The following is a 65,048-nucleotide window of genomic DNA, read 5'->3' as shown; positions in this document are numbered from 1 at the left end:
GAGGAAGATGAATGCAGCGAGCTGGAGGTCACACTCTTCTTCTTGCAAAACACTTTAAAGCTTTTCACTGGTGCTGTGCTGAGTCTTGAGAGTGACAGTCTCACCTCAGTTGAAGTATATACACTTATGAACGGCCTCCGAACCAAACTCCAGCAGCGCAAAAAAGATGCTTTTTTCGGAGCAAAAGTTGACCGCGTCCTCCTCTCCTCCGTTAATCTTAGGGTTGACAGGCTCAAGAGAGAATTCACAAATTTTTATGATATCGCGGAGCAATACCTTGAGAAATGGTTCAACTTCTCAGAATCTGGGCACCTGTTCAACATCCAGTGTTTCAATCTTAAGGAAAAGCAAGAAATCAGCTACAGGGAATTAACGGCCGCTGTATCGGCCCTTCAGATGGATGATGAACTCGACCTGGATGAGCTCTACAACGAGAGCTGTGTTCTGAAAGAGATATTGCCTCATCTGGAAATACACAGTCACCCTGTAGGTGCGCTTTGGGCCCAAGCACTCAGGAGCACGTCTGCGTTCCCACAGTATGCCAAGCTACTGTCTTTCATTTTGAGCATCCCCGTGAGCAATGCTTACTCGGAACGAGTGTTTTCAATAATGAAAGGTGCCTGGACCGATGTGAGAAACAGGTGCTCATTTAACCTGGTCCGCAGCGAAATCAAAGTAAAAATGAATTTAATGATGACTTGTGCAGAGTTCCATAAATACATCCTGGGAAAGACGGGAGTGCTGGCAGCAGTGAAAAGCTCTGCAAAATATGCTGATGTCGAGCCTCCACAACCTCGGTAGGCTATATAGCTCAAGTGTGAATTAAAGTTATATTGTTTCTATTAATTTATCTAATTCATCTAGGCTATATGCACAAAGACAATACGACCATTTTGTCCCCTTTTTGCTTTATAGAGTAGATGAAGAGAGCGCAAGTTGCAGCAGCCGTTAGGAAAGTGCAGGCAGAAGTCGCGTGAAGAAGTCAGACCGGTCGAGGGCGAGGCACCGTGTTCAAAATAATACTTCTATAGCCTGCTACGTATTAGGCTATCAATTTATATGCATATGTACTTGTTAATAAAAATATGATTGGTTCATTAACTTCAGTTTGAAGTATAAAAATAGCCTAACGTTACTTCTATATTATATCAAATTATATGTATGTACTTATATTAATAAAAACATGATTGGTTCAGTCACTTTCGTTTGAAATTCATTATCTTTATTTAGACACAATATTAACTGTTGTTCTATTTCACCAACAAAGATAGTTCCAAACAACGATCCAATCAAAACTATTTTGCTCATTCTCAAATCAAAACTAAGCGTTGTTTTTGCTGAATGATTCAGCTTTTTGAACGGATCGGTTCAATGAATGACTCAGTTGATTCACTCATTACCCTTACGAAAATTAACCATGGTTTTACTACAAATAAAACCAAAAAACCATGGTTACTATAGTTAAACCATGGTAACCACAAATTAACCATGGTTTTGCTATATTAACCATGGTTTAACCATGGTATTTGTAGTAAATCTGTGGTTATACAAATGGTAGTCAACACGCCAAAAAACCATGGTTTACTACAGTTTTACTATAATAAAACCATGGTTATTTTTCGTAAGGGTAAGTTATTCGCTGCCACCTAATGGCGGTTTAGTTTCACGTTTAAGAAGTATCATTGCATTTTTCCAACATTTATTAATTGTATTTTCAAAAATTAATGTAAAACATTAATTTCATTACACAGTTGTAATTTTGCACTGTAAATTATTTAATATGATTGGTGGTACAGTTCTACAATGTAATATTATAAGGTATAATTGGTTGTTTATTCTAAAATATATTTTTTGTGTGTTAATTTTGGTCTCATTTATGTAAATGCTTTAAAGAAATCACAAGATTGTTTTCTTTATGTCTTGTAGGTGCAAAGATTAGCAGCTGATGTGGAGAAATGTTCGATGCTTCAAGACTCTGAAGCTGATTTTATTAGGTAATGTATTAATTCTTTAAATAATTTGATAAACTTGTAATTTAGATTACATTTTATATTGAAATACTGCATTGTAGGTTACATTATTGCTTATATTTCTTAATTTCAGGTCCACCCAGTGGCTTTTAACTATTTGAGGGTCAGATGGTTGTGAATTCATACCTCAACTTTGTAGCTGGATTTGCAGTCTTATTAACTTCAGTCTGGCGTCCCGGGAGCAGGCATCTTTTGCACACTTGAATTTTTTCAAAGGTAACAAGTTTTACTTAAGTAACCTTTTTCGCAAATGAAATTACTTATTTAGTTTAAAGGGTTACTCCACTCCATAATGACAATTTAGTCATTAATCACTGTTAACGTGATTAACAGTGATTAATGTAATTTCAAACCCGTAAAAGCTTTGTTCGTCTTCAGAACACAATTTAAGATATTTTGAATGAGAACCAGGAGGCTTGCATCTGTCCCACTGACAGCCAAACAATTAACAATGTCTAAACCCAGAAAAGTATGAAAAGCATCGTCAGAATAGTCCATCTGCCATCAGTGGTTCAACTGTAATTTTACGAAGCTACGAGAATACTTTTTGTATGCAAAGAAAACAAAAAGAACAACTTTATTCAACAAAGATGTTATTTTTGTTTTCGTTCAAATCAAAGCGTAAATAAACATAGAAAGTGTGTCCATGTGACCCAGCTGACACAGAACAGCGGCTGCAGTTTAACAGATACTTGCTAAAATGGCGCTACACTGATGCGTAGAGGAGGCAAATTGTTGAATAAATCTTTATTTTTGTTTTCTTTGCATACAAACAGTATTGTCTTTGCTTCATAAAGTTACTGTTGAACCACTGATGGACTATTCTGATGATGTCTTTCATACTTTTCTGGGCCTTGACAGTGGTATTTACTGGAGAGTCTATGGGACGGTCACAATCCTCCCAGTTGAATCCAAAATATCTTAAATTGTGTTCCGAAGACGAATGAAGCTTTTACAGGTTTGGAACGACATGGTGATTAGTGATTTAATGGCAAGATTTTCATTTTGGGGTGGAGTAACCTTTTAAGTACTGGTAAATGCTGATTGTATTGTATAAGTGGCATTTTGACATTTATTTTATTGAGCTAGTTTCATTTGATACTTAACTTTATCCTGATGCTTTTGCTTGTTTTTATGTGCAGATGTTTTCTTGGAATCACAACACTCACTGGATACAAGACGGACACATAGAGGCAAAACAAGTGGAAAAGTCTCAGAGAAGAGGGACAATCCTCATTGTGTGCTCATCTCAGAAAGTTGATGGACTTTCAGTATTCATTTATTAAATTGTCTTTTGCAGGAATATTCTTAATTTAATAGAACATAAGCTCAAACAACAGAATTTGTGATTTAATGTTGATTCCAGCATTTTCTACTCTAAACATGGCTTATTTTTTTAACATGTATTTGTAGTTATTTGTGATGCTATGTTATTTTTATGATAAGATTTTAACTGTTGAAAGACTGCCAGTTTTAATAAATACTTATTTGCAACATCATTGACTTTATTCATTTTTATTCATTTGTAAATGTATTAAGATAGAGCTCATGATAATGCATTTATATACGTATTTTATAATTTACTGTTAAAATTATTCTTTAAAGCAGTTTCATTGTTAAATTATTACAACATATTGTTTTTAGGGGTATTTACAGGATTTTATTGGCAACTTTTGTTGCCAGTTAAATACTGTAATATAATGAAATTACAAATAAATGCTGTAAAATATATTTACAGGACTTTATTGGCAACTTTTTTGCCAGGTAAATAATGTACTTTAGTGAAATTACAAAATATTGCTGTAAAATAAACTACAAGTTAAATTCAATGTTACTGTAAAAAAATACTACAAACTACTGTATTTCACATACAGCAATTAACTGTAATTTGCTTTGCAGTAATTTCCTGTAATCCATTTTACAGCAATTAACATCATTTTTACAGGATTTTACTGGCAACTTTTTTGCCAGTAAAATCCTGTAAATTCTACAGTACATTTTTTACAGTGTATTAAAGAGGATTGTCTGAACAAGTAATATTGAAACTAGAAATGCATTTTGTTTTATTCTATTAATCCAAATTAACAATATAGGACTTTAAAAATGAAGACACCAAAATAAAAAGTTATGAATCAGTCTCTACACAGAGATAGCTTTAGTACGTCTTGAGTTACAGGCATGCATGTGTTTTTTCCTCTCATATTTGAAGTGTCAGAGTGTGAACACACCTTTAATTATTTTTCACATCCCCAGAAAAAGAGCTGTACCTTTTTTATGAGATGGTCATACAAATAAGAGAGCTGTCTGGATTCAATAATTCTTGTGGATGTATAGGCTATATTCAGGAAATAAGGGGCCAAATTTGCAGCTTTTGGGGTACAACAGCTTGTTACTGGAACAGGCCCCCTAAAAATTTATTTCTGAACACATGAAAGCACATGAGCGAGTTCATACTGGAGAGAAACCATGCCACTGCATTAAAAGCATAATGTTTTCTAATGTTTCTAATATTTGTACATTTTTATTGTCAAAGTAATTGCAGAAGTTTTGAATGCATTTTAATTTTGCAAACAGCTCAGTGTAACTGACAATTAGTGAAACAATAGTCTGACAGAAACACAGTCGTCATGTTTAACTGAGCTGCTGAAAAGCCAATAGTTCCCTGTTTTCTCCTCATTCATTATGATGATGTCTGAGATCTTCTGTAAATTGGCACATTAAGATCATTTCATTGTGTGTCAACAGACTCAGACAAACTACAGGATCGACACTTTATGTGATAATCACCTACTGATGTGTGTTTTTAATCTTTTTCCCCTGAGATTAAGGTTCACTATTAAAACTACAATGAGAGACCATTCCTATATTGACATTTCTTTCAATATAGAATATTGAAAGAAATGTTTTTAAGAACCATTAGTCACATAATAGACTATTGAGATATCTTAAAAAATTGAGATACAGGAGTGCAAACTTTGTGGGAAAATAGAAAACATAAAAAGTGATTTTCCCATTCTTGAACTGTCACAATGGAACAAGTATTGCTGAAGTCAATAGATTTTACTAACAGAAGGAAAAATCTTTGTGCCAAAATAAAACAATGATGCTGCCATCTTTCTGAAGTCATTTTTTTACCCTGTAATTTGGCTCCAAATCTCACATGAAAATTATAATTTTGACTCTGCTCTACAAAATAATGGATAACTCAGTAAATATCCATGACATTAAAAATTGTGTCTTTCATATTTATGTTTTGGCATGCAACTAACCCAAAAATTTGAGTTGGGGATGTTTCTGAAATTTGTTTGATCTGACACAAAAAAATGAAACTATAATAAGGTCACAGGTTTGTACTGGATTGGTTTCAGTGTTGTGTAGATGATGACTGTGAATGTCACGACCAATGAAATCTTCAGAATCTGTGGTGGGCGGAGTTTGTGCTTGTGTTAAAAAGGTGAGGAATATTCACATGATCCTACAGGACTGGAGCAGAAGTCGAAGAGGAGGTTGACGACATGAGTGTTTCAGAACCATCCAGAATAAAACATGAAGATACTGAGGAACAAACAGGTTTGTGTCCATTCTTGATTCCTCATTGTTAACTGCTGAGAAACATTAAAGCTTTTGTTACAAAGATTAAGTGGCTATGAAATAATGACCAATAGGAATAATAAATTATCATCTAAATGATCATATGCACATTTTAATTTTATTAACAAGGAATGACAGAATTAACCTTTGACACATTAAAGATCTCATACTTGATACCCACAGATAAATATGTGACCTCTTTTGGTTTCTGCTATTAAATTGTGTTCACTTTAACTGATTTTAACCACATCTTTTGTTTATTTTAGTCTGGATGGAAGTAAAACAGCAAAGACATGAGGTGAATGAAGTGGAGGAGGAACATTGTAAAGTCAAAACTTCAAGACAAAAAGACAAACAGCTTCACACCTGCTCACAGTGTGGAAAGAGTTTCAGACACAAAGGAAGCCTTAAGACGCACATGAGGATCCACACTGGAGAGAAACCACACACTTGTCCTCAGTGTGGGAAGAGTTTTACTGATTCATCAGGTCTCCGTTATCATCTTCACATTCACTCTGGAGAAAAGCCTTTTAACTGTGATCATTGTTGTAAAAAGTTCATTTCTTTATCACATCTAAAAGCACACCAGAAAGTTCATTCAGATGGGAAGCCTTATGTGTGTTCTTACTGTGGAAAGTGTTTTTCACTGCGGAACAACTGTAAACGGCACCAGAAAATACACACCGGTGAGAGAGATCATGTGTGTTGTGAGTGTGGGATGAGCTTTACTACAGCTGCTGATTTAAAAATGCATTTAAGAGTTCATACTGGAGAGAAACCGTACAAGTGCTCCTACTGTGACAAGAGTTTTAGTCGGTCCACACACTTAAAAAAAACATGAGCGAGTTCATACTGGAGAGAAACCATACCACTGTACTCAGTGTGGAAAGAGTTTCGCACGTACCGACGGTCTCAAAAATCATATGCTCTGTCACGCTGGAGAAAAGCCATTTAACTGTGATCAGTGCGGTAACAAGTTTATTTCTTCATTACTTTTAAAAAAACACCTGAAAATTCATTCAGAGGAGAAGCCTTATGTGTGTTCTTACTGTGGAAAGTGTTTTTCACTGCCGAACTACTGTAAACGGCACCAGAAAATACACACCGGTGAGAGAGGTCATGTGTGTTGTGAGTGTGGAAAGAGCTTTTTTACAGCTGCTAAATTAAAAATGCACTTAAAAGTTCATACTAGAGAGAAACCTTAAAAGCGCTTATGTGACAAATGTTTCACTCAGTCTGGACACCTGAAAGTACATGAGCAGGTTCAAACTGGAGAGAAACCATACCACTGTACTCAGGGTGGAAAGAGTTACAAACATTTATGTAGTCTGGTAACCAATATGGAAAATAGTTGTTCTGTGTCACAGTGAGAAAAAAATAAATAACAATAATCATAATAATAGTGAGATTCAGATAAAGCAAACCTGAAGTTAAAATGACCTTGTGTTCTCTGACAGTTTTGTTGTTTTATTTTGAATTTACATTATATTTTATTTGTAACAGATGGATATTTATTTATAAATACACACATTTCTAACGTCCACTTTAAGTATGATTAAGAATGTTTGTTTTTTTTACTTGATGTTGAGAAATTGCTTGTTCCTCATGTAAGGGTTTCTTTATAACAAAATAATAAAACTACAATTTCATTGAGAACTACTTTGTTTTTGTGTGATTTTAAGCAATGTGCTAGTCCCTTACAGTATTTTAGTCTAGTGTTTAACCTGTTCTTCTAATTCAGAGACAGGAACAGATTTAAATTTAAAATAAATTTATGATCTTACAGTTCATCTCAGCCTGTTGGCGCCAATAAAATGTGATTAACTTGTTAACAGAAGATCTCAGACATCATAAAAGGGATCTATTGGATTGGTTAGAAAGCTGCTTTAATATGAAAATATTATTTTAATATATATTTATATTGTTATTCATAGAAACAGACATTGATACAGTGCCATAGGCATATAGAGGTGAACTAGGCGGTCTTTACACAAGCAGGGGCGGGGCCTATGAGTGCCACGCCCCTCTGTACCTCTCTCACTGTTCTGAAATGATAAACATCATTAACAAAGAGAAGCCAGGATATGCCAGCATAAACAATATAAAAGACAGTTCACTGGACTGTAAAATGTCTCCAGAAAGATTCCCATACAAGAGTGATGCTTAAAGCTTCATCAGAAAATAATTCTTACAATGTAAATTATAATTTGTATCTTTCCTTCTGGGTAATTAGTATGTTAAATGTGTCAGGTTGCACTGTGTTAAGCAGGTCTTGCTATAATAAGACATTTAATTTACTTGTTTTCTATATTGTGCTCTGAGTTTAACATTTGAAAAAATTAAGTCAATTGTTTTCTTTATTTACAGATGGTTTTTAAAAGACAATATGGTGTATAATTTGTTATGGATAATGCAAGTTCAATGATTATTAGCTATCTGAGTCTCTTGTTTAATTAAATAATTAAATTTTTTATTTAATTTCAGTGTGGAAAGAGTTTCAGTCAATCAAAGACTGATTCATGTTGAAAAGCTATGTTCTGTGTCACAGTGAGCAAATGTTTCTTCATATACAATATTTCAAGCAAATAATGTGAGATTTAGATGAGTTAGTTAATTAAAATAAAATAGTTTGCTTTCAAATGGCACACGTACAGTTTGTGGAGTTGTTTATCATTAACTAAAAACTAAACAGGAAACTTTCAAAATTTACTTTTTGAGTTTGATCCAAGTTAAACTGAATTTTTCTTGATCCCAATGAAAGTCAATAGTTACTAAATAATAATAATAATAATAATAATAATAGTAATAATAAAAAGTAGAAGCTCATCTCACATATATGTCAGCTTTATTTTTAGGTATGTCATCAATAAACGTCAATTATGATCATGGTAGCTCCGATGACATCATTGTGCCAGCTTTCTCCTGCTGCGCATGCGCTGAAATTGCACATGTATATGCAAATCGTATTGTAAAGTTTAGGGTTGAAATAAATTAATTGAATATATGCTTGTGATGCTATTTTAAATTGCAAAATGTTTAGATTTTTTTAGTTACTGCTTCTTGTTTGTATGAAAAAAACTATATATAAATTATAAAAATGAAATGTGAAATGTCTCAACAACTTGCTATTTTTGTCATTTTGAAAGGTCCAAAAAAAAAAAAAAATTAGAACGTTCAGAATCTGATTGAGTCTTTGGAACATTAGTGCATGTAAGTATCCAGTAGGTGGCAGAATACACTAAAATGTTATAGTTTGCCACAAAAATCCAAAAGATTGCAATTCTGGGTTACATCACAATGATATTTCTTCTTATAAAGCTGTTTATATGCTAATAATATACAGCTTTACTTAAATATGTCACCTTTTCTCCATTTTTTTTGTGGGTCTCAGTATCAGGCCATTATCAGTGAAGCCCCTCCCACAACAATTCACATGTAAACACTGGTGAATATTCACAACATCCTACAACAGCAGGACAAACTCCAGGAGCAGCAGCTGAAATCTGTTAAAGATGGAGTTTGTTAAAGAGGAGACTGAAGATGTGAGTGATCCAGAATGAATCATGAAGATACTGAGGAACAAACAGGTTGGTGTCCATTCTTGATTCTTCATTCTTGACTGTTTTGATAGCTGTGAAGTAATAAGTAGTAGGCCTAAACTGGATGATAAATGCAGTTTTCACTTGAACTGATTCTAGCTTGTTTATTAGACCGTGGACAGAGTTACTCACCACTAAAAGGCATCAGAAAAAAACACAATGGAGAGAAACCGTATCAGTGTGAAAAGACTTTCACAAATACAGATAGTCTCAAAAATCTTCTGCACATTCCCAGAGGAAAGTCATTTAACTGTGATCAGTTTGGTAAAGATTTTAATTCTGTATCACAGTGAGCAAATATGGTCTACAAAGTATGCTTTAAAAAAAACTATTATTCAATTAAAACTGCTGCTGTAATTTTGGTGTGTACAAATATAAAGGACAAATAAAACCGTTTTGACAGGAATTGTTCAGTGGAATCATTTCCCGAAAAGCTCATCAGACAAATATGTCAGCTTTCTTTTATTGCTACAAGTTTGATTGAATGATATAATAATTTCTGTTAAAGTTCACTACGTCTTGTAATAATTTCTTCTGAAACATTTCTGTCATATGCACATAAACTGACAGTCACCACTGATAAGCTACTACTAAATATTGTAGAAACTTAATTTTCTGTAAACTTTCTTTGCAATGATTTGTATCATAAAAAGCGCTATATAAATAAACTTGAATAGATTTTCTTTTGTAGGTCCAAAAAATGGCTAATGCTCCATGATGGCCTGCGCATGTGCCTACATTTTGTTCGCATGTAAACCACATGTAAACCAATATCTTTTTAAAATATATGCCTGTGTAGTGTCATATTTTCTCCTACCACATGGTTCATATTACTTTAGTGTACATATTAGTGCCTAAATGGTACATTTGAGTGTTTATTCATTTATTTATTTTTTTGTAAAGGTACTGCCCCAGTTCAGTTCAGTAAAAGTAATGTTTGAGATTTGAATCCAGATCAAAGGAGTTTTATCTTTCCGCGCCCCCTGGAGGAAGACGAGCCAATAACAGCTGCTGCTCAGTGAGTCACGCGCATGCGCGCTACGACAGATGTTCACGACAGTGGAGGACGCGTTCACAGCAGCAAGCATGAAAACTGCAGTTCTGACAGATGTCTGATATATTATTATAAATATGGAGATGTTTAAAGAGGAGATTGATATGTGTGATCCAGAACCATCCAGAATGAATCATGGAGATACTGAGGAACAAACAGGTTGGTGTTCATTGTTCATTCATCATTGTTGACGTCCACTGAAAAGCATCAAGGTAAACAAATCATAAGGTGGCTGTAGTTATAAAATAATAGCAACTGTCAAATAATAATATAAAGGTAGGTAAATGAAATGCATTTCAATAAACATAATCTTTTATAGCAATTACCTTCCTCCACATAAATGCCTGACAAAGGAATAAAAAATAAATGGTTATTGTGACTTTTCATCTCACAAATATGACCTTTTTCACAAATTCTGAGTCTATATCTTACGATTCTGACTTTTTACAATAATTATATTTTATAATTATAATTCTATTTGTTTTATACAAAATTTTGAGGTATAAACTTGTTAAAAAAGTTTAAATTGTTTGATTAAAAAATACAGTTACCCTTTTAAAACCCAATGCAAATGCACAGTTCTCAGATATAAACTCAATTCAGAGAAGAAATTTTTATTTTCATAAATTGCGAGAAAAAAGTCAGAATTGTCAGGTATAAACTCGTAACAAAAAAATAAAAACATCGAGATATAAAAAAAAAAAGTCTATAATTTTTTTTAATCCATTGACAGAAACAAGCTTCCACACTTGACCTCTTCCTCACATTTTCATTTGTAAAGATGATTTATTTCATATGTTCATCCTTAGACCTGACGGAAGCGAAGGAGGAACATTTAGAACTGAACGAAGAGGAAAATAATTTCTCCCAAAGACCGGAAGCCAAAACCCCCTTCGCCTGCCCTCAATGTGAAAAGAGGTTCACACAGAAAGGAAGTCTCATTAGTCACCTCAGAATTCACACCGGAGAGCGTCCCTACACGTGTTCGCACTGCGGCAGGAGCTTCACCCGTAAATACAGCCTGAATGTGCACTTGAGAGTCCATACTGGAGAGAGACCATACGCTTGCACTCAATGTGCAAAGACTTTCACGCAAAAGGAACACCTGAATAATCACATAAGAATTCACGCTCGAGAGAAACCCTTCGTGTGTCAGCAATGTGGAAGTGGTTTCACACGTAACGACAGCTTGAAGAACCACTCCAGGATCCACACTGGCATAAAGCCCTTTATTTGCCCTCAGTGTGGAAGGAGTTTTAACTGGGCTCACAATTTCAGCAGCCACCTGCGCTCTCATGCTGAAGTGAAGACTTGTGATCGGTGTGGCGAGAAATGTCCATCTGCGTCCGCTTTAAGATATCACCTCCAAACTCATGCAAACGAAGGGCCTCACTTGTGTTCTTCATGCGGAAAGAGTTTTGGACGGCTGGACTCTTTTAAAGTGCACCAGAAGTTGCATAGCGGCGTGAGACCTCACGTGTGCTCAGACTGCGGAAGGACGTTTAATAAAGCCACCAACTTGAAAGAGCACCAGAAGATTCATTCTGGAGAAAGACCGTACATGTGTTTGCTCTGTGATAAGAGTTACAGCCAGTCAGGATCCCTGAAGGCACACGAGCGGGTTCATACTGGAGAACGACCGCATCGCTGCGCTCAGTGTGGGAAGAGTTTCTTCAAATCAAGTCATCTGTTGGCACATACAGAAATACACCGTCCAAAGGCTTCACAGTGATAAACCACAAACAGACTTGGAACTTTCTAAGAAGATATTGTCTGGTGTAAGTGCAGTGTTTTGTATGGACAATGTAAAGAATTTAAATATATATATATATATATATGCATGATAGCTGAAATAACATAAAGAGATGTAAAAAACAAGACGTTTTTTCATGCACTGGTCAATTTTGAGATTAGATTTTTTTTTTGACTTGTGGACAGTAAATATTCAAAATACACCTTTAACAATTTATTTTATTGCACTTTATGTATCTGCATCTGATTACATACAGAGGGCTTTGTTCATATACCATTCTCCTGATATATATTTAACATTTTATTCCTGAAAACATGTTGAAAATTCATTATTTTCTGGCATTTGGACAGTGTTTTTGGATTTATAGAGTGATATAAAGAGTGATAAAAACCTCTACTGTGTGAACAGAATAAAATGAATTTTTAACCTGACTTTATCCAGTGTTCAGATTGGTATGAAAATAAGTGCAAATTTAATCAGATAAAGCATCATAAGATTTTTAGGTATGCTGATATATATTAGTTTAATATTACCATTTTCACCTGCAGTGTTTTACAAAATACATAATTTTCATAAGAATATCCCTGGATTACTTCTGAAGCTGAACTGACATTGACCTACCTCCAGGGGGCGCTAACAGTCCACAATGCATTTATTGTTTATCCTTCAACAAAACTTTAGCTGATGTACATGGCCATGTGCAAATTTGGATGATAATGGTTGTGATTAATTAATGATTGGCATTTTGCAATCTGTGTTTAAAGAAGATGAGCTATTATGTAAAAACTGCAAATTAGAGGAAATGCTTAGAGGAATAGGAAGTGTTTCCTACTTTTACTCCTTTTTACAGTAAGTTCTCATGCTTTCTGAGTGCCCTGACCTTCACAAAAGCAAATAAGTTTTACATTTTGTCCGATAATCTGGTGTTGAAGTATTGCAAATGATGATATGCATCACTTATAAATTAGTTTGGCAGTCAAAAAAAGTTCCTGTCCAGAAAAGGAAGCTCTCTCTCTGAATAATGTCAGGGTTGATGTTTTTCCTCCTTTTGATGATAAGCAGGTGAATATAAACATCACTGATCATCACTCTGTTTAACAGGATGGTCAACTCTGTCCTCAGCTGATAACAAATGCAATATTTGGTTGCATTTAATTTATTTTCTGTTCTTTAAAAATGTGTTTGTAAAATTCAACATTATTTCCTTATTTTATAATTTTCTCTCTTCCTATTTGGTGTTTTGATTGCTTTCTTGTTTGTGAGAGGAGACCAATGGTTATAGTTAACTAAAATTAAAAAATATATATATTTGGGTAAAATTTTGGTAATTTAAGGAAAGCTGAAGTAAAATCAAATAAAAAATATTAGATTATAAATGTAAACTTGAAAATGTTCAACTTGAAAATTGGACGTGTTGACTTGGCAACTATATGAAAATTGAAGTACTAAAATGACTGAAACTTAAATAAATTAAAGTTAAATAGATATATGCAAAAAAAGATTAATAATAATTACAAAAGAGCATGACAGAATGAAAACTGAAAATATAATACTAATAATAATAAAATAAAGTTAATTAAAAAAATTTATAAAATAAAAATAAATTAAAGCTAATTATAAATATGAAAACCTATTAATAAAATGAACAAGTACTTAAATAAGTAAAAAATAAAATAAAATTTCAAATATAAAAATTAAAAAGTTCATTTAAATATTGCATAAATTAAAGCTAAATAGAAACATTTAAAAACAAGTAATAAAAATGGCAAAAGTGCAAAACAAAACTTAACATATAAAAATAAGTTAATTTTAATAATTGTATAAAATTAAAGCTAAATAGAAACATAAAAAAATAATAAAAATGACAAAAGTGCATTAACACAATTGCAAAAAATAAAATAAAAAAATAATCGAAATGTATAATATAAAAATAAAAGTTAATTTTAACAATTGTGTAAAATTTAAGTTGAATAGAAACTTTGTAAAAAACTATTAAGGAAAAATGCCAAAAGCACATAAACTAAAGATAAATAAATAAATAATGTAAATTAAAACTGAAAATATAAAAATAAATCAATTAAAATATTTTATAAACATTATAATAGAATGTAAATAATACAAAATTATTACTGGGGGAGAATTTGACAGTTTGGACTGAAATGGAAGTATCTGGCACTGTAATTTATAATAAAAGAGAGTGAAACAGTATGCAGTGTACAATGCTAGACGTTTCAGACAGTATTATGCTGTTTCACAATGTATCCCTGTGTTGTGTGTTCAATCCTTTGAGGTCATCTCATAAATAAATATGCTGCTTATGCTGCACTTTTTGATGTACTGCACATTTGTTTAAATATAGGAGGTCGTTCAGTTTGTTTGTGAAAATAGAAAATCCTCAAACTGCAGAAATAGCATGAGAGTAGTTTGCTATTGCAAGCGTAGTCTCTGATGTGTCCAGATCTCAGCACACACACTGTGTCTGGTATCTCTCTGTCACCTGTGTTGGGTTTCTCTGTGCACACATTTGCCTTAGTCTGCCTTAACCCTGACAAACCGTTATCACCTCAGCACACACACACAACCCTGTCTAGCAGACGGATGCAGCGGACAAATATGTCATTAGAATTTAAACAGGCCATAATGCTTATCAGCTTACAGAAATCACCACTTCTGCTGTTTCTGTATCTCTCTCTAGACTAAAGAGACGTTTGGGAAAGAGGATTTTTATTTTCTCCAGGTATTTCAGGTTGCATGATTATATTTCTTGTGATTGTTTTAGTACAAAATTATATTTTTTCTGTGTCAATACATATTTGTTTGTAGGACTCTGTAGTGAGTGGAGGCCCAGCGTCTGTTAGGGGGCGGAGACAAGGCCTGGAAGGCGGAGCCTGAAACCACGCCCACTGCTAGCTCAGCTAGTACTAACCAAGTAAGATCCTACTCTGTTACTAATTATTAGATCACTAATGTCTCCCCAAATATTATTTTGCTTTTAGTGAGAACAGATTTATGGTTTCTCTCTTGTGTTCTCCAGAATTAATGGAGGCGGTTTATCACACAACAGGTCAATGTTTTCCGATTACTATCATTGCTGTGCTCTGTAATCACAGTCTTCAGGAAGACATGGAGATTAGGAGAGAGCGAGAGAGAGAGAGAGAGAGTGTGTGATTGTTGTTCTACACAGTAAAGCCACTTGTGGAAACTTCAATACTGTTATTATTTGAATTGAAGAGCTCTCTCTGAGCGACCAGAAGTCAGTGGTGTTCGGTGAGGGCTGATGCCTCGCACTTGTGCCCAGATTTTCCGAAACGCCGACTACGATCAAGAATAGTCTCATTTTTATAGCCTCTGTCTGTTTGACCTTTCCTAGAGAGACGAATGGATGATCTTTGAAGACGGCCTCCCAGACGGAGAGACGAGCACAGAAAGAAGCAGAGAAAGAGGCGGAGAGGCAGAAAGCGCAGTCTATCGAAGAGATGAGAGACGTTTGTGTCTCCAAACATCATGAAGGTTCATGCAGATGTCAGTCTAATAATCTATGAAATTAAAATATGTTCTTTCCAGTTTAACAACACAGCCCTGCATTTAAAAATATATTTCCTAATGAGCATGCTGGTTTTAAAAATATCTATTAAAAATGCATCATGTGAAGATTTTTCATATTTTATCCTGACTAGATATTAAACATCTTTCTTTTTTTTCAGTTTTTTTTTGTATTTTTACTTGTTTTTCATCTCGGAAACAGCCTTGAATGCTGGTTTAGCGTTAAAATAAACAAGCAAACAGTTTGTGAAACTGGGCTGCTAGTATTCATACAATTGACCTATTTAAGCAAAACGCATTCCTCATTGCTGTGCATCTCTGCAGAAATTGCATTTGAAAGGTTTTGCATTGCTTGCATCTTTTGCACAACAATTTGTATTGCAAATGCTTGCAGTTAACAATAATTCATCGTCCATTGGTTTATATTTCAAGCGAAGAAAGCTGAGAAAGTATCTCGAAATCTTCTGTCGTGATTTAAAATAAAACCGTAATCTTTTATTATCTTTACCTTGATGCAAACAGCTATTAAACTGGGTTCAGACCAAGCAAACAAAGTGTTAAAATAAGCACTTTTGTTGCATGAGTGTGTTTGTGTTTATCACAAGAAAATACTCTTTCAGATGTTCTACTTCATAATTTCATGTTTAATTTTTACTCACTATTTCTGTGTAAGTATTTGTGAAATTTACGAGCAACTTCTGAGTGAAAATTGTTTCAAAGTTAATCCTACATTAGTTTTTCTTATTTTCTCAACAGTCCAGCAATGTCCTTTTTGGTGACAGTTTTTTGGTATTATTATTATTATTAGACACTTTTAAATTCAGTTGATTAGACATCCTTTTTGAATATTAAATTGTAATTAAACCATCAAGAATGGAATAGAGCTTCATATCTGGACTATATGGAATCTGATCTTCGCCCTAATATACTACAAGGAATATTGTAATTGTTTAACCGTCTAGACATTTAACTTTTCTGCAGAGTGTCCATTCAATGTGTGTTGTGAATGCTTGCAGCAAACAACAATTCATCTTCCACTGGTTTATATTTCACGTGCAGAATGCAGAAAGTATTTAGGTTTCTGTAATGTCAGATCAGATTAACGTAGGCCATAAAAACTCATTTTCTCAGTCTCTTTTCTCTCAGAGTTGTGTCCAGTTTCATGTAATTCACCCCAAAATGTCACAAAGACAAATTGGCGTTTACATGTCAGTTAAATAACCTCTTCATCTTTAAATGGGCTGTTTGTGACAGAAATAAGGGTGCGATATAAAGTAACCCATGCTCATAAATCTTTGTTGGCCTTTTTAATTTGTCTTGATTCTTTGCATGCATTTTCTTTTTGTCATTTAAATATCTCTTTACTTCAACACCGAGATGTTGTTTCTCTTCGGTGATAGATGCAGAGCAGTGTTTCCTAATTTGACTCAGATGAAAAGAACTATCTTATAATAGTTATTTGTTTATGAAACTGAGCAAATCATTGCTGTGTGCAACCAATAAGGACATTAGAAGCAATATTGTCATATTAGCTCTAGATTATGTAGCAGTTTTTTGCCATTTAGTTTTTTTCTTTATACATATATGCTCTGAAATTAATCAGACTTTTGAATCAAGCATTACAGATTTTGATAAAAAAAAAAGGTATGTGAAAATCAGAAAACTCCAATGAATGACAATCAATAAAAAATACAGAAAAATATAAAATAAAGATTTATATTGATTAATTATACGTTTAAAATACAATACATTTTACTTTTATTACAAAATAATATATTAAAATGTTATTTTAATATATTGTAATATGCTGTATTGTATATTAATATATAAAATACTAATATATTGATATATTTTATATTCATTGCTAAGTAATTGCACATCTATTTAAAAATATTACAAAATAATATATTTGAATAATATTTTATTAAATATATTTAAATATAATTTTATATTTTAAAATGTAAATATAAACTTATAATAATGTATAAAAATGTATATTTAATGTAAATAACTATAAATAACTTTAAATAGTCTGTGAATTTCTATTGAGATTTGTATTTAAAAAGCAACTGGATTCAGAGTTGTTATGGTTTACTAAAACTAAAACCATAAAACAACATTGCGTTAATTGTTATTATAGGTAACTAAAACTAACATTTTTGTTACTTGACATAAAGTAAAAAATAACAGAAATAAAGTATGAAGATGTTTAGTAGTGTAAGTAACATTATTTATTTAAAGTTAGTTTAACTTGATGTATTAAAATAACTAAAACCAAAATATTAATAAATTAAATTTAAATGAATGAAGACTATATAGACTTATTTAAAACAAACACAGACTTATTTTATTTAGTTCAACTTCATGTATTAAAATAAATAAAACTGCAGCTGAAACAAAATTTAAACAATATAGAGATATTAAAAAAAGTTAAAACAAAATTACTAAAATTTTAATTGTATCTTAATGTTACTAAAATAACATTGGCTGGATATCATTTATTTTTAATGCTGATGCATTGCAATAAACTTGACCTTTTTTAGCTTCATGCAAACAAGCAGCAATGGAATTACTATTATTAGCCTGTATAGATTAGAGCACATTTAATCTTAAAGTCCAGTGTTAAAAAATACAATAAAATGCATGATGTCTAGAAATATGCGGCTGCTTTAATACATCAGGAATGAGTTTCTGAACCTGCGGTTGTATATTCGTCTGAGCTCGTAAGACAGACTGCATCAGCAGATGGTGAGGATCAATCTCTCAGTCTGGCTCTGATGTGATTTGGTGTTTCTCTGATTTTCTACTAAAATCCATTCTAAGAAACTGAGACGTCACAGTCGCCTTGGACACGAGAAATATAAAAGTGACAAACATTTGCACATTTTAGCGGCACATCTCTCCGTCTCTCTCTCTTTCTCTGCCAAGTTACCATGGCATAGCAGCTAAAAGTGTTATTAATATATTCATTTCCTCAATTTCACCAGTAGCAGCAGCCAAATTGTGTGTGTGTTTGTGTGATAATGTGTATGTGTTTGTGTAATTGCATGTAGGGCTGCGTCACATTGCATTCGTTTCAGCTGGACTCCATTCAAACTTTTGTAGAGAATTTTTGGAACACTGACCTCACATTTATAGAATGTTCTCTATTCAAAATCTGACTGACAGAGATGATGTCATTGAAACATTTGCATACAGAATTAACAACTGGATTTAACGATTTCCATAAAATCTTTGCTTGCTTGGTATCTTTTATGTTTTGCATCCATGTCTTCATCGTCATCTTTGTTTTATTACATTTTATGTTTTAAAAAAATGTAGTTTGTACATTTCTGATTGACTCACATTAATAGAATGTACACAATCTGAAATATAACAAACAGCAATCATTTAATTGTAATATTTACATGGTTAATTGGTTTTCTCACTTTTATCTCTAGCATTTATTTGCAAAATGATGTGCAAGAATTATTATTATTTTTTACAACTTTGTTGTTGTCTTTTCGGTTTTATGTAATTTGACTTTATTTATAGTAATGCATTACAAAAAAGTTCAGTTAGTTACTGTTTTTGTAATGTATTAACTAACATTTACTAATGAACAATACATTTGTTACAGTATTCATCTTTTATAATGTGTTAATAAAAATACAAATGCGTAATGTTAGTTCAGCTCCATTAATTAATATTAATAGTTACAACTTTTAATTTTAATAATGTACTAATAAGTTAAAAGTAACACTAACTAAATGTAATAAATGCTTTACAAATATTTTAATTGTTAGTTCATATTTACTAATGTAGTTAACTAATGTTAACAAATGAGACAATAATTGTAATGTTACCTTATTTAATAATAATTATTAATAATAAAGATGTTATTTATTTGATTAAATTATTCATTCATTCATTAGTTTGAATATTGTATTATTTATTTAATTGTATATATAATAAATATATATATATATATATATATATGTATGTATGTATGTATAGTTAACTATATATTATATATAATTATATTATGCGTAATAATTTAACTGTTTTAATATGATTACAATTTGAAAGTCTCCATTTGATTTTTCAATTGTTTAATTTATTTATTTAATTAATTTAAGTTAAATTAAAATGTGAAATTGTTTTTTTATCACTTGCATTTATTTACATAATGAAATGCAACTTGCAACTTTGTTGTTTTTTGCTTTTTATTTATTTAGCTAATTTATTTATTTGATTCATTTAAATTAAAAATGTGGTTATTAAAAAGTGGAATTAATTCAAAAATATGATTATCTCGACTCTGTCTAGAATTTTTAATTTGCATTCCAGCTGGAGTCAGAAAGCATCAAAGCAGAGAATGAATGTAGAATTGAAAGCACAGTCTGAATTCAGCCAGACTCTCTAACACTCTGGCCCCGGCTGCTCTCCATCTGTCAATCAAACATGCCAGTGTGAACAGACACGCCTCCCACACAGATCAGCCCTTGCTACGGATACATTGCCTCTTTGTCTGCCTCTCTCACTCTCTCGTGTGTTAGAGAGACATAGACAAGCTCTGTTAGTGCATCTGCTGCTGTTTTGTGGATTCTGCTTTGCCAGCAATTAGCAGTGAACCCGCACCTGTCCCACATTCAGATTACATGATCACCTGCCGCCCAATCAGATCATCTGACTTCTGTTCCACTCGCAAAAGTGCATGGCTCCTTCCCAATCCCTGTGTTATCACTCCAGTGTATTATACAACATAATAATTAGGGTATCCTCAAAACATAGTGTGTAAAGCTTCTATAATAGTGTACTATTTCCAAAATATGTCTGACTTTCACCAGTCCTTGGACTTTTATACACATTTACTAGTACATACTTTTAAGTATAAGAGCCATAGGGAATTGTAAGCCGGGACCCTTAATCCTAAAATGTTTACTTCCTAATGAGATTTAATATTAATATAATAGTTATTTAATGACATAGTTGCATGTTCCCAGTTCTTTCGTGATAATTACTGGTCACATGGTATGTAGGTAAATACATTGAATATTTAATAATTTATTAGAACGTGTTTTATTTTTATATTTTTTATATTTTTGTGGTTTGACTTTGTAGCTTGGACTTAGTTGTGATAGTGTCTCAGTCCACATTGACACAAGTGTTAAATCATAGGAATATTAATCATATTTATTTATTTACTTACTTTATTATTATTTATAATAAATAAATAAATATAAATACATTTTATTATTATTGTTGTTATTACTATTGTCTTCTATAATTATATTATTATGTTGTATTATTATTTATATTATTATATTGTATTATTTATTATTATTATTTTCCATTTATTATTGTAGTGTATGTCTATTGTATTATTATTATTATTATATAAGCCACATGCGCTAATTATAAAAATGAAGAAAATATTTCACTGCTGTAAATTTCAAAATTCAATATAAAAATGAGTATTTGATAACAACTATAATAGCAATTTCATTTAACTACACATTATAAAAATAACATTTGTTTTACTTTTTTTTTGTAAAAAAAAAAAATTCAAGCCATTGAGCTTTAAACATTATAGATCCTTTAGGTTTTTTGTGAAATGCTATTAACTTCTGTCCACAAAAATGTTGTAAATTATGCGAATATGTAAATAAAGTAAACCTACCAGTTGTTGCATCCCAGTGCTCTTTAAACTCACATGCAGAAGCAGAGATGGAGTTTACTGCATTTACAATGAGCTGATACGCTTAATAAAATGACTATCATGCAGCCTCATTTATTTATTTTAGTTTTACACTCAGTATAACTAATCATTAGCTTTTTTTTATTAGCATCAACCTACGAACCCCTGATTTGGCCCTTGGGCTGTAAGGCTCATAAGCTCTTAAACCAAGATAAAACTCACATAAATGTAGGATAAAGTAACCGATAAAAGTCTGCATGCAAACAAAACTGTGGTATTAAAGGATTTGTGTGTTTTGCAGATGATGGGGAGGACGGATGGTGATAAAGAATTTGACTTTGAAATGCATATGAGTTATTGTGAGAAAAGCATTGTAAAATACATATGTCCATGTGCAGCTGGGACAACAGGAGATGTTCTGCGGGACAGGCTGGAGGTTTTAGCGTGCTGTCCTCTTCTTTAATCACATGACGTGTTTGTTTTCTCTCATGCAGGTGTACTTGTGTCCGCCGAACAGCATGTCTCTGACCAAAGGTCACTGTTTGATCGTCCCCGTCCAGCATCACACAGCGGCCACGGGTCTGGACGAGGACATCTGGAGCGAAATACAGGTACAAACATTACAAACACATGCGCTCATGTATATACAGTATACTCATCTATTTGTGCTACTGACATGAATAATCAGTAATTAAATGAATATAAGCATTTGATAAGTCGACTCTCTTTCTCTCTACCTCTCTCCTTCACTCTCGCTCACAGATGTTCAGAAGCGCTTTGGTGCGCATGTTTGCATCTCAGGAGTTGGACTGTGTGTTTTTGGAGACTTGTATATGAATCCAAAGAGACAATTGCACATGGCGTATGAGTGTGTGCCGCTGTCCAGAGAGCTTGGAGACATTCACCCATTAACTTGGACCAAACAACCTCAAACTTGAATCACAACAGAGCACAAAAGTCACTGTACAATTTTTATTTAATTTTTTGCAGCCTTGATTCTGAAAGTGTTTTTCCTGTTCATTTTTCCCATAGGGGTTTTTGAAAAGTCTAAACAAATGCACTATATTACATATTCATTATATTTTCCTAAACATGTTGTCTTCGATTTTTAATGTAAGTTTGAATGAATCTGTTATGTTTACAAGTTTTTATGACAGCCACCATTTTACTCTTTATATGATAAATTGGTATAGTCCAATTTAGATGTTTGTACAACTCAGTTCGTGTTGATTATTAAATACATATTAAATACATTAAATAAACACATTCATTAAACTTCTGTGTGTCTGTGTGTGTGTGTGTGTGTGTGTGTGTGTGTGTGTGTGTGAGAGTGTGTGTGTGTGTGTGTGTGTGTGTGTGTGTGTGTGTGTGTGTGTGAGAGAGAGTGTGTGTGTGTCTGTGTGTGTGTGTGTGTGTGTGTGTGTGTGTGTTGTGCGTGTGTGTGTGTGTGTGTGTTGTGCGTGTGTGTGTTGTGCGTGTGTGTGTGTGTGTTGTGTGTGTGTGTGTGTGTGTATGTGAGTGTGTGTGTGTTGCGTGTGTTGTGCGTGTGTGTTATGCGTGTGTGTGTGTGTGAGTGTGTGTGTGTGTGTGTGTGTGTGTGTGTGTGTGTGAGAGAGAGTGTGTGTGTGTGTGAGAGTGTGTGTGTGTGTGTGTGTGTGTGTTTGTCTTGTTTGTTTGTGTGTTTTTCTTCCTGTTTTCTCCTGAGGTCTTTTATTCTTCTGCCTCTCTCTCAGTGTTTGACGTCGCTCGTGTTTCCGCATTTTTTTTAATGTGAATAATTGCAGTTAGATCTTCTTTCCCAATTAATGCAGCCCTAATGTCAACATAGTGACTGAGATTTGTTCTGTCTCATTCAGGAAGTCCTGGGCGGGATGCAGGACCTGGAACCGGGACGATGGTGTAAGAACTTCTGAAGTTCGCTCAGTGGTGGAAAGCATTAGACTGCACAAAGACCGACAGCTAGACACTCTGAGACAGTGTGCTTTCTGAACTCTATAAAATTGTTTTATTTTAGAGCGCTTGTCATGTGTAGTAAAATGTCTAGAACATTGTCAAATCTAAACCAAAAAAAACTTTATTTTTTATTTTTTATTAAATATAAACCCAGGAAATGTTTGGTTTCCTCCTCAATCTAATTTTGAATTATTCGTGTGTGTGTCTACTGCTGTCACGTGTGATACTTAGTCCAGTTTTACCTGCTCTTATCCAGTGTTGTAAATCATGAGCAATTAAACTCATAATAAAATATTACAAGACCTCCAGCTGCTCAGATGATTATGTGCTCTGGCTTTATAATCTGATGTTATAAAATGTTTGGATCAATTTTGCCCAGCTGCAAGACTTTTTCCCTTGCAATTCAGAGTTTATATCTCACAATTTTTACTTTTTCCTTTGAACTTGAACCTACTTGAACTTACTTTCGTTCCCATCATGGAAAAAAAAAATGTAATTGTGACTGTAATTAGCTCACAAGTCAGACTTTTTTCCTTGCAAATCTTTTTTTTTTTTTTTTTCAGTTCTGGCTTTTTTTTCTCCTAATAATTATTTGCTTAAATATCGCATTAATTTAAGTAATTGTGAAGTAAAAATTCTGGCACTTTTTCTTTTGGACAATTTGGACTTTTCTTCTCAGGATTAAGGTAACATCTCACAAGTCATTGTGAGACAGAAACAGAATTGTGAGAGAAAAAAGTCATTATTTAAACATGTATTTTTTTACAGTGGGAGGAAAGAAGCTTCCATTAGTTTTTAGCTTTAAAAAAAGATGGCTATATAAAGGTCATTCTGCTTGAACATTAATAGGCATGTTTTGTATTTGATGTAGTGTCATCAGGAGAGCAGCTGTTGTGTTGAGGTCAGATGGACAGCGGTGCTTGGTCTGTAACAGCAGACGAGCTGATGTTTTATGAGGGTGTTTAACAGCTCTATCACAGATCGCTCAGGGGTCACAGGTGAGCGTGGAGGTCCCTGTAATGTGGGTGTTTGATTGTTCAGTCATGTGGCATTTCAGACATTAACACACAGACGCACAGAAATAATTAAAATGCTGAATTGCACAATTTGTCATACAGTGCTGCACAGACACAGACTGCCAGAGATCTCCATTGGATTTACACTGAAGGCGTTCTTCAGTCCATGCCACACACAGGTAACACAACTAATAAACAGCAGTGTAGCATTGTGAATATTGCTAAATACTGAAAATGTGAGCAATATTTTGCTATATAATTAATGAGCTGTAAGTTTAGAGCTCCAGGTACTGAGTAGTAAATTTAGTCTTAGTCTTCAGTTTGATTCATTAATATATACATACTGTATATATGTGTGTGTATAGATAGATATATACAATCAGATTATAATTATATAATCAGATTCACATTCTTTCTTATTTTTACAGTTGGCATTAAATTTAAGTTCAACATATTTTCTAAATGCATGTTATAGGATCTTTTTTTATTTTTTTGGACAATTCACACGTTTCTTTTTTTTCTTTTCTTTTTTGAAGATAATTTTGAATGAAAATGTCAAAAATGTCAACTTTAAACCCTCAGGATGACATAAAATCTTGTGCTACATTTTTGTCCTTGCTCAAATTTCACATTGCAATTTATAAATGGCGAAGTTTGTGATTTTTGTGCCTCTGTTACAAAGCTCAGTTACTAAAATAAAGATTGTTTCCAGAGAGGTTTCCGAACAGGTCCTGCAAATACACAGCCCAAAAAAAGCACAAATAGCATGAATTGGGTAGCAGGACTATCTGTTCTTGAACAATTGCACATGGAAACCAGTTTGAAGTTAATTTTTGCAATTCTGATTGCTGATACTAGTGGCATACAGCACGCTTTATCTCTAATGTTTAATTTGAACCCAGTTGCTTAGATTGTCATTGCATCCATGCACAATAAATGGTAAATAATGTTTTTTCAGTTTGTAAGAAAAAACGCACGCAGACAGACACAAGGCTGTTCCTGTGTTAATATGTGAATAGAAACAGACAGAAGAGGGAAAGTGGGTCAGACTCAGGAGCGGAAAGAGGAATGCTGGGAGAAGAGTGAAGGACAAAAAGAGAGAAGAGAAATATCCCGAAGGCATCGGGGGGAGAGAGAGAGGCACACAGCCTTCAACCTTCACCCCTGCTAACATGACCTGACTCTCTCTCTCTCTCTCTCTCTCTCTCTCTCTCTCTCTCTCGCTATCTGGGTGAACAGAACACTCCTTGTGAAGGGTTGTAATCATCCAGGTCAATGTAGCATTCAAACACAAATGGTTTTAAATGATTATTTAAAATGTTAAACCTCATATTATTATAATTTGATAAAGAAATGTGGAGAAATGTAGCATTGCATCAGTGTCTCATCAGTGGATGCTCTGCAGTGAATGGGTGCCGTCAGAATGAGAGTCCAAACAGCTGATAAAAAACATCACATTAATCCACAAGTACTTGCTTCCAGCTAAAGTGTTTTCCGAGTCCAAAATCCATGATAACTCTTCCTCCAGTGAAAAGTCCATCTCCTGTTGTTTCTCACATCAAAATTCACCACACATTTGTCCGGAGCTGTTTTGGACTGTTTTCACATGTAGGCTAAACATTGGTCTGTGCAGATTTCTCTCCTGATTCACAACTTTTTCAATGGTGGAATCATTATTATGGATAGCGGTCTTGTATTTTAGCAACAGTTTGAAGTTCAAATGTTGCAATGATGGATTTTTCTCCCCATACAAACACACAGCTTTTGTCTTCTCCTGATGTGAATTGATGGACTGGAGTGCTGTGGATTATTTGAATGTTTTTATCAGCTGTTTGGACTCTCTCTGTTTCAAAATGTCATGTTTAATTGTGTGTTACTAATTATTCTGCAAAATAATTGAATCAATTATTTATTTATCATTCTTGCTCTTGACAACAGGACGTGTGAGTTCAAAAATATAGGTCACGAGATTCCTAAGGTGCTTTTGTCTATCTATGTATTGTGTGTTTTTTTTTAATGATTTTAAACAAAATGTCTCTGCATTACTCCAAAACATGCTGCTGTGATCAAGCGTTTCAGAAAAACCTGTATCACGAAGGACCCAGAGCTGTTTATAAATGTATCCAAATTCTGATTAATGTAGACCTGTTTTGACTTTTAGAATAGAATAATTGTTAGTGCATGTCATTACAGCATGCTCAGTTGAACCTAAAATCTCCTAAAAAGTACGTACAGTGCCTATACTTGCACGTTTAACATGACCACTGTAATATTAAGTGTGAACAGCATCCCTTTCGCGCGCGCTCTCTCTCTCTCTCTCTCTCTCTCTCTCTCTCTCTCTCTCTCTCTCTCTCTCTCGATGCTTTTTGCTGTATGTTAACCGATTGGCTGTTTATTAGTTCTGTGCGGCGGATTATTTCTCGCATTTAAGCGCATCTGGAGTGACTCTCTCCGCGTCAAACCCGCACGGACGGACAGGTCATGAGGTCTCCGGGAGTCTGCGTCGGTCTACGGAGCTGCTGGGTCACCGGCGGGATTCGGTAATACGAACACCCCGCTTCTCACCCCACACCCACGCGGACAGAATCTGGGTTTTGCGCACTTGGTGATCCGGTGCTCCCCCCGATCGCTGCTGCTGCTGCTGCGTTTATTCGGGATTCCTTCGCGGCTGCCGCGCGCGTCCCGGTTCCGCGATGGTTCTGTGTCGCCTGCGCGTCTGATGAGTCCGCCGCATCGGCAGCAGCATGTCCTCGCGGAAGATCTCCTCCGAATCCTTCAGCTCCATGGGCTCGGACTACCTGGAGAGCCCCGGGGAGGACGGAGAGTGCCCGTTCTCGCGCGTCTTCTGGAACGGCAGGAGCCCCGTGGAGACGCTCTCGTGTCCGTTCGAGGACGCGGCCGTCAGCAGGAGGCTCGCCCGGCGTAAACGCGTCAATCTGGACTCGCTCGGAGAGAGTTTGAGACGCCTCACTTCACCGACGGTACCGTGTCTTATACTCAACCATCCACAACACACAAGAGAGTAATGCACAAGGCTGTGTGTGTATATATATATACATATATATGCATGTTTCTTAAGAGAAAATACTGTGGGTGTTTATACACAATAAAATCACAGATGATTTATAGTGTATGTTTGTGTACAGATGATGGACAGATGCATACACATAGTATGTACAGTATATATAAGATATTTTAGGCATAAAGCACATGTTTTCCTGTTAAATATAGAATAGACTGCATATATTATAGATAAATAGATGGAATGGTGGTGTCTATCTATCTATCTATGGTTCTATAGAGAATATTCATGATTACTGTAAGGGTTGACATAATCTGTCACCAGCAAATACATCTGCTCTCTTTTTAACCATGTGCACCAGTATTACTAGTGTAGATGCTGTTAGAGAACTGATGATGATGATGGATTTGACTCGGTGCGTGAGAGCGGATTACACGGCTCGTAAATCTCCGAACAGCAGAAACTGGTGACAGTGCAGATGTCTGAGAGTCCATCCCTCACACCGTCTTACATTTATAGTGTGTGTGTGTGAATGGGGAATCAATGTAGAGCGTGCTGTGGTTGTTCAGGCCCTGCTGTGTGTGTGTGTGTGTGTGTGTGTGTGTTTCAGCATGTATGCTTACATATTCATCCTGTCTCGTGTGGAGCAGAACAGCGCTTAGCACGTTCAGATGGGTGTGTGTGTGTGTGTGTGTGTGTGTGTGTGTGTGTGTGTGTGTGTGTGTGTGTGCGTGAAAGGGCAGGAGAACCTCTCGGTACAGTGGTCCCTGGTGAGTTTGGGTCTTAAAGAAACACACTGTACCGCAGAGCATGTATCTCTGCATCAGAATGTTCTTGTCCTGGCATTCAGTAGATATACTGAGTGTGTTTGTGTGTGTGTGTTGTACTAGATTTAAAAATGTGGTTCATAGCAAACCAACTGCTCCAATGGCCTAAATCCAAAATGTGTGTATGTGTTTTAGCTGGATTATATAAAACATGTTGATTTCCTTTTTTTAATTTTACAATAATCCTCCGTTTGTGCACATTAGTTAATTACATTGGTTAACATGAATTAACAATGCAAGTACTTCTAAAGCATGCATTTCAACATTTACAAATATATTATTAAAACGTGTCAGTTGAAATCATGTCTGTACTGTTTGGGCATCAGACAAAACCAATGTTCACTGAACACACACTAACATGTTCTTTAGAAGATAACATTGATCCTTTGTTTGTGTGTTAGAGAGATCTGCATTGAGAATTACAATTTCTGTAATAATATTCAGTTTTCTGTATTCAGTTTTAATGTATAATGTATTCCTTTGATCAAAGCTGTATTTTCAGCATCATTCCTCCAGTCTTCAGTGTCACATGATCTTCAGAAATCTTTCTAATATGCTGATTTGCTGCTTTGAGAAACATTTCTGATTATTATCAATGCTGAAAACAGTTGTGCTGCACAATATTTTTGTGGAAACTGATACATTTTATCTTTTAGGATTCACAGATGAAATTCACATAATTTGAAATAGAAATCTTCTGAAACAACATAAATGTCTTTATTGCTAATTTAATGCATCATTGCTGAATGAAATTAAATAATTTCAGATGACTAAATGAAGCCACTTTAAAGACCAGAAAGATTTTTTCAGTTGAACTGTGACATTAATATTTTCAGAACAATAAAGGTAACCCCCCCCCCCACCTTCTCATTACCATAATACGTTTTATTTCAATTCTTATGATTCTCTGCTGTGTTACGTTAGTATAAATCAGGTTTAATTTCTCCAGAGAGAGAGAGACAGCTGTGAGATTACTAAAACAGATTTGGCCAGATAAAGGTGGATTTGAGCTATTATGAGCTTTCCTGAAATTAAAAGGATTGTGATTGGAATATTGTTGCTGTGGAAGCGTGATAAAGGCAGTTGACTGGATGAGGCTTAAGGGTGTATTCTATTACAGGTAGATCAGCTCTGTAAATCCCTTTAAAAAGGGCCAAATCACACAAACATGGCCCAAACAGACAAATCCAATAGAGTTTACCATCACTGTTTACTCCATTCAAGATATTTAGAACTTAAACTGCAGCTTTGTGGGACTTATTACTAATAAAAAAAGTGGCGTAGAAACTAGAAATTGCTGGTAAATTTCACAAGTACAAAGAAATGGCAAGTAACACACTAAAGTAATATGTACATGCAAATGTTAATTTTATTTACAACTTTGAATTTATTTATTTATTTTTTTACAGTCTACATTTTTAATATGTGTGATCGAATGAATCTGGCATCAATGAATTTCCATTGATAATTTTTTTTTTTTTTTAACCAACTGCATGTAGTTTTATGTATTTTTTGTGACTTTGGAGCCCCCATACAATTATGCGATTCGAATTCACTGTCGTAAAACACATTCATAATTAAACATGCATTTTTTGTTGCCATAAAGCAATCCACACTTTTCGTGGAATTTCGTACCCTCTTACTAAACTTACTCACAGAACAGACGTTTGACGGAGAGTGGGAGCGATTTTGAAACACATACAGTTGCTTTAGTCGCTTTTGATTCAGTTGTGGCTGATGTTTTCTTTTTATCCGTTTTAATTAGATCCTGTGAATGGAGCTCTAGAAGCAGAGCAGTGTTTGGACAAGTGCGATGAGAGTGCTGTTGTCTACCAGCTATATCGTGTCTTTGTATAATGTCACTCGTGAATCTGGGGAAACAACTTCTGACTGCATTGTTTTTCTTCTTTTTAGACCCAGACAATTCAGCTGGCCCTGCAGAGAACGGTGGAGATTTACAGACAGAGGGAAATCAGGTACATCACTCCTAACTGAGAGAAATGACATCTCAGTTGTTTCTCTTAGAGAGTAATGAGAAAATAGAGTTTCAGAAGAATTGTCTCCAAAATATACTAACATACCAAAGTCTCCAAAAAAAAAAAAGGCAGAAGTCTTCATATGAACTCACTCGCATAATTTTATAGCTCCACCTTAAATCCACCTTAATTTTAACGTAAGTATTGGCACGGCTTTTTATAATTGAATGTGCAAGACTTCCGGTGACATATTTACTTGTCCTTTATGCTGCTTAATTTTGCAAATTGGTATTTGTTATTATATAATTTTACTGTATTATCATAATCATAAACACGCTGGTTTGTGGAGCAATTATTCTTTACTCTTTATTGCGCTTTTAAATTATTCACCTGTAGCAGGTAAATAATTCGTAATCTCGCACATTCACAGAAAGTAGTTTACTTCTTTGCAAAATAAGGTGGATGCTCTTACAGTACAGTGAATTTTCATGTGATGCAAAATAACAAAACAAAGTAATCCAATTTGAACGCTAGATCTAATGGTTAACTGTTTCAAATTAATGTTTTTGTCAAAAGTTGTTGCTTGTAAAATATGGGCTGTTTTCATTACAATAAATTATACTTGGTTTGAAATTTTATACAAATGCAATGACACCCATTATATACTATAAAGCACATTTCAACTGCACATAAGGTGATATAAACTATGTAGCAAATATCATCTGCTAGATTGTTTATATTGTCATAAAGTGTAATTATATTATCTCCCAGCTTTTATTTTAAATATGAGCATTATGATTTTCTGTAAAGCTGTTTTGAAACAGTGTGTATTATGAAAAGTGCTATAAAAATACACTTATCATGACTTGACATGCAAACAATTATAAGTGTGACTTAAACATCCAAATACTTTTTGAGGGCCTCATTTATTTCTGTTTATATTCATCCATAGGAATATCTTAGACAGAGTTGAAATGCAAATGTAAACGTATGAAATTAAGATCTTCAGTTCTCCTGAGATATGAAAGAGAAACCTCTTTGAGCTATAATGTTTTCTTTTGATATTGTGGTTACCCTTTTTTTTCTAACTCTTATGTTAAGTGTTAATCGAAGATGTCTCTTCCTCTTGCAGTGGACAGGAGTTTGTACGAAGCTTGTCAGAAGAGCAGAAGTGTTTATTTGAGAACTCCTGCTGTGACAGCCAGACTGACATCTCAGGAATACTGAAATACACAGCAACTGTTTTAGGTAATTATACACTTAGGGCTGTGCAATTAATCAATATGACATTGTGCAATTATTAATCCTTAAAAGGCTGCAGTTTAATTTAATAAATACAGTATATATCATGCATACTTCAGAGTATACTATGCATACTCAAGCATGCATGTGACTTTTTTTATGTTGGCTCAATATTTTGTTTTTGGGTTTTTTTGTCTGTAGAGTGGTGACTTTTAGCATGCATTGACAACACAAGTGCTCTAGCTTTATTTTGCATCATAAATGCAATATTTCTCATGATTTTTTGACCAAATTGTGCAGCTTTAGGGCACACACACAAAACAGCAAAACTTTGACCTCAAAACACACTCACATACACTTTCCTAAAAACTCCCTCCATTGCTGCAGTCTCCATTCCCGAGCTGTTGCTAAGATACTAACTCTGCCATCCCTAACGAGAACAAGTTTATAAATAAACCGCAATGAGCCATTTGAACTGAGCCCTGCCCAGCTAAAACTACAGCGCATCTCGCTTTTATGCAGCAGAGACGCAGTGTTTCACGATGCGCTTATACTGCAGCGATTGATTATATTGGTAATCCAGTGGTTTCGCTGGGGGCAGACCTTTAAACTTTCCATCGTTATGTGAATGCATGTTTATAAAACAGATAGTTCTGCTAAATACAGATTGCATGAGCCATGTTCATTCTGATGTAAATGTACATGACTGTACATTCTATATTATAACGCAATGCTGCTACGTTTATAAAAGCAATAAGCCACTCAACAGCATACTGTATTACCTCTCAAGTGCTGCATTGCTTTTACTCAAAGGTTACTCTATAACACAAACATGAATTCATTTATATACACCACTGTTCAAATGTTTGGGGTTGATAAGATTTTTTAATGTTTTTTTTTTTTTTTTTGGAATTCTGAGTTTATATCTCAAAACTCTCTCTTTTTTTTAGAATCCACATTTGGAATTTTACCAATTTTGGCGTTTTTCCTTCTGAATTCTAATTTTACATCTTGCAATTCTTAGTTCTCATAATTCTGTTTTCTTTTTTCTTTTTCTTTCTTTGCCACGGAATTTATAAAAAAGGTAATTCTGAAATTTTAGTTCACAATTCTGACTTTTTTCTAGCAATTTATATCTCACAGTTGAATAATTATTTCACAATACTAAGAGGAAAGTCAGAATGTGAGATACAAAGTTGCATTTACCCTTTTTATTTTTTATCCTATGGTGGAAACAAGCTTACAGACTGTTTGGATTTATTTTATTAAACACACAGTAAATAAAATTAATAATATTGTGAAATATAGTTACAATTTAAAATAACTGTTTTTCTATGTGAATATCTGTTAAAATGTAATATATTTCTGTGATGCTCCGCTGTATTTTCAGCATCATTCCTCCAGTCTTCAGTGTCACATGATCTTCAGAAATCATTCTGATATACTGATTTACTGCTCAAGAAACATTTCTGATTATTATCAATGTTGAAAACAGTTGTGCTGCTCAATATATATATATTTTATTTTTGGAAACTGATACATTTTATTTTTCAAGGACCGCAGAAGTTCAAAAGAACAGCATTTATGTGAAATGGAAATATATATTTTAAGAAATGAACACTTATAAAACATTTTATGCATTTTAATTAAATTTATAATTCAATATATATCAACATATACATATATTTATATAAACTAGTATTTTTTTTTTATTAAATCATTATTAAGCAAAGTGAAAAAAGATTTTGCATAATTTATTTTTACAGGCGTGGACTTTGCCGACATTCGTGGCCGATTTGGGGAGGAGTTCTTTGGTTTGTGTCTGGAGGAGAACGAGAGGGTTCTGCGAGCTCTCGGAGGAAACCTGCAGGACTTCTTCAACGGTTTCGATGCACTTCTAGAACACATCAGAACGTCCTGCGGCCGCCGAGCGTCTTCCGAGGCTCCATCTTTCCTATGCAAAGACGCTCCTCAGGAGAGCGAAGAGACGAATGCGGAGAGCGACGTGGGACGGAGTCTCCTCCTCCACTGCTTCAACCCTGACCCTACTGTGGGCGTGGCCATGCCGGGTTTGATCCGAGCCGCCGCCCGGCGCATCTACCAATCAGAAGTTTCTGTGGAGGAGGCTCCTCCCACGTGGCTGCATACGTCCAATGAGGACAGTGAGCTCTCTGCTGACTCCTCCCCCTCTTCATCTCCATCCGCGCCATCATCTTCATCCCCCACCTGTTTGTCCTTCCTCATTCGAGAGGTTCGGACTCAACCTGCATCCACCGCCACCGGATCTCGCCAGCTATCGCGCTCGCCGCTGGATTTGCGCATCAGTCTGAGCACGTTTTGCCGGGCCTTTCCCTTTCACCTGGTTCTGGGACCCAACATGGAGGTCCTGCAGGTCGGGGAGGGGCTTCGGAAACAGGCCAAGAGCGACCCGCACCGGACGCTCACCTTCAGCACCAGCTTTGAGCTGGTTTCTCCCAGAATCCCCTGCTCCTTCCAGAACATTCTGCTCCGGCTGTCCACGCCGTTCACCATTCGTACACGACCTGACGGATCGGCACTCGACAGCAGAGAGAAGGTAAGAGAATCTTTTTGGTAAAAATGTGAATTTGTGTTTGTTTAGGTGCAAAACATGCTCTTATTAACTCAACAGCATGTTCTGCCCAATGCTTTCAGTTCAACAACTGTCCAAATATAATGATTTAAGCAACGTCATATTTTAGTCAGCAATAATTTGGCTGATTACGTTTAATTTTTTACACAGATTCAGACTATTTTGCAATCCGTTTGAGCGATTCATTGAAAGGAACCAACTCAAAAATGATTCATTCAGGATTTGTGAAAAAAATAAAATAAAAAAACATTAAAAAAATATTTATTAAAATAAAATAGAAGTTGAAAAAAAAAATATTTTAAAATGTTGTATTGGCAGCTAACTTAAATAAGTTTAATTACTAAAATTACAATCTTGAAACTAAAAAATGTAACATTTAAATGCATTTTTAAAACTGAAATAAATCTGAAAAATAAATTTTTTTTAAAACGTAGCCATGGCAATTGACTGTAATAAATATAAACTGAACTGATGTTTTTACACTGATTCAGACTCTTTTGTAATCTGTTTAAATGATTCATTAAAATGAATCGACTCAAAAATGATTCATTCACAAACAGTACATTGCTTGTTCTGATTGTAGCCAACAGAAAATACCAGACAAAATTAACTGATTGCCTAATTGGTTGGAAAAGGTAATATTGTGAGTTTGTCAATACTATCTTAAAATAAAAATAGTTTTATGTAATAGAAAAAATTTACAATAGCAAAAAACAACAACAACAACAACAACAAAAAAAGCAAATTTCAGAAGTTCAGAAGTCAGAATTTTGAGTTCATTGTTGTAATCAGTAACTAAAACTACTAAAAATGTGTTGAAATAATAAATAAACACATACAAATTTTACTTAAAAATTTTTGAGTTATAACTGAAACAGGTTTAGGTTGAATTACAAAACTTATTAACAGAAATAAAACTATTTAGAAATATTAAATATACAAAACTGACAAAAGTTAATATAATTACAAAAAAAAAAAACTTTCGTATTTCTTCTCATTTTCACATCTCAAGAAAGATTTCAGCGCTGGTTCAACAAAATAAAGAGCAAAGTCAACTCTCAACTTGAGTCCAGATGTGTTAAAGCTAATTTACATTTACAATGATCCGTATGTAAATCAGTTATTAATGATTGTGAAATGATTGAACAGAGCTGCAGTTTATGATCTGATGTCGCTCAACTTGGAGAGGTTATCTATTCACTAAAGAGATTTTATCTGTAGTTTGTAAAGCTTTATAGATAGCTTTAGAGAAATAAAGACGCACGTAATACATTTGCACAGCAAATGTAAATCTAAGAAAATAAAAATAATATATTTTTTTGATTTGTCAACTGTGAATCTTATTGAAGAATTTCAAAAAGAAAGAGATACAAGACCGTTTTGCTTCAGAAATCAGATTTAAGTGTTATTTAATTAAAACATTCAAATGTAATAAAAAAGAATTCGACAAAGTTGACACAGTTTTATTTTAGTTCCACCAGATACTATTATAGTTTTTATTAATATTTTAACTTGGTTTTTATTTTTTATTTTATTTTTTCATTTCAATTTTATTTTTGTTTAATTTAATTTTTTATATTATTATATTTTTAACATTTTAATTTAAAAATAAATATTGTTGTATTAATATTTGTGATTATTTTATCTGTTTTCTTTTTATTTTTAGTTATATCTTTATTATGCTATATATTTTTATAAAGTTTTATTTCAGGTTCAGCTTTAGTTATTTTAGTACTTAAACTAAAAGAAAATAAGAAACAATGCCGTGGCGTCTAGCTGAAATAAAATAAGTAAAAATAGATAATTCAGCTTCATAAAAAAAAAACACAGAACCCAGATTTAAGTGTTATTGAAATCTTTAAAAACATTAAATGTACTAATATTTCCAAGAGCGTAATAGAATATAAAATATTTAAAAAAATATAATATGAATTTCTGAATAGGGAAATTGACCATATTCATTTTGTTTTATTTTATTTCAGCTTTATATCAATTAACATTAACATTTTTCTAAACAGTTTTACTCTATTACTATGCATTTTTTCCACCTTTTTTAATTTTTAGATTATAGATACAAAATCATATCAATTACTGGATACATCAAGTCTAACTGACTTCCTGTTATTGGATTGTGTACTTTTTCATAAAATCCTGCCTTTTTATTGTGTAATCCTAGCTATGCATGATTATATGACATTGATTGTATTATTCGCATTTTGCATTATTTTTCCTGCTGTCACATCAGAACTGAAACTCACTTTGTGCTCACCAACACTGAAATAAATGCCAGAGTTTCATCTCGTTCCGTGTCATTTAGCAGGAGCTTTTATTTTTACCCAGAGTAAGTTGCAGGGTGCTGATCGCAGGAACAGGCCGTCCCGCTGGAGACATCAGTGCCTCGCTCCGGGGTACAGTGGTGATTGTGTTAGGAGAAACAAAGCACTTTTCTTCAAGATGTGTGTGTGTGTGTGTGTGTGTGTGCGCGCTGAAGCTGGTTACTGGACTGAGGATGATAAATGTGAACAGATATGAATAAACACTATGTCAGCACTAAGAAATCGTGATGCATTGCAACAAAAATAGATTATAATCAACAGTGTGGACAGCTGCATTCATTGTCATGAGAAGGTTACAATTTTGTTTTATCACATTACATTTCACAGTGGTATTATTATAGTAGTATTAATTATTTTACTATTAGTATTATTATTATTATAAGAATAAATATTATTAATGTCTTTAGTTACTTTTTATTGCGTTTGAGTTATTTTGTTGTTACTTTTTATTTCTATATATAGTTTATATTATTATTATTTTTTTTCATTTTTAGTTATTTTATCAAACTAAACAAAATGAAAATGAGAAACGTTTCCCTGGCAGTTACATGAAATATAACAAGTTAAAGTGTTTTAAATTCACATATTTATTGCAGTTAACATTTACTTGGTTTAAAATAACAGCTATTTTTTATGTTTTTGGATTTTGCCAACTATAATTATAATACCCTGGTATGATGCAACAAAAATTGGAAACCAATTAGCATCAATTAATTAATTAGTGTACGAGATGCATCTAAATTCATATTGTGTTAAAAATACTTTGTAAAATCTGCCAGTTTTATTTCTGAATTGTTTAACGGTTTACACTTTCAATAAATATTGACCAACGTTCATGCAGAACTTTTTTTTTTTTTGTATTTTTTTATATACCGTATAATATTTAGAATTTTAATATTCTCATTTTGCATTTCATTTTAGTTTAGTTTACATACTTAAACTTATTTCAGTTAGTCATTTCAAAGTTTAGTTTTTCTTCTAATATCTATGTATTCTTCTGAGTTTACAAAAATATCTAAGATATTAATTAATATATATATATATATATATTTTAAGATTTATATATTTATTTATTTCAAATATTAACTATTTAGTTTAAGTTAATGGTAATAACCGTGATGCAGATGCAAACTGAATGTGACAAAGAGCTTAATGCTATCTAGAAGCTATTGAATGATTTGGTAGAAGGTCCCAAATCTAGTATTCAGTGCATACTCAGAAATATGAATTGTAACACTCTATCTCTGATTAGCACCTCGTCGCGCTCTGGAGTGCAATTGTCTTTTTAAAGCTCCCCTCTTCAGCCCTCGTTCTCTTTAATCTGTTGTTCTTTGAAGAATTGTGTCGTCAAATCTGATTGGTGTAGATGTGTTTTAGTATGTCACAGAAAGCCGTTTGTTGTCTTGTCATGTAAAACACTGCTACATTTGCAAGGTCTGAATCAAGAGAAGATAAATAATTAAACAGAGGAACGGATGATGCAATGAAAGTCAGGTGTGAGTTGCATCAGCGTGTCTGATCTCTGCACCTGTAGCGTCTGCAGAGACAAACTGATTATGAACTGTAATCAAATTGTTAGATTCAGCGGTAAATCTGTGCGCTGATTCTGTCACTAGACTAGCAGTGTCTGTTGTCTCACAGCCATGTTCATCCTGAATATTATTTTATTCATCAAAGTAATGAAATGTGCTTCCATTAATCTATTCTTCCATCCACCCATCCTTCTATCTATCCATCTGTCCGTCTATCATACATTCCCTTTCCATCCATCCATCTCTCCATCCTTCAATAGTTTGTTCTGTTTTTCTATCATTCCATTCATCCAACCATCTATCCATCATTCTGTCTATAATTCTATATATCCATAGATCCAACCATGCGTCTATCCATCATTCATTGGAACTCATTCTGTCATTCTACCATTCCAAACATCCATCCATCCATCATTGGTTCTATTTGTTCTATTGATCATCCATTCATTGGCCAACCATCCATCCATCATGTTTTGACATTCCATCCATCATCCATCCATCATTCATTGTATCCATCCATCTCTCCATCATTTGGTCAATTGATCCATCATCCATCCAGTGTTCATTCTTTCATTCTATCGTCATTCCAACCATCCATCCATCCACCACTTGTTCTATTGATCCATCCATCCATCGCTCATTCTTTCATTCTATTGTTCCAATCAACCATTGTCCATCCACGCATTATCCATCATTTATTCTATCATTCCATCCTTCCATCCATCTATTCATTGTCCAACCATCAATCCATCATTATTCTCTCATTCCATCCATCCATTCATACATCGTCCAACCATCCATCCATCATTCATTCTCTCATTCCATCCATCCATTCATCCATCGTCCAACCATCCATCCATCCATCATTCATTCTCTCATTCATCGAACCATTCATCCATTATCCAACCATCCATCCATCATTCATTCTCTCATTCCGTCAATCCATCCCTCTATCATCCATCCATAATTTGTTCTATTGTCTCATCCATCCATCTATCCATCTTTCATTCTGTCAATCTATCGTTCCATCCATTCAACCATCCATCCATCTTTCCATCATTTGTTGTATTCATCCATCATCCATCCAGTGTTCATTCTGTCACTCTGTCATTCTTACCAACCATCCATCCATCATTCATTCATTCTGTCACTCAATCGTTCCAACCATCTATCCATCAATTCATCATTTTTTTTGTTGATCCATCCATCATTCATTCTGTCATTCCAACGTACCATTATTTGTCCATCCGTCCATCTGTCCATCCATCCATCCATCCATCCATCCATCCATCCCTCCATCATTTGTTCTGTTGATCCATCCATCCATCCATCATTCACTCTGTCATTCCATCATACTATTATCCGTCCATTTGTCCATCCATCCACCCATCCATCATTCATTCTATCATTCCATCGTACCATTATCCGTCCGTCCATCCATCATTTGTTCTGTCATTCTATTGTTCCATCCATCAATCAATTTTTCCCCCTTTTTGTTCTCAAAGCAATCCTTTTATAAGCCAACATTCTGTGATTAATCCGCGTAAAATCAAACTCAAGCTTCAGTTCTGCATCTTCTTTTCTACCTCGGTACAAATTCAGTTCAATTCAATCTCAGGAAATGAACTTGAGTTTGAAAGCCATTCTCAATTCAGTTTTAAATGCTGCACCCTCGTGCTCTTGTATGAGAAACTTTAGTGAGTTTTTACAAATTAGTGCTCAGGTATTAACTCCCGCAGAGAAATATACGGAGAGATTTTTAGCTTTATTCTGCTAGTGTTCACGTCTTGAGATTTAGCTGGTGATGAGATGCAGAGTGATTGATCCTGAACTGTTTGTTATGGAAATCTGTTGAAGCCAGAGGAAGCATATGTCTGTATCTCGGAGGTGATTATATATTTATTGTATCGTTCTATAAACGGTTCCACTGCAGTGAAGCTTGAACTCTAGCCAGGACGGTTCCTGCAGGTTTGTGCTGTGTTGAAACTCTCTCGTCGCAGGAGGGAGAGATCAGCAGCTGCATCACTCTGACCTTCAGTGTTAGTGCTGTAATGGGTTTGTTACTCTCCAGGGCAAAATCATTAAACAATCATGCTACTTTTGCATGTTATTTCAGTGTAAAAATCTACACGTTATTCTCAAACCCGCCTTTCCGTTTAATCTGTGTCATGCATATTTAAATCCCTAATTTCTATGTAAATCAGAATTACAAAGATTGTGCAAAAAAAGTATCTGTGCATCTGCTGGATGATTGTGCAAAGGGTTTACAGTCCTGTGATCGACATAGACAGGGAAGAATCAGAGTGATGAGACGGAGAACAGAAGTGTAAACACACAAACACACACTCATGGACCAATCTTGCAGCACACTGCATTATTTAAGCGGAACTCTCCATCTCTGCATAATACATCTATACAGCTGGGACTTAGGCGAGGAAACACACACACACACACACACATACAGACAGACACTTTTGTGTAAACATACACACACAAATTTTTTTATAATGAACTTTCCGTTCACACCAAAAATTCTCTATTGGCTTCATCAGAGCATGTGAACAAGCAGACATTGTGTGCATTCGATATCTCTGTCCTGTTGCGTAATTGCCCACAGGCTCTGATGAGCGTAAGCTTTGAAGCATCCTGTGAAATAAGTTGAAGTAAAATGTTTAAGTTTAGGCACTAAAATGACTTAAAAAAGAAAAAGAAAAAGTCGGAAATATATTTTATGTAAAAAATAAAAGGTACAACAAAGGTTTTGTAATTTTTACATTTTACACATATATATATATATATATATATATATATATATTACTGTATTTTATTTACATAACAAAATTGCTAAAACTTAATATAATATAGAATGACAAAAGCGCATAACATTAAAATGATTTTTTACATTTTTATTTCTTTTTTTTATTTTATTGTTATTTTAGTTAACCCTTTAAAAATCCTGCAAAATTTGACTAAAACGCCTAAATAAGATATACCCAAAGTAAATTGAGTGGTATTCTTAAACCATTTGGAGTATATACTGAATGAAAATTAGAAATGTTGCAATGTTGCAAACAAGTTTTATTTGATTTTGTTTCAGTTCATGTTTATTTTCTAATAACTTTTTTTTTACTTTCAGTTAACTGTAAAAACCCTGCTTTTATTTAGCTTTCATTTATTTCAGCTTTTGTAATTTTAGAACTTCAAACTTTTTTCCGTTAGTTGTCAAGGCAACATTTCTAATTTTCATTTAGTTTAATTTGATTTGAAACAAAAGCAGAAATAAAAATTAATAAAGAATACGCAGACAACAAAAATGGCCTGATAAATATGACAAAAACACACAACAAAACTTTTTATGTTTCTTTACATGCCAAAATTGCTCAAACTTAAATAAAAATGCATTTAAAGCTAAATGGGAAACTGTATAAAAGTTTTATTTATTTTATTTATTTCTTTATTTTCAAGGATAACCCCTTGAGATGCATCATCTCATTTTCGAGGGGGTCCTTAACATTACCATGAAACCAGCATCAAAAATGGAAAATCATAATTAAAGTAAATACAACACAAGACTATAACAAACATTTAAATACAGTAACATTCACATTCATATACATGCACACACTAACAATGCTCCCAATCACCTAATCCCTTCACTTTAGCCCATAGCATAATCAAAGAAAATCAGTGAGCCAACTGCGATCATGCAAATACAAGAGAAAAAAGAAAAAAAAGAAAACAAGCAGTAAATATGCTTACATACTTCACTATACGCATACAGGTACATAAAAGCAAACATATACAATATAAACAAAAATAATAAATAAAATTAAAATTAAAAGAAAGAGAGATCAGAAACAGGAACACGGTGTTTGAAAATAAGTAAGAAGAGATGATTTGAAAACATAAAAGGTAGTTATAGATCTGAGCGAGCAAGGAAGATTGTTCCAGTCTGCTGGAGCTTTAAATTTGAATGCACGACGACCTACTTCTTTGCAAATTCTGGGTACATAAAAGAAGAGCTGATCCGTATGCCTTAAATTGTACTGTGTATTAAAAGAAATTAGGTAACATTTCAAATATGGAGAGAAATGCAAATGAATACACTTAAAAATAAGTAGTAACCAGTGAAATTGCCTTCTTGACTTGGGAGCCAGCCAGCACAAAGACTCATACATTTGGCAATGATGGGTTCTATAAGGACATCTGAGCACAAATCTACAAAGACTATTATAAAGTACAGAGATAGGACGAAGATTTGAATCAGTAGTATTCCCGTATATAGTATCAGCATAATCAATTATTGGAAGTATCAAGCGCGTAATAATTCTTTTTCAAACTTGTTGTGAAAAGCAATCAACAGAGCGATAAAGTGACTTCAATTGACCATATATTTTCTTGCAGATTGAATTAATATGAGCTTTGAAGGAAAGCTGAGTATCAAGCCAGAGACAAAGATATTTAAACTCTTCAACTTTTGTTAAAGCTGTTCCATCGAGAAAACTAATAGACCAGCTTTTAGATATAGGCAAAGAATTAGGTCGAGTGCAAAACAACATAATGTAAGATTTGTTTTTGTTCAAGAGGAGTTTATTAGAAGAAAACCATTTTTGAACTAAGTTAAAGTCCGATTGAAGAGAGTATTGAATTTGTGCGTTGTCAGAACTGGATTAATATATTACGGTGTCATCTGCATATAAGTGAATTAAACTATCAGGACAGATTTGCGGTAGATCATTAATAAAAATGGAAAATAAGAGAGGACCTAAGGATGAACCTTGTGGAACTCCTTTATCAATAATTTTGAAGCCTGACTGGCTGCCTTGAAAAGTAACGCGTTGACTTCTGTGATGAAGAAAAGAATTAAAAAATAATAAAGAGTCAGAAGAAAGACCAATAGCATATAATTTGTCTAAGAGAAGATAATGATCAACCATATCAAATGCTTTGGTAAGATCAATAAATATAGCACCTGTCAGCATATTACTGTCTGATGCTGACAGTATGTCGTTTGTGAATTTTAAAAGAGCAGTGGTGGTTGAAAAATTTGATCGAAAACCAGATTGATGTGGAGATAATACATTTTGGTCATTAAGATATTTAGAAAGATTAGTTTTTCAAATATTTTTGTTACACTATTGATAATTGAAATAGGTCTGTAATTATTAATATCTGTGATATCACCTCCTTTATGAAGAGGAATTACTCTGGCACAATTCCATGATCGGGGTGTTTCGCAAGTTGCCAATGATAAATTAAATATATCAGCCAATGGAAATGATATAACATGAGAGGCAAGTTTAAAGAACTTGATCTCCAAGCCATCTGGACCAGCACTGCATCCGGGGTTTATACCATCAATAACCTGCTGAACATCATCTGGAGTAATAAAATTAAAGCAAAATGATCTATTGAACCTATTTTGAGTCAGAGAAACATCAGAGTGAGAAGGAAATGAAAAAGAACTGCCAACTGTAGAGAAGTGCTGGCTGAAGGCCTCTGCAATTAATAAAGGTTCACTAATAGTTTCATTATTTACTCTAATATGGGAAATAAGGCTTTTTATGGGTTTGTTGGTTATAGAATTAATTCTCTTCCAGAATTGCTTTGGGTTCTTAAAGTCAGTTGATAAACAATCCTTATAGTAATTTGCTTTAGCATTTCTAGTAATAGTTTTACAGTTATTCCTTAGTTCTTTATAAGCATCCCAGTCAGCAGAATCATTTGATATACGATATTTTTTCCATGCCTTGTCTCTTTGTTTAAATAAGTGTATGAGATCTCCTTTGATCCAAGGTAAGTGTCTACCCTTAACCTTGATTGATCTCCAAGGAGCATGTTTATCTATTATCTCAACAAATTCAGTATAAAAGTAATTCCATGCATCCTCAACAGATGGAATTAGCTGAAATCTCTCCCAATTTATATCTAGTATATCTTGAATAAAGTGTTCAGGATTAACGTTATTCCATTTCCTTACTCTAATTAATTTTGAAGGAAGATGAGGCAATTTAATTTTCCAAATACAATAAACAATAGAGTGGTCACTAAGAGAATCCGGTAATACCCCAGATTTTAAGATTCTACCAGGATGAGAAACCAAGATCCAGTCAAGCAAAGAAGAGGAGCTAGGACCAACTCTAGTGGGTTCAGTTATGAGTTGAGTTAAATTTATGCTGTTAAAAAAAATTGCGATCTTTATGAGAGGAATTAGCTAGCCAATTCGAATTAAAATCACCTAATATGATTTTTTCACTAGCACAATCTAAAGAATTAATAGTAGACAAGATACATTCAGTGGTTTCAGCAGGAGCATTAGGAGGTTTATATATATTTCCTATTATAAGTCGTTTGTTTTCATGGAAAATAATTTTAACAAAGAGGCCTTCAAAATGCAGGGGATTCTCACTTGGCATTACAAGTTCTGCAGTTAATTTTGAAGATACATATATTAAGAGGCCCCCACCTCTTGAGCCCCTATCTTTCCTGAATAAAGCATAATTGTCAAGTATGACTTCATCATCAGAGATCTCACTGTTCAACCAGGTTTCGGAAAGAGTAATGATATGTGGATTATTATAAGCGAGCCAAGCTCTCAATAAATCAATTTTAGGAGGCAAACTCCTAATATTCAAGTGAATAACAAATAAACCTTTAGTGAAGTTCATTACTCATAAATATTAAAATTAATTTACACATGATACGAAAGCAAAAAATTATCATAAAGCATCATTGCAGGATATTGTATAGAGCAGTAGGGGACATGTGAAGAGAACGGCAGTAGGTGAGCAAACACACACACACACACACACACACACACACACACACACACACACACACCCACACCCCCCCCCCCCCCCACACACACACACAGAGTATGCACATAAAAGTAATAATAAACACTAATAAAAAATGGCAAAAGAGCATAGCAGAATTACAAAACATACTGAAGCTATACTAGTATATAAATACTACTAAAACAACAGGGATACATTTGCTGTTGTTGGATTTTTCAGCTGTTTTCTGGTTCCAATTCAATTCAATTCAATTCAATTCAAGTTTATTTGTATAGCGCTTTTTACAATACAAATCATTACAAAGCAACTTTACAGAAAATTATGTTTCTACAATATTTAGTAGTAGGTAGTAGTTTGTGCACGTTTGACAGGATTTTAGAAAAATAAAAATAATAATAATAATACAAGACGTAGTCAGCTAGATGATGAACTATCAATATTATTAATTAATAGTAATTATAGGATGCAGTCACACATGTAGCAATAATTGTTAGTTCTGTTTGTTGATTCAAGGTTAGGATCATCTGGGGTCCTCTGAGGGTCAGCATCATCTCTTCTCAGGTGTTCTGGATCCAGACTGGAGCTTGTGTAAATCCTAGTTACCACGGGATGAAGATCCCAGCAGAAACAGAGACACAAATAGAGACATCATTAGCATAGCAGCTGATCCAACAAAGTAAAATTAGTTTAACCCAAGCTAAAGAATAAAAATGCAGATGCAACTACACTCACAATTTAAGAGATACATTATTCGAATGCTTGGCGAAAGAGATGCGTTTTTAATCTAGATTTAAACAGAGAGAGTGTGTCTGAACCCCGAACATTATCAGGAAGGCTATTCCAGAGTTTGGGAGCCAAATGTGAAAAAGCTCTACCTCCTTTAGTGGACTTTGCTATCCTAGGAACTACCAAAAGTCCAGCGTTTTGTGACCTTAGGGTGCGTGATGGGTTGTAGCGTGGTAGAAGGCTAGTTAGGTACGCAGGAGCTAAACCATTTAGGGCCTTATAGGTAAGTAATGATAATTTGTAACTGATACGGAACTTAATAGGTAGCCAGTGCAGAGACTGTAACATTGGGGTAATATGATCATATTTTCTTGACCTGGTAAGGACTCTAGCTGCTGCATTTTGGACTACCTGTAGCTTGTTTATTGACGAAGCAGGACAACCACCTAGAAGTGCATTACAATAGTCCAGTCTAGAGGTCATGAAAGCATTAACTAGCTTTTCTGCATCAGAAACAGATAACATGTTTCGTAGCTTGGCAATGTTTCTAAGATGGAAGAACGCGGTTTTTGTAACATTGGAAATATGATTTTCAAAAGACAAATTGCTGTCTAATATAACACCCAGATTTCTGACTGTAGAGGAAGTAACAGTACATCCGTCTAGTTGCAGATTGTAATCTACAAGATTCTGTGTGGTGTTTTTTGGTCCAATAATTAATATCTCTGTCTTATCCGAATTTAATTGGAGAAAATTATTTGTCATCCAATCTTTTACATTTTTAACACACTCTGTTAGCTTAGATAATTGGGAAGTTTCATCTGGTCTCGTTGAAATATATAGCTGAGTATCATCAGCATAACAGTGGAAGCTAATTCCGTATTTTCTAATAATATTACCAAGGGGCAACATGTATATTGAAAATAGAAGGGGACCTAGGACGGATCCTTGTGGCACTCCATATTTTACTGATGATAAATGAGATGACACCCCATTTAAGTAAACAAAATGGTAGCGATCGGACAGGTAGGATCTAAACCATCTTAGAGCCTGCCCTTGAATACCTGTATAGTTTTGTAATCGATCTAGGAGTATGTTCCAGTTCCAGTTCCAGTAGGTGAAAAGGGTGCATCTGATCACATAAATAACATGATTTGAGGAATCCTTTATGTCTGGAGGTCAAATGCTGCCAGAGTAACACACTGAAATCTAATGCTTTTCTCTAACAAATGCAGATTCAATGGATATTCTAGAATACTTGTTCAAGAATTCCTCCATAGCAACCAAATCCTAATAAAAGAACAACCTCTCTCTCCATCTCTTCGAGCGATGTGATGAGATCTAGTGTGTGTTTGAAACATACAACATTAAAATCCGATATGCTTCCTTGTTGTTTTTGACAACCATGTAAACATAATTATGAGAGTGTGTCTTCGTGGCAGCACAAACACGTCAGGCTTATTGCATTGATATTAATTCCCTACCAATAAATTGAATTTGTAATATGATATGCATGTTTGCTTTTACATTTCAGTGCTTTACTTTAGTCTCTCTCTCTCTCTCTCTCTGTGTGTGTGTGTGTTGCAGGTGATGGAGCTCAAAGGTCAAATGCTTCACCTCCCAGAATCCAATTCCATCATGTTTCTAGGCTCGCCGCGTGTTGATAGGCTGGAGGAGCTCATGGGGCGGGGCTTACATCTGTCTGACATCCCTATTCATGACGCCACACGTGATGTCATTCTGGTGGGTGTGTCAATGAAACCTCATTAGGCTTTCAGTGAGTTTACCGTAAACAGTATAGAGTTTGGCAAATGAACTGTTACTTGTTTATTTACCACTTTGAAAAATAATTATTTAAAGTGTAAAACTACAATTATTAAAATTGTTTTTGATAATTGTAAAAAAGTTTAAATAAAATTAGAAATAAATGTTAGATTAAAAACTTTAACTTAAAAAATTGCTTTTTCAAAGAACTAAAGTAAAATAAGTTGAAGTACTAAAATGACTAAAAAGACAACTAAATAAAAAGAAATTAAAGCTTTGTATAAATGCTTTGTTTAGATTGTGTTTTTATATTTGTTTTTTGTAATATATTTTTATTTGCATAACAAAATTACTCAAATTAAAACATATAAATATAAAATTATATATAATAATATGTAATATAAATAATAAAAAAACATATGAAATATAAAATAAATTAAACCTGTATTTCTATTTAGCTTTAATGTATTTTATATTTCATATTTCATTTTCGTAATGTACTTGTTTTTTCATATTATACATTTTTTTATATAACAAAATTTTTAGAATTTAAATTAAGCTAAACAAAAATATAAAAAATTATTCTTACTTTAATTTGTCCTTTTTAAAATACTTATTGTATATCTAGCTTTAATATAGTTTTATTTTCTCAACATAATTACTAAAACTAAAAGTGAAATTAAAATGAATAAAAAATAAATAGAAATATTAAAAACAAATCATAAAAATGACAAAAGAGCGTAATTTAAATGCAAATTGAAAATATGAAGATAATAATTCTAATTAAAATATTAATATGTACACTAACAGTGTGTAAATGATACTAAATTAGCACGACTGGATGTTACCTGCCATAACTCTTATCCAATCTTCTCTTGAGGTTGGAGAACAGGCCAAAGCTCAGGACGGACTGAAGAAGCGCATGGATAAAATCAAAGCCACCCTGGAGAAAACCCATCAGGCTTTAGAGGAGGAGAAGCACAGAACCGTCGACCTGCTCTACTCCATCTTTCCCGGCGATGTGGCTCAGAGACTCTGGCAGGGCCTTCCCGTTCAAGCCAAGAAGTTTGATGACGTCACCATGCTGTTCTCTGACATCGTGGGCTTCACGGCCGTGTGCGCGCAGTGCACACCAATGCAGGTCATCAGCATGCTGAACGAACTCTACACGCGCTTCGACTACCAGTGCGGGATACTGGACGTCTATAAGGTACGTCTGTCTATCTTTTATCACACTCCATCCATCGCTTTAATCAAGACAACATCAGCAACCACACTGAAGCACTAGTTACCTCCTAGACGCTCTAGGTTAATAACGATAAGAATAACAAGTAATGCAGTAAACCGTAAAACTGTTTGCACTACAAAACAGTGTGGTCATAATTAACATATTACATTAAAATAATATGGTAAGACACACAACTTTTCAATATCAAGCAGCAAAACGTTTGTACAGCCAAAAATAGCTGGATGCTGATGAGACCGTAGAATTTACAAATAGCCATTTTTACAGCAATTAAATGTCTAGATTTGTGAGGCCATCAGCATTTAAAAAAAAAGCTTTTAACTTTACAAGCTGATCTTTAAACACACACACACACACACACACACACATTGTAGGCGGATATGTGTTCAATGAAAAGGCACTTAGTGAGTGTATGTCAATAAATTGTCATTATAAATGGTAGCCCTCCGTAACTAATAATAATAAATAAAAGTGTGTGTGTGTGTGCTCTTGTTTTCGTGTCATATCAGGACACAACTCTGTATAATGACATGGGTATGACACAGGTATTACAAGGAGAAGGTGACTTATGAGGACATAACCCATGTCCCCATTTTTCAAAACGCTTATAAATCATACAGAATCAGTTTTTTTGAGAAAGTAAAAATGCACAAAGTTTCCTGTGAGGGTTAGGGTTAGGTGTAGGGTTGGTGTAGGGCCAGAGAATATACAGTTTGTACAGTATAAAAACCATTACACCTATGGGATGAACACACTTTACACAAAAACAAACGTGTGTGTGTGTGTGTGTGTGTGTGGAACTGCTGATGCCAGCTCTGATACACACATACACATACACACTCTCAAGATTGTTTTTTTCTGTAGCCTGTATGTAAATGCGGTCTGCTGTTGTTGTGATTCCTGTGCTGCCATTAATGTGTCTCCAGAGATAGACAGATTCATATTCATGAATGTGTCCCTCACCTGCTTTGTGTTAAGTGTTATTCATCAGAGAGAGTTTATTTTCTGACGTGTGTGTTATAACAGGGTGTGTGGGAGCGCGACAGGGTGAATCTCACAAAGAAACATCTGTGTTGTATTTCACCCCAAAATCAAAAGAAAGAAATACAGGTGCATCTCAGTAAATTAGAAGGTCGTGGAACAGTTTATTTATTTCAGTAATTCAACTCAAATTGTGAAACTTGTGTATTAAATAAATTCAATGCACACAGACTGAAGTAGTTTAAGTCTTTGGTTCTTTTAATTGTGATGATTTTGACCCACCAATACACTATATCAACAAATTACAATACATTTAAGACCAATAAAAAAAAAAAACATTTAGTGAATTGTTGGCCTTCTGGAAAGTTTGTTTATTTACTGTACATGTGCTCAACACTTGGTTGGGGCTTCTTTTGCTTTAATTACTGCCTCAGTTCGGTGTGGCATGGAGGTGATCAGTTTGTGGCACTGCTGAGGTGAAACAGAAGCCCAGGTTTCTTTGACAGTGGCCTTCAGCTCATCTGCATTGTTTGGTCTCTTGTTTCTCATCTTCCTCTTGACAATAGCCCATAGATTCTCTCTGGGGTTCAGGTCTGGTGAGTTTGCTGGCCAGTCAAGCACACCAACACCATGGTCATTTAAACAACATTTGGTGCTTTTGGCAGTGTGTGCCGGTGCCAAATCCTGCTGGAAAATGAAATCAGCATCTTCAAAAAGCTGGTCAGCAGAAGGAAGCATGAAGTGCTCCAAGATTTCTTGGTAAACGTGTGCAGTGACTTTGGTTTCCAAAAAACACAATAGACCAACACTCGCAGATGACATTGCACCCCAAATCATCACAGACTGTGGAAACTTAACACTGGACTTCAAGCAACATGGACTATGAGCTTCTCCACCCTTCCTCCAGACTCTAGGACCTTGGTTTCCAAATGAAATACAAAATTTGCTCTTATCTGAAAAGAGGACTTTGGACCAATGGCAACAGTCCAGTTCTTCTTCTCCTTAGCCCAGGTAAGACGCCTCTGATGTTGTCTGTGGTTCAGTAAATCTCTTGACACGTCTGTGTGTGGTGGCTCTTGATGCCTTGACCCCAGTCTCAGTCCATTCCTTGTGAAGTTCACTCAAATTCTTGAATCCAGTTTGCTTGACAATCCTCACAAGGCTGCGGTTCTCTCGGTTGGTTGTGCATCTTTTTGCTTCCACTCAACTTTCTGTTAACATGCTTGGATACAGCACTCTGTGAACAGCCAGCTTCTTTGGCAATGAATATTTGTGGCTTACCCTCCTTGTGAAGGGTGTCAATGATTGTCAACTGTCAGATCAGCAGTCTTCCCCATGATTGTGTTTCCTAGTGAACCAAACTGAGAGAGCATTTTGAAGGCTCAGGAAACCTTTGCAGGTGTTTTGAATTGATTAGCTGATTGCCATGTCACCATAATCTGATTTTGTTGAGAGTGAATTGGTGGGGTTTTGTTAAATGTGAGCCATTCATCAATCGTCACAATTAAAAAAACCAAAGACTTAAACTACTTCAATCTTGAATTTATTTAATACATTAGTTTCACAATTTGAGTTGAATTACTGAAATAAATGAACTTTTCCACAACATTCTAATTTATTGAGATGCACCTTTATATATTTTGCATAAAACAAGATTGATATAATGATATCATCAGATATTTGAAACAATAATGTGTTAATATGGCATTCTGGATGGTTGCTTATAGCAGAAGAGCCCTAAAAGACAGTAAACCTTCTCTTCTCCCCAGATAGAGACTATCGGTGATGCGTACTGCGTGGCAGGCGGGCTTCACAGGAAGATTGACAGCCACGCTAAGCCAATCGCCCTCATGGCTCTGAAGATGATGGAGCTGTCAGAAGAAGTGCTGACGCCCGATGGGAAGCCGATCAATGTGAGTTAGAGGTTATGTTTGAAACCACTGTACAATTTTTTGCAGTATAGCATACAATTCAGTTTCCATTAAAATTATATTATTATATTGTGTTAAAATAGTATTAAAATTTAGAAGAAAAAAAATACATTTACATTGACAACATAAGTTGGAATATATATAAAAAATATAAATGGGATATATTAATACATTTTTAATAGTTATTTTTAAAATATACATAATATATATATATATATATATATATATATATATATATATATATATATATATATATATATATATATATATATTTTTTTTTTTTTTTTTATTTTTTTTTTTTTAATGATAATATTTAGTAAAATTATATATATATACACATACCTGAAAAGAATATAATAAAAATTATAATTAAATAAATGGATGTATATAATTCTAAAGACATAAAATAGATTTATATTAATGAAATTATTTAAAAACTATAAAATATACATATATTAAAAAATGTAATTAAAACTATATATATATATATATATATTATGTGTATGTATACAGTATGTAACCTACAAGTGATTCCTTGTGGTTTTGTCAGATGGATTTAAACCGCGTTGTCTGTAAATTTTGTTCGTGGTATGGTTGTGTTAAGGATCTTGTGTTTAACAGCTCCATCGGCAGAACTGGACTCACTGTAGGATGAAGTGAGAGTGTGGAATCTGGTCACCATGGAGACGGCGGAACACTCCAAGCGATTGCCACTAATTGATTGTTAGATTGTTGCTGTTTTCTCCCATTTAGAGAGAGTCAATGAGCGAATGGCTGCGTCTGAGAGGCTCGTGTGTGTGTGTGTGTTTAGAAGCATCTCTAAGCATGTTGTGTCACATCTGTATTGTAAAAATGCAGCAATGATTGTGCTTGTTTATTTAAAGTGAAAGATTTTGAAATCTGAATCTGCAAATGATCTGTAAATTAAAAAATAGTGTCTGTGTGTATAAACTAAAACCACAAAAAATGTTAACTGAAACAAAATAAACATTTAATTTAAGCTACACTGAAAAAAAATGGTGTAGGGTTTACTTTGAAAGAATTTTCACTCAGACATTGCTGAAACTTCACAAATAATTACAAATACAACAAAGTTTTACATTGACTTTGTAACAAATTACAAACTTTATATTCACGGGAAGGAGGCGGGAACCGGCGGACAATCAAACAGAAACTTTAATTACAAAATAAAGACAAAACAGCGCGTCAGCCCCTCAACGGATGACTGACGTGCATAAATAAAAAGCAAACACAACTAAAACCCAGGCCTGGTCCTCTCTCGTCCGTCACTGTCGTCGCTCCGGTTTTATATCCCTCCATCTCCTCCATGGGACTCGAGACCGGTGGGTTCCCACGCTCCTCTCTTGGCCCCGCCCCAGTCGTCACAAACTTGAAATACTAACATAATTAAAACTGATAAATAAATTTAATAAAAACTATACTAAATGAAAACTAAGAAAATATTAAAATATAATCTAATTCATAATAAAAATAACTTTAAATAAATTAAAATGAATTAATAATTTTTTTCTAAAAGGATATAGAATTTTAAAAAAAGAAAAAAGTAAAATGACAGAAACAATAAAAAATAAAATTAAAATATGGAAATAAAATCTAGTTGAAAATAACTACAACTAAATAAATTAAAATTAAATAATAAAAATGATTACAAATTGCATAGAAATAAAAATGAAAGCAAATAAAATTATAGAAACAAAAAACAAAAACATTCAAATTAAAGTGAAAACCGTTCATAAAAAAACTAAATTTGATTAAAAATAAAATACCTAAACGAAATAATTTAAAAAAATAAAACTATATAGACAAATTTAAAAATGAAATGAACAAATGATGAACAAAATTACTAAACCTTGAAAATTACAGTAAAAATACAGAAAATATAAAAACTCAAAATGTTACAAAACTAGTAGATCAGTGACACTAAAACAACACAGGCGCACACATTAGTATTTCTAAGAGACGCTGTTGTAGTGTAGTCTGTTGTGTGATTGACAGCACTGTCAGCTTGACAACAAGGCCATGAATAATATCAGGGTCATCGCCGTGGGTGACCATGCATCATCATTAAATGTGAGTGTGTGACTCTCTGTGACATGAAAGCGGCAATAATAAAATACCCTTTCAATAACCTGTGGTTCGGTTCAGAACACGTAATAGGCCTCTGTGTTTGTGACAATCTCATGTCTAAAGCCACAATTGAGTCACTAAAGTCATATTTCACCCAAAAAATGATAAATTGCTGTATTTTGCTTATCCGCAAGCTAACAAAAATATATAGATGAGTTTGTTTTTTCATCACATTTGGAGAAATGTAGCATTGCATCACTGTCTCAGCAGTGGATCCTCTGCAGTGAATGGGTGCCGTCACTTCAAGTGAAAATAAATCCATAATCCATAATCTACTTCTTGGATGGCCTGATGGCGAGTCAATCTTCATCATATTTCCCTTTTTAAGTGAACTATTCTGACATTTTCATTGACATTATATTTGTTAGTTCCTAGTGATTAAGCAGGTAAGAAGTGTGATCTGTTCTGCTCTGCCTTGAGTTTGATTGACAGCTGTCAGTCACACATGCTGCTGGCCTCCTGGATTATTTTTTAGCACTTGTCTTGTTGAGTGTGTCTTGCACTCTTGACAGTATTGGCTCTTCTCTAGAGTTGCTATGGTGATGCTTGTGTGTGTGTGTGTGTGTGTGTGTGGTTGGTTAGCTCGTCTCAGATGCACATACTAGCTCTCTTACAAAACCTAGATAACATTTTAAGGCATCAGAGAAACAAAGGCTGTTTCAAACGAAATACTGGGAAATGATGCTGACTTATAAGATATCTTGTTTTAAAATATTTCCATTTTATGTGCATTGAAAAGTTGCAGCTCACTAGGATTTGGAAAATAAATATGGATAAATATGTATACCATTGAGAAATGTTGATAAAATTATTAGTAAATTCCATTTTTTTTAATGTAGTTTAGAAACAATCTGAGTTTCCTTTGTTATTCACACTGTATGTTGCACATTGCTGTGAATTCTTCTCGACTGAAGAGTTTTGTGACACTGTTTTTCCTGTTCATTTCTGTGAAGCTGTTTTGAAGCGATCTCTACTGTACAAGCACTGTTTAAATGATCTTTTACCCTCTCTCTCTCTCTCTCTCTCTCTCTCTCTCTCCGTCTGTGTAGCTGAGGATCGGCATCCACTCGGGCTCAGTGCTGGCTGGTGTCGTCGGTGTGAAGATGCCACGCTACTGTCTATTTGGAAACAACGTTACGCTGGCCAGCAAGTTTGAATCGGGCAGTCACCCACGCTGCATCAATGTCAGCCCTACTACATACCAGTGAGAGAACACACACACACACACACACACACACACACACACATCTCAGCCAGCTGATGTGTAACTCTGCTGCAGTGGAGACAGTCACACCTGTTTCTATGGCAACCTGCTTCTGTCGAGATCGTTAAGGACGATACTCTGCAGTCAAGTGCAGCTCTGAAGATCTACTCACACACACACACACACGTTTAAAAATGCACCAGCAAGCACCTGTGTTTGCAGACATCCAGAAACACTCGACATGAATAATCATGCACAGGAGAACAGACACATGTGCATGATTAAACACACTCAGTATGAATAATCAAGCACACATATACACCTACACACCCACACATGTGCACATGTATATGCATATTAAACACACACATTCGCAAATCCATTATTGCATTTCACTTATAGGATGCATTTGGAAATGCAACATGCATCAGGATAACTTTTTCATATTAGTATTTTCAACTATTTTAAAGACATGCATTTTCAGTATTTTACCAGATTTGTAAGCAGAGCCAGACAGTGTTTTTAGTGTTTGAAAATGAAGATTTTGAGATTTAATGATAATTATAAAAGTTTTATTAAATTATTTAAATATTAACTTAATGTTAACGTAATGTCAAAGGGGTTGACAAAGTTTGGGAATCCCTGCTAATTATTTTTATTGTCAAACATTATTTTTGATTATAATGTACAAATGTATTATTATATTATTTTTTAACTTGATTTTATAGTTAAAAGTATTATAAAAACATAATAATAAGATAAAAAGATTATAATATAAAACAATTTTGTTATATGATAATAATAGCTTATTATGCACTTTATTGGAAATGTTAACTTAAAATATATTTCAAGAAAATATTTGAAGGGATTTAGCTGACAAAAAGTTTGGTAATCTCTGCAATAGACTAAACCTAAAAAAACAACTATTTGGATTTTTATAATAATAACAATAATAATAATAAAAAAGCTTTATTTACTAAATTGATCTTTTTTCTTAGAAATAAGGTTGTATCAGATTCATATTTAATTCCCTTTGATTCACTTTTCCTCTCAGACTTCTGCGTGACGACTGTGCATTCACCTTCATCCCTCGCTCCCGGCAGGAGCTTCCCGACAACTTCCCCAAAGAGATCCTGGGAATCTGCTATTTCCTGGAGGCGGGGAAAACCCTGAGCCACGCCTCTCTCACCAGCACTCGCTCCGCCCCCATTCGGAAAGTGTCCTATAACATTGGGACCATGTTTCTACGGGAGACTAGCCTCTGAGATGGCCCCGCCCATTCGCTATGACATCACGTCCTGTAGACTAGTGTTGCCTGTGGCAACTGGTTGCCCCGCCTCTCAACTGGAGCGTTGCCTCAGAGGCGTGACACCGAGGGGGTGGAGAGGATGGCCCCGCCCTTTAAAGGAGCCATGGATAATTGTGTTCTGATACAATACAATAAAACAAATATATATATAGATATATATTTAAAATAAAGCCTTCTGCTCCATGGCATAGTCAAACATACATGGTGTACACATGCAAATACTACAGATAAACTCATGTAAACAAACACATTTTTTGCAGCATTGCAGGTAATAGAATTCACATGCATAACTTTGGTGCCTTTACGTCCTGAACACACACACACACACACGCTCCACAAACATGCATTTATCACATGCCGCCATCAACCACTGTTAAATCCTTAATGTGTTTGTGAATCCTCTATTTACCATTGTTAGATCCCTTGTGTTTGTGTGTGTCCTACCATTAACCACTGTTAGATTGTGTGTACGTGTGTATTTGCCCTCCAGTTAGTGTGCTTTGTGTGTATGTGGGTGAATTTGTGTAAAGACTTGAGGCAATTTCGCACATCTCACATCTGTGGGAGGTTTTTATTTTGGCTTTTATATTCGTAGCAGAAACGTAGCTGCACGAATGTGCAGAATATGCACTGTTAACTAATTTAAAGGAATAGTTCACCCAAAAATGAATATTTGCTAAAATATTACTCACCCTCAGGCAATCAAAGATCAGGATGAGTTTGTTTCTTCATCAGATTTGGAGAAATGTAGCATTGCATCAGTGTCTCAGCAATGGACCGGAGTGGTGTGGGTACTTGTGGATTATTGTGATGTTTTTATCAGCTGTTTGGACTCTCATTCTGACGGCACCCATTCACTGCAGAGCATCCATTGATGAGACACTGATGCAATGCTACATTTCTCCAAATCTGATGAAGAAACAAACTCATCCAAACTTGGATAGTCTGAGGGAGAGTACATTTTAAGTAAAATTTCATTTAGGGGTTAACTATTACTTTAACATTATATTTGCAATACATGCTTTATTTACTTAAAGCAAAATATGTTTGAAAAAGTATGCCTGTCGGGCTTAATGCAAGTTACATGCCATGAAAGGTAAACACACTGTTTTTGTTCAGTAAATTGATACTGAATCTAGATTAAAGATGCACTTTGGGAACCGTATATATTAATTATCTGTATTTAAATGTGATTGTCATGCAGATTTTCATGCAGAACTTTATAATAGTTCTCAATAATCCATTCTCAAACACATTTTAACAATTCATGAGTGATATTGAATGAAAAACTTGTAAATCAGGACTCACTTTTTATGCAGCAGAAATCGCATGCTGCAGATGGCAGATGTGTGAAACAGGTTGTGTGTGTGTGTGTGTGCGTACATGAGTGTGTGTGTGTGTGTGTGTGTGAATACTGTTTGAGGTCATTCATTTCAGTCACATTTGATAAATTCAAGATGACATCCAAACGTGTCAGTCATTTTTATCAGGATGCCAATAAAATTGATTCATTGAAGTTTTATGGTGTCAGACTGCTGTTAGTGCTCTCTATAAATGGCTGTTTTCCTAAGAAATGAAGACCTGCATGGCTATTTATTCAATGCAACAAAACAATAAGAACTGCCTTTTTTATTAAATGAGAGAATACAGATATGATGCTCTGTAAAGAATATACAGTACATTACAGTTAAAAATATATTTTTTGAAGGAAATTAATACTTTTATTCAGCACGGATGCATTAATCAAAAGTGACAGTAAAGACATTTATAAAGGTATAAAAGATGTCTGTTTCAAATAAATGCTGTTCTTTTGATCTTTCTATTCATCAAAGAATCCTGAAAAATTAAACATATCACGGTTTCCACAAAAATATTCAGTTTTCTGAAGATCATGTGACACTGAAGACTGGAATAATGAGGCTGAAAATTCAGCTGCACATCACAGAAATAAATTACATTTTACTAAATACTCACATAGAAAACAGTTATTTAAAATTTTTATAATATTTCACTTTTTTACTGTATTTTTGATTAAATAAATGCGGCCTTAGTGAGCAAAAGTGATATGTGACTCGAACAATCCCATTATCATGACTATGAATTACATGTAATTATTAAACCAATTGGTCAAGTATTTGATAAATTAACAAATCAACCGTGTATTTTTATATTAAGCATCAACAGCCACTAAATGTAGGGGTTTTGAGTATGAAAAATTATGTTAAGTAGTATAAAATATTAGATAAAATACTGCTAAACTATTTTTATATTTATTTACACCAATACAGACCAAACACACCTAGAGTTCATAGTGAATTTATTTAAGTATTTTAGTTTATATTCAGTGATCTACTACTAACAGAAAGAAAAATGGTTAGTGGCTTCAATTGCATGCAGGCGTGTTTTGACGGTCACATTAGCCAGAAGAGCTGGGTGTGAGTTACAGAAGGACAGAGACATTTATGTCAGTGTGTGTGGTTAATTTGCATATGCAAGATATTCATGAACAAGATGATGATCTGAATTCTTATAGAAAGTGAGATTATGTAGGTCAGAAGTGGGCGTGTCCTGGTACTATAAAATACTGTTCAATGCTGGCAAGGAAACACCCAATCACAGTAAAGATTGAGTGGCCACGCCCACTTTGACAGTTAGTGCTGACTGAAATTGAACAGGAGATTGAAAGTACGTGTTTGTTTGTGCAAATGCAACACAGTTTAGAAGATGGCTTGCATAAGACTGTGGAAACACAGTAGGAGTGTTTGGGGAAACCTGTTTGAAGACAGTCATTTCCACTGTTCTTTTTGGTGTCACTTTGGTGCTGTAGTTTGTATCAAGGTCACTGTTTCCTTCGAGAGGACGGTTATGGTGTTGATGGATGCTTGCTGAGACTTGAGTTTGTCAAGTACGTTTTTTAGAGTCTACTAAATCAGTCTCTGAGGGCTTGGACTTTGAAGACTCTTGTGTATGTTTGTAGGACAAAATAGCCTGATATTTTCCCTTTATAAATATAATAAACAAATTATGCAGACAATAATCAATTTTATAATATGTATAATTATTAGATAATTAGTATTATTAAATATTTAAAATACTAAAAAATAAACCTATACAAATGTAAAAAATAAAAATTATATCTTCTATAATATTTAGAATTAGTTGAAATTATTTCAGTTACTTAATATTAAAATACTGCTTTTAGAAACTATTAAAATTTGATTTTAAAAACTAAAATGTTTATAATGCAAGCGCATTTATATAATATTGAAGATTGCAAAAAAATTACAAATGTTATTTTTTAAATTTATTTCACATATGAATATTTTTATAATAGTTTATCTACAATATTCTAATATATAAATAAAATAATAATTGTATTTATCATTTTTCGATTTTTGCTAATACTAAATACTAAAATATTTAGAATAGTCTGGCATGTTCTGTCATATAATAAATTGATTATAGCTGTATTCCTCTTCCTGAAACATCCCATAATAGCATTACTACGGTAATCAGCTCATTACTCATTCATTCTGACATCATCACATTCAGCCAATCGAATTAAGCGCATAATTAGAGCGTGGCAGATGAAGAGCCGTGTGTCTGTTCGTGTAATACTCACAGCTGTCTCAGTCACTAACCACTGAAATCTGCTCACAGCTTACAGTTTCTGAAGAGATTGGGAGAGATGTTTACCAGTGCTTGAGTCAGATGCACAATGCTAAAATGTTGCCAATGGTTACAAGAGTGTTGTTTGGCAGCTGCTGTGTTGCTAAGGTGTTCTGGGTGGTTTCAAGCACATTGCTATGTGGTTGCTAGGGTGGTCTATGGACCAAAGTTTGATACTTAGGAATATAAGTTGGTTCAAACCACTAACCATATATATATACATTGCATTGAGCAAAAACAGTGCACAGTGCATGTGAGTTAAGAGTCCATTTGTTTTTAATTTGCATGCATTTTTTTTTACACAATGCAAATTATAAAAAGAAAAAAAGAAAATTATAGACTTTTCCAGTCTGCATTGGATTCATTGTACTAACTACTTTGGTTTGTTTTTATGTGATTTGACAGTGAAACATGGTTAAATGTACCTTTTGATCAAATACAAATAATACGAAAATAATTTTTTGTAATTTATAAAATAAATGATTTGAATTATGAACTGTACATATGTAAATCCCTGCCTGTGTTTTAAGGTTTATGTCAGTATATTATAAAGGCAAAAATCTGATTTTAGTAATTTGGTATATTGATTAGTTAATTAAATAAAATGTTGCCATCCTATTTTTTACGATAAAGATCTGGCAACCACAGCTGCTGTTTTTTCTTTACCATTTTTTTTTCTCTCAGCATTTTATTCTTCTTTTTATTTACAGTGTACTAACACTTGATTATACAAATATTATTTGAAACACTTTAGAAATACAAAATCCCATAGTCACATTTTTCCATGATGATTCTCTCTAGAAACTCTCACGGGAAAGTTTGATCTGAAGGTATCATTTTTCCTCCAGCTGAAGAAATACAAGGTCAGAGTGCCTAAACACACTAACAAAACCCCAAAACCCAATTCTGACTGAACTATTTTCATCCCTGAGAAAGATCAGAGAGGCTCACACACGTGTCGAGTGCGCTTTTTCTCCCTCAGGATCATGGCAGAGAAAATAAAACGAATTGCTGGATTAACAGTTTCCTGTCAGAAATGTGACATCTCCCCCCGGATGTGCCCATAACAACCTCTCGGAGCCGTCCTCAAGACACCGGCTCTTTGAGCTAATGCATTTCCAACAACTCTCTATCTTTCTCAATTTCTTTTTCTATTATCGATACGCATCTTTAGCCGAAGACGAAACAAAATGGTGTAAAATGTGAGGGAGGCGCTGGAGTGTCCGCATCTTCTAAGAGACTGAAAATGTGTGTGTGTGTTTGTGATGAAAAGGTCATAGTGTGATAGTGACCTGTAAACAAAGCGCTTCACGGACTTGCTGTACTGAACACCAAAACCACTGACCTTTCTCTGTCTTAAAGGAATAGTTCAACCCATTAATGAACATCTGCTGAAAATTAACTCAACCTCAGGTCATCCGAGATTAGGATGAGTTTGTTTCTTCGTCAGGTTTGGAGAAATGTAGCATTGCATCAGTGTCTCATTAGTGGATGCTCTGCAGTGAATGGGTGCCGTCAGAATGAGAGCTGATAAAAACATCACAATAATCCACAGCACTCCAGTCCATCAGTTAACAGCTGGAGAAGTGAAACCTGCATGGTCAAATTGTCGCTTCTAGATAAAATAAAAGCCCTCTATCCATAATATTGCTTAAAGCCTTCTGATCTGAATCAGGAGAGAAATATGCACAGATCAAACGACGTTTACAAGACAAAACAAATATGTGTGTGGATTTTGATGAGAAAACAGAGGCCTGTTTCAGAAAGGAGGTCACTGTATGTGAAAACTCTGATTATGTTACACCTGAAATGAGGGAAACTCTAGGTTTTCTGTTTCAGAATGGGTGGCATGTCAAACCCGAGAAAGCAGGATAATAAGACAAGCCCCTTTCTGAAAGAGAGGTAACTTATACTCCGAGTCTTACTCTGTGAACCTAACCTGCTGCACCTTGAAATATACATTGAATGATATTTATTTACTATGCAAAATGTTTGTAAAGTAGCCTACACCCATGAACCTTTTATGCATGAGGTTTTACCTGATTGAATTATGTTTTTATACTCTGTTTTTAACTGCAGCCACTGTTTTTTCTTGAATTTTTTTAAGTGCCATGGTATACCATGAAAACGAGCATTAGTTCAGTAACTTACTGTTCTGCCCGTTTCACCTCGTCTTTCACAGAATTCTTTTGTCTTGTGCTGTTGCCATTGATCATTGCTTTTGGTCTTGTTGCACGTCCTTAACTCAGAGCCAGCATACTCAGAGTTAATGATATAGAGTAAATGAACTAACTCAAATAAGTTGTTCTTGAACCTAAAACTCAGAGTTTGCCATCTCAGTGTAAGTCTATTCATAGTTCTGATTTGGCTGAACCTCCTTACTGAAACGGGACACAGGAGATGGACTTTTGCACTGGAGGAAGTGTTATTATGGATTTTGGACCAGAAGCAAAGGTTTAAAGTTAAAAACATCTTAATGTTGGGTTTGTTTCAGCTTTTGTCTTCTCCAGATGTTAACTGATGGACTGGAGTGCTGTGGATTATTGTGATGTTTTATCAGCTGTTTGGACTCTCATTCTGACGGCACCCATTCACTGCAGAGCATCCATTGATGAGACACTGATGCAATGCTACATTTCTCCAAATCTGATGAAGACACAAACTCATCCTAATCTCCGATTGACTTAGGGTGAGTACATTTTCAGCATTTTTTTAAAAGATCCATTTCCTTTTGAAACAATATTGTCGGTCGTTTGCAACCAAAAAACATTAGTAAAACTCTAACATTCATTAAAACACACCCAAACATGCACTCATTCGCTGTTTGAGTGTGTTTTATTGTTTGTCTCCAGTGTAATGGACACTAGACCTGCTCATGTCATGATTATTTAATCATTGAGCCCTGCTTGATTAAAACAATGATCTTCTTTGCCCTTCGGAGTGTTTTTATTAACACATTACACATGCTGTTCTTCTGCTGCTGTGCACGGTCCTTTGAAAACCCATGCACACACATTACTGTATTACTGTACTGTATTACACTACAGCAGCTCTATTGATGCATCTAATTATTCTTTTGATGCTGAGGTAATATTAGGACACAGACACACATAAACACACATCTTAATGTCATTACCTGCTTTACACAATTCTTCTGTGATGAATTCAGCTCAAAACTCATCGACTTTAGCTGATCTTTAATTACAGTTTTTCTAATTCTGTGACATACTGTACAGATGCACACTGTAAGAAATTAAGCTTAAATCTGTGTAAATTGCCTAAGATTTGGGGTCAGTAATATATTTAAAAAATGTTTTTCAAAGAAATCTCCACTGCTCACCATGGCTGCATTTATTTGATAAAATATACAGTAATCTTGTGAAATATTTTAACAATTTAAAATAACTGTGTTCTACGTGAATGTTTTAACGTGCAATTGATTTCATTGATCAAAGCTGTATTTTTAGCATCATTCCTCCAGTCTTCAGTGTCACATGATCTTCAGAAATCATTCTAATATGCTGATTTGCTGCTCAAGAAACATTTCTGATTATTATAAATGTTGAAAACAGCGCTGCTGAGATACATTTTATTTTTCAGGATTCATTGATGAATAGAACGTTCAACAAAACATTTTGTTACATGATTTTGATGTACCATTTTCATCGTAATGCAATGTTTGATTTTAAAACGGGTTTCAAAGGATGAATTTTGAGATTTAAAGTTTTCAAGTGTTATATCATTTCTGATGGTTTCTAAAGTGTGATAGAGAAAAAGGCAACTTTTTTGTCAAAGGTCAGAACTCCTGTTATGATGTAGGTTTTTGAGGTGCACTCTTGCCTTAAATTAATCTATTACTTTTACTACATCATTTTTAACAAAAAAAGATTGATAAAATATCTATTTAGGAGTCTTAGACTTTTTCAAAGATATATAGTTTGTCATGATTAGATTAGGATTTAATTGTAATATAGCGAAGTAAACGTTAGCGTCCCGTATACGGGACAGGGTGACAGTTAACAGGTTAAAAAAATCTTTCTGACCCCAAACTTTGAAAATAATAATCTTTAGCATTTCTCTGCATGCAAATGTTTTTTTCTTCTTCATTTTTACATTCTTTATGCTGATTTAAAATACAAATTGAATGCATTTTTTTATTTTATTTTATTCCTTCTCTGTATATGTTGGCCTGAAACGTACATGGTTTCTTCTTTCGCTCTTCCACGGTGACGCTGCACATAGTTTCACAGGGAAGTGACACAATGGTTTGAATGTGACGTTTTAAAAAGGCCTGTTGCCACAAACAGGTAAACACACACAATCACCAGCACCAAGAGAGAGTGTGTGTGTGTTAAATTGCACTGTTTTTCAATTTCCGAATCTGAGAACAGAATAAAACCTTGTGATGCCAAAAAATAATTTTTAGGTCATAAACCTGATTCCTCTTATGTGATGTCACATGATGACTGCCTCGAGCTAGTCTGAGATCCGTCTCTGATGGGACATTTCAGAAGCATCATAATCCAGATGCTGAATCTCTGCTAGCGGCGTGCCATCTCTCTCTCTCTCTCTCTCTCCGCTCACAGTGATGGTGATTAGATTAACACGGATGACTGCGTGTACCACACGTGTTCTTGTTGCCATGGCAAAGCTAGCTGTGCTGGTCATAAAGGAGGGTGTGTGAAAAAATCATCTCGCTCAAACATCCACACTCTCTGGATTGCTCAAACTCTATCTGTGGTTCGCTCATTCTTTATCTATCTATCTATCTATCTATCTATCTATCGTTCTTTTGTTCTATCTGTCTGTCAGTCTTATGAGATTGGATTCCCTCTCTTGTCTTCTGAATCATCTGTGCTGTAAACGTTCTGCAGTTTCACATCGTCGTGTGTTTCTGCAAGGCATCTGTGGACACTGTGAGCCTGACCTCCATTTCGGCTCCCGCACGAATCACAGTGATAGTTATGACCATGATGTGTGTGTGTGTGTGTGTGTGTGTGTGTGTGTGTGAGAGCACCTGAGTCCACAGTGACGGAAGCCAAACAGAAACCAGGCATTCGTTCAGGACATGTTCACAGCTGTGTGAGCCTGTAAATCACGCAGACTGTTGTTTCTCTTTGTCTCGTGACCTTCTGAAGAGAACAAACCTCCTTTTAGAGTTTTGTTCTCATGGGACAGCGATGCTGTTGTTTTAACCTTTGACCTTGGAAATACTTTCCATCAAACAGACAGAAAACAGACACTCACACACTAGTGCATCTCTCTCACTCAATCCTGAACTAATCGGGACTCAATGATAAATCTTTAGCTGAAAATACTCTCAGAGGAGGAGAGCTCTTCTCTTTAATGCAGCTCTCGCTCACGATCCGGTTTTTATGAGCGTGTGATTTAGGAAGCATTTGGCTGACACTAGTGATTTCAGGAGAATATAAAGCCGTACGTGCACATATGCATGTTTCAGCATAGTACTGGACTGTATTTTAATATTAAATGGATAGTTCTGGCATC

At 34.4% G+C, this 65,048-nt stretch overlaps 2 protein-coding genes and 1 long non-coding RNA gene across 5 annotated transcripts; all 3 read left to right on the top strand.

Annotated features, from left to right (window-relative positions):
• The first annotated feature begins 5,263 nt into the window (after positions 1-5,263).
• Positions 5,264-6,737, top strand: LOC132123378 (uncharacterized). The gene is made up of 2 exons (XR_009426505.1): positions 5,264-5,600; positions 5,888-6,737. It is a non-coding gene; the product is annotated as an uncharacterized LOC132123378 (long non-coding RNA).
• Positions 6,738-9,058: 2,321 nt separating this feature from the next.
• Positions 9,059-12,277, top strand: zgc:162962 (uncharacterized protein LOC798203 homolog). 3 transcript variants are annotated; one of them, XM_059533710.1, is made up of 3 exons: positions 9,086-9,208; positions 10,124-10,433; positions 11,084-12,277. In XM_059533710.1, the coding sequence occupies exons 2-3, from the start codon at positions 10,352-10,354 to the stop codon at positions 12,004-12,006; spliced, it is 1,005 nt and encodes a 334-aa protein (XP_059389693.1). In that variant the 5' UTR covers positions 9,086-9,208; positions 10,124-10,351; the 3' UTR covers positions 12,007-12,277. The 3 variants fall into 3 exon arrangements, with proteins under 3 accessions (XP_059389696.1, XP_059389693.1, XP_059389694.1); XM_059533711.1 differs by having other exon boundaries at positions 9,135-9,208; positions 10,152-10,433; XM_059533713.1 differs by lacking the exon at positions 10,124-10,433 and having other exon boundaries at positions 9,059-9,208.
• Positions 12,278-26,582: 14,305 nt separating this feature from the next.
• Positions 26,583-57,391, top strand: gucy1a2 (guanylate cyclase 1, soluble, alpha 2). Its single transcript, XM_059533955.1, has 9 exons — positions 26,583-27,200; positions 29,983-30,044; positions 31,177-31,292; positions 33,053-33,861; positions 46,876-47,031; positions 47,933-48,262; positions 51,049-51,192; positions 54,408-54,562; positions 55,617-57,391. Exons 1-9 carry the CDS (start codon positions 26,964-26,966, stop codon positions 55,825-55,827), a joined length of 2,220 nt encoding a protein of 739 aa, XP_059389938.1. The 5' UTR covers positions 26,583-26,963; the 3' UTR covers positions 55,828-57,391.
• Positions 57,392-65,048: the final 7,657 nt, after the last annotated feature.

The sequence above is a fragment of the Carassius carassius genome, chromosome 41 (genome assembly GCF_963082965.1).
Source record: "Carassius carassius chromosome 41, fCarCar2.1, whole genome shotgun sequence".
NCBI lineage: Eukaryota > Metazoa > Chordata > Actinopteri > Cypriniformes > Cyprinidae > Carassius > Carassius carassius.
The sequence above is the reverse complement of the archived record's forward strand: the minus strand, read 5'-3'. Positions and strand labels throughout refer to the sequence as shown.

Excerpts from the sequence above, each read along its gene's own strand:
- zgc:162962 (XM_059533710.1), top strand. The coding sequence starts at position 10,352 with ATGGAGATGTTTAAAGAGGAGATTGATATGTGTGATCCAGAACCATCC. Across the intron at positions 10,434-11,083 it reads AGATACTGAGGAACAAACAG|ACCTGACGGAAGCGAAGGAG; the intron begins GTTGGTGTTCAT and ends GTTCATCCTTAG.
- gucy1a2 (XM_059533955.1), top strand. The coding sequence starts at position 26,964 with ATGTCCTCGCGGAAGATCTCCTCCGAATCCTTCAGCTCCATGGGCTCG. Across the intron at positions 27,201-29,982 it reads GACGCCTCACTTCACCGACG|ACCCAGACAATTCAGCTGGC; the intron begins GTACCGTGTCTT and ends TCTTCTTTTTAG. Across the intron at positions 51,193-54,407 it reads CCGATGGGAAGCCGATCAAT|CTGAGGATCGGCATCCACTC; the intron begins GTGAGTTAGAGG and ends CCGTCTGTGTAG.